The following is a 71,206-nucleotide window of genomic DNA, read 5'->3' as shown; positions in this document are numbered from 1 at the left end:
GGTATTATTGTAGGGAGACAAGGTGTTTATGAATGAATTAAGGTTGTCGTGACATAAGGAAAAGGGGGTATTAGGTTCCCCCCCCCCCCCCAGTGTAACCTATTACCCCCAAAATAAGGGTAATAGTTCCCTTTCTTCAACTATCACCACACCATCACTATATAAATCTTCTTACCATCACATCATCACTAGCTCTCCCTCTTCTATGTTAACTTTAATTTTGTTTGGTTTGGCTTTTATTACCCCCTTAATTTAATACTCCCAATCCAAGTGCCCCCTTAGTGGTATTAAATCACATCTCTCGAATCTTGATTTAACCATTTATAAATTAACCGGTCTATTGAAACGAACCCTAAACATCAATCCTCATCTCTCGAATCAATATTGCATAACTCATACAATTAAACCAAAGTAAATCCTATTGCATAGCATTATAACAATCAATAGGAAATTAACTTAAAACATTAATATTTAATATATATAAAGGGGAGTTTTTTCCGGTGTTTTTAGAGAGCCACGTAGGATTTAATTTTTTTCAGCGTGTCATGTAGGATAATAAATTTTAGTTGTAGCCAATTAAATACGAGATTATAAATTTCTTTTAGAATTAAATAATTTAAATGACACTTAAGCAAAATTGACGAATGAGATTTCCCAATTTAAATTAATTAAATATAAATATTATTTTTTTGATATTAAGAATTTTATCTAAATATATAGCAAATTATATATATATATATATATATATATATATATATATATATATATATATATATATATATAATATTTTTAAAAAAATTCAAACAAACCGTGCATCGCACGGGCTTCATCTAGTTAACAATAATAATTCATCCCTTCATATTAATCATGGATCCTCAAGAACCCTATAATTAAACTACTCGTGTATAATTAAATCTAAACTAATCAAAGCAATCAAATAAAATATAATTAAAACAATAAATACTAAAGTAATAATAATAAAGAATAACTCAAAATTACGAATGAACTAACAAAAAAAAAAAAAACAAAGAATCTGACAAAAGCTTAACAACTAAACTAAAGAATTTGATAAAAAGCTAAACTACTAAACTAAACTAATCTTATTAAAACTAACCCTCATAAAACTACTACTACCTCCCCTTATATAAGAAAAGTCAAACAATCAAAAGCTGACAAAACCTATCCTAAAAGCTAATACAAGAAGATAATTTTTGCTCACGCTATCTCATCATTCAACCAATATTTGAAGACCGACTTAACTGTCAGCAAACGAAGCCCAAATGAAGATGGCCCAAAGAGAAAGGGGCGCATATATTCTTAGGTGCACACTCATACACCTAGAAATAGGTGTAACAACAACACAATATGAACATTAGCTTTTAAGAAAGTGAACATTAGCTTTCTTCCCCTCTATTTTTCTCCTTCGTTTTTTATTTTCTCTCTCCTTTGTTTTTTTTTTCCCTTTTTTTTACACTTTTTTTTATTGAATTTGTTTCTTACAACATGAAAGTAGTTATTAAGTATGATTTTTTTTGTGAATTTCGATTTTGTGCTTTAATTTCGATTTTGTGCTTTAATTTCGATTGATTAAGGTTTATATGAATCTTTGAATTCACAAATTATACTCTATTTTTTCTCCTTCCTTCTTTAATTCCTTTTTCCTCTGTTTTTTTTTTCTCGTTTTGTTTTGATTTAACGATTGAATCTGTTCCTTACAATATGGAATTAGTTGTTTATCTGATTTTTTGAATTCATATGAATTGATTTTTTTTAGCTTTGATTAATTTTATATGTGTTTCATCTGATTTTCTGCATTTTTTTTTATCAAAGAACATAATCATGCAAAATATGAACATATGCATAGGTTCTTCAAATATGCGTAAAAAATATGAACATATGCTATTAAGAAAGAGAACATATACATAAACAAACTTAATGAGAATATTTATGAACAATAAATATTTACTATGAATATTTATTTTATGAACATATAAAATATTATTATGAATATAAGGCATTTAATTATGAAAATAAAAAAATTGAAGAAATAAAAAATAAATATGATTATGAAACATATGCATCATAAGTATTCAAAATATGAACATATGCATTCAACATATGAACATATGCATTGGTTCATTTTTTAATGCGTATGAACATAATTAAGCATTTCAGAAAGTGAACATATACATTATGAACATATGGATTTAGAAAGTGAATATATGCATTTCAGAAAGTTTACAAAAGGATTCAGTATATGAACACAAGAATTCAAAATATGAACATATGCATTTCAAAATGTGAACATAAGGTATCCGTTTGATTTCACTAATTTTTTTTTACAATTCCAATAAAAAATTTCGAACAATAGAGCATCGAACAATATTCAAACAAAATTAAGTGATAATCATATAAATTCAAACAAAATTAAAGGAAATTTACATAAAATTAAATTGCCTTCTTTTTTTTTTAGGGAGGATCATTTTGATTTTGCATCTCTTCTCTAATGTCCATTGATATTTTTGCAGTTTTTTAGTGAGATAAAATGAAATAGAGGAGAGAGAAAGTGAAAAAGAGGAGAGAGAAAATCATATAGAAGAAGAAGAGTTTTGAGTTTGGAAGTGCCGTAACATTTATTGGGTGTGGATGGGTGTATTGGGTGTGGATGGGTGTATTGGGTGTGGGTGGGTGTATGGCAGTTTTCATGTTTTTTAGTTTTAGGGCTTTTCTTAATTGGGTTGTGTGTAATTAGGCTTTTGGGCTGTGTTGTTACACCTATTTAAGGTGCACCATGACTAATTGTGAGCCTCTAGTTCGGTCCAATGTACTTCATTTAAACTTTTAATTAGTCCGTAACTTGTAGTATTAGCTCTTCCTCAAATTGAGCCCTTAATTGCCGAATCAAACTCTTTTAATTCGACTTTGGGCTTCATAAATACATTCATTAAATACAATCCGATTTCAAAATCTACGTACTAGCTCAATAAGTTCGAGAATTGTCATAAATCTGCAAATTCCTACAAAATAATATCAACTCTACAAAAACACTACTCGTACAAAACATAAAAAGGCTCTGCAGAGCTCAAATAAGCACAATTATGATTATGAAACGAGGAATAAAAACATATACAAAATAGAATCATCAGTGTCAAACCCTGGACACCTAGTCTATGTATAATCATATAAAATCTAGACTAGGTAGAAAACCTAAGCCCGCTAAAACTGCCCATATGGCAAGCCACCTAAAGGGAGAGGCCCATCATTGACCTTTTCCTCTTATATTCAATCTAGGCCCTTTGTGTGATCGTATTAGATATGTTCAACTGGGCTTTGGCCTAAATCTAGCCCAAAAATCGTTAGTACTTCTACCTATGATATAATGATCTCCCTGTTAAGGTTGACCAGGTGATTGTAAATCAAGGTCCTGCTGTTTATGAGGAAATGGGGTGCTTTTTCTAGCCATCACAACTACTTGTCTCGAACACGTAGCAAATCGAGGATAGTTTCGACATTCTCAAACACTACTAAAAAGATTCCCTATTCTTAAGGAACTTCGCAGAATGAGTCTCCGATTTATTTCCTTGGCTACTTTTATCATTGTCTATCCTAGACTTGATCAAAGTGGGGGCTAACTATTGACATCTACTTTTGGCCTTCTGTCCCGACAAGAAGTGCTATGACGATAAAAAAAATCATCTTTGTGTTGGATCAACATCAAGGATACTTATGGACTACTAATTAAGTCATAAAAGTACAAAATTACTAGCCTAACCCAAAATAAAATGAACCAAAGTCCAATTAACTAAGCCCGATCAATAATTAGGCCTAAACCCGAAGTTAAAACCTAATTTTGACGGAGTTAGGGGCACATAGGTTAGAAACTGAAGTTGCTGCAAAAAAAATCAGCGCGCAACTCAACGAGTCACACTGGTTTGGCGCGCACAACTTACAAGGTTGAGCGTGGCACCTAGCTTAACCTCCAGTGATACGCCCTCAAAAGATTCAGAATTTTGTGAAAATACTAAATCGAACCCTAAACACACTCATTCCCTATAAATAGGGGCTTAATTTAAAGCTTAAAAACACACAAAAATATACCCAAAAAATTGGCATGAACTTTGTGAACTTGTATACTACTAACCTTCTTGTTCTAAACACTCACCCCTCTTATTACTTGTCCTTACGGTGGAGTTTCCCGAACAAAAGGAGTCCATGAGTGTTCTAAACGAAGATCTAGCAAAGAAAAGTGGTAAGTTTCCCGAGCACTTAAATAAATCATCTTTTTTTATTGTTTAAATAGATTTAATCAATTAATTAGTGTTGTTTGATCACTTTAAATAAATTTTTAACTAATTGTTTCACATAGTATCTTGTGTTAATTAAAGACTAGAATTGGAATAATTAATTGTTGTTTTGTCACCTAAGTCAAGGCGAGTCTTGCTTATTTATTGTTCTTTTCACGAACTTGAATTAAATAAAGAATAACGACTTTGCAAAGTAATTCCTACGTGATTATTATGTGTAAATAAAATCAACTAACTTAGTTTTAGGTATCACATTGCATATATTGTTTGGTGATGAAATTGCGAAAAAGAAAGAGCTAGTAGAGGCCGCATAAAGCTAGAATAGCTATTCCCCCCTAAAGGGAACATTATTTTAGTACCCTCGCTCCCAAACTCATTTCTTGTACAAGTAGACCAATTTAGGCATGGGTAAACTTATGATTCATGCTACATATCCCTTGAACTCTACTTGGGAGAAAGGCATGAACGAGGTTTTCCTAAAACTCATTGGCGCTCCTTACTAGTTTCTTACAAAAAAGCTTAATGATAAGATCAACTCTAATTCAAGGTCTCCCAAACAGTCAGGAAATCAAATACTAATACACTTTCAAAAGTGTAAATTCCTAGGCTTTTAAAGGGTCATGGGCATAAAGGAGAAGGATCCCCTACGATGAGCACCTTCTCCTTACAATCATATATCTACTTGCCTAACTTCTAGCAGCAATGAGGGTTCAAGTATCCAGGAGGGGAGTGAGAAACCTGTAAGAGTTTTGACTACTACTAACATTGCTCAAGTGGAATCTGTAGGATTTAATGAAAAAAAAAACCCCATGAATTTTGAACCATGCTAAGTGCAGTCCTTTACACCACTTTCTACCTTTAAGTTCTCTACCTCGTCAAGAAAGCATGGAAGGCCAATCAAGTTAAGGGTGAATAGCTAAAAAGGTAAAAGGTATTACATGCTTTGTTTTGCAGGATCTAGAAACACAAGGGATCAAGTGTGGAACATTTTATGGCTATTACTAGTGATGAATCCTCTCAACCCCCTTATTTATATTTTCAAGCAATCCACAATGTTTGTACCCTAAATCCCCTTTTGATAACTTGTATTAGTATGGTTAAGAGAGTTAAGTCGTCTCATTGTAGTTTTCGAGTCAGTTGGGAGCTAGTCTCCTTTCTAGACCATTGTGTGTGTGTATATATATATACTTCCTCCGTTCTGTTAATATTGTAACAAGGAGGAAATTACGCATCCCAAAACACATTTTATATGCTAATTATCTATAATTGTGTAAGAGTAAAAATTATAAAAAGTTAATATTGTGAAAGTATTTTATGATACGAATCCAACAAGATCCCACTTAACTATATTTTGCTTAACGTATAACTCATATTATATGGTCAAACAAGAGTGATGAATAGTGCAAAAAGTCCATTGTTGCAATATTAATAGAACGGAGGAAGTATATATTAAAAAAAAAAAAAAAGGATTGAAATCGTCAGCTTTCTTCTATTTGAACGATTCACTATGGCCTATTGAATAACCCTTTTCAATAATAACATTATATGGTTGCACGTACTTCCACTCCATTTATGCCCCACCTGTTTAATTTGTATCATTAAAATATTATCTTACCAACTTTACTCAACATAAACAATTCAATAAAATCAATCCATCACACTTTTCCTTAAACTTTCTACCTCCTCTGTTCTTTTTTACTTGACTTGTTTCTTTTATCACGCTTGCCAATGCAAAACTTCAACGATTAATAACTTCAATTATCCATAAGTAAAAATTATAAAAGTTATATATTATGATAGTATTTCTTGAGATGAATTCAAAAATATCCAACGTGAACATGTTTTTCCTTACAAATTATTCACAAAAGACGGTCAAAGGAGGAGTGATGAATAGTATAAAAGTCAAAGCGGGTCAAGTAAAAAAGAACAAAGGAAGTAATAAATACTAAAGTCAGTTGCACGAATATGAATGATTTTAAATTTTAATTTCTTGGTATTTAAGAAATTTAAATTCTGACATTATAATTAATTGGAAGGTACTGAACTTTCAATTTGTTCCAAAAATGGTTGTTGCAACTTTGTGTCTCCTCCTCTCTCTCTCTCCTACATATATAACTCACATTACTCTCTTCCCACTCTTCCCCTTTTTCTTCATACTAAAAAAATAAAAAAATAAAAAGCAAATTAAAAATGAAAGTAAATGATAAAGCAAGAAGAGCCACTAGATTCTTCTTCTTCAATTAATTAATTTTAATTTAATTTCTTTTTTGGTGAAAGACGGAGAAATTGTCGGCGATGGTGAAGATGGTGACGAAGGAGGTGGTGTATGTGGGGTGGGAAGAGGTGTATGTGTGTAGAGAGAAAGGGAGCAGAGAGATTCATTATGTATTGAAGAGAAAAGATGGAGGTTCTGATCTTGCTATTATTGCAAAAGAGAAGAGTTTGAGGCATAGGACTTATTGATTTTTGCTTGATTAATTTCAAATCTGGGATCTTATCGAGTTAGAGGTTCTTCGTTTGTTAAGCCTAAATTGAAGGTGTTGTTTTGGGGTTTTTTGATTGATTTTTTTCTGGGATTGGGAGGTGGTTTGATTTGTTCAGATCTGAAATTTTGTTATTTGTTCTAATTTTTGGGAGATTTGGGTTTTTCCCCCAATTTTGTTGAGTATTTTAGGAGATTTGGTTTTTCCCCAAATTTTGATTTGGCTTTTTGTTCTCCCAATGCATGTAGCTGACTTTTTTTTTTTTTAAAAAAAAGTAAAATTCGAATTAACTTGGAATAACAGGTTGAAATCGGAAAAGTTACCTCCAGTGAAGGTCATAGTACTCTAAGTGATACAATTAGAAGTTGAGTACCTTAAGTGATACATTTTGCATAGTTTAGTACCTTTTAGTGTATATTACTCCTACTTCATCTATGCCCCACTTATTTAATTTGTGTCATTAAATTATTATCCCACCAACTTTACTCGGTATAAACAATTCAATAAATCAATCCATCACACTTTTCCTTTAAATTTAACGTTTTAATAAATACTAAAGTTAGTTGCACGAATGCGAATAATTTAATTTCTTGGTATGTAAGATTTTTTCTCCTAAACTTATTTTATTCAGTTAAATTCTACTCCATAGTTTATTTATCTCGAAAACACTATGCTTTATATTTCCCTAAAAATCTTTATGATAAAATTATATTCTATGAATAAAAATAACCAATTTTATGTTTTATTTTTCTCCGTTTATTTTTAAAGTTTCAAAACTTTTAATGATGGAAAAAGATTAATCAGTAAAAGGAAGTAGGCATAGAAGTAAAGATTTTTTGTTGTTTGCCTTGGTCACATTACGTAAACTTGCTCCACGTCGTTTCGAACGTGAGATCACACCAGCTTGTTGAAAAGGGAAAGATCGCTCTTAACAGGCATATTTTACACTATACTCCGGTATATTCCACATTTAAATTAATGTATTAGATAAGTGCTCATGAACTTCATTTTAGTTTTACTCTCAACATTTTTGTGTTTAGAGAGCCACAAGGGCGAGTGATGAGAATCTATTCCAGGATCACCTATAATCGAAATAAGAGCTCTAACCACTTGACATATCTCTCACTCTCAATTTTACTCTCAACATTAAGTATATTTTGTTTACCAATGACATTTTCTTTTTACTAGGAATAATTATTTACTAACCCAAATTTAAAAAATTAACAAATGGTTACATTAAAAAAAAAAAATCACACTCTAGTTAATCTAAAATTTCAAGTTGGGCTAGAAAATGAATGGGATTTAGAAATTATACATTAAAATTAAAATTGCAGGATTAAAATTTTGACGACGTTTGTATGATTGGAGTCCCTCGAGTAGGGTGTGTCGAGTGCTCTGCTAGGGCTTGTGCGTGCGAGACATTCGCTAATTTTCTCAACCTCTCTGGGTGCGATCCTTGCACTTTGCCGGTGAGAATCTTGTTTCTTTAATCTTGTTTTCAGTTTTGTGTATGATGGATGAAAGTTTGATGAAAGATTGGGAAAAACTAAAACTAACTGATGATGAAAACCTAGTTATTGGGGATGGGTCAGAGGAGATTATTAATGATAACTCTAAGGTTAGACTTGAACTCTCATTAGTAAGGAAATTGTTAACTAATAAACCCTACAATGTGGAGGATATGAAACGTGTGCTTAAGGGTTTATGGAGACTGAATGATAATGTAGCAGTGCGAGTTATGGAAATAAATTTATTTGTCTTCCAATTCTTTAATGAGGAAGACAAATTTCGTGTTCTTGATGGTAGACCATGGACCTTTGACCAACAACTTTTGCTTATGAAGAATATTGATGAGAATGAACAGTCATCTGATGCTACCTTCGACTCTTCGCCGTTTTGGATTAGACTATTGAATTTTCCGTTTGGGCGTCAAAATGCTGGTTTCGCACGTATGGTTAGGGATGCTATTGGGGGCTTTTTGGACTTTGATGATTCAGATCCTATAGGGTGGGAGGAGTTTATGAGGATCAAGGTTATGGTGGACATCACTAAGCCATTACAAAGAGGGATTAAAATTGCTATTAACCAATCCGAATCAAAATGGATTGGTTTCAAGTACGAAAGGCTTGGAGATTTCTGTTACTTTTGTGGAAAGCTTGGGCACATTGACAAAGACTGCTTAGAGCAATATGAGGTGAATGGTGAGAATTCTCTTGTGTTCCAATATGGCCCGATTGTTGCCTCACCACATCAACGCTCTCGAATTTCTGTTGTAGAAAGAGAAAATGAGAAGAAATGGGTGGAGAACCTATCGAATAAGAAACATGTTCATAGGATTTCCTACAATAATCCAAGTGCCATCAGACTTGGTCCACCTAGTGCTGCGAGAAAACTACAATTTTCGTCTTCTGAGAGCTGCTCACATTCTGGTCCGAATGTAAGGGAAGCCAAGTTATTGGCAGTGGAAGAGGAGGTAATTTAAGCAAGAAGATAGTGTTGCGTGCCGTCTCGGTTGACAGGGATGCCCAGATTAATAAGTTGAATGATGAGATAAGGGGCATAAGTGGAGTGAGGGGGGAGGGGGGAAGCTTGGGTGAAGAAGTGCGAGAGAAGGGGAGTGTGAGTTCTAGTAATATATAGAGTAGGGGAGTGGTGTTGGGTGGGGATCTTTCTGGGGTGAGGGAGATTGGAGGGTCTGCTACAAACAAAGGGGTGTCGGGGGTGGTGAAAAAGACATGGAAAAGGGTTGAGAGGAAAGGGGAGATGGGGTATGAAATGATGGATACCACTGAGGTCTCTTGTGGGGAAAGTATGGGGAAAAAAAGGAATGTTGGGGATATGGGTTTTAGTGTGGGGGTTGACTGTGGGGATAAGAGAGGGAAAATTGATACGGAGGATACTATCATATCCAATGTCAAGCAAGTAAAGGGTCTTGGGGATATCCAAGCCCTCGAAAAACAATGAAAATCATAAGTTGGAACTGCCACGGGCTTGGCAACCCGCGGCGAGTTCGTGCCCTCCAAGATAAATGTTAGAGGGAAAGGCCACAGTTGGTGTTTGTTATGGAGTCAATGATGGATGCTAGTGTTTTAGAAAAAATAAAAAATAGGTGTTGTTTTACGGATGGGTTATGTATTAGTAGTGTTGGTAGATCGGGAGGATTGGGTTTATGGTGGAAAGAGTGTAATGTGGAGGTGGTTTCTTAATCTAATCACCATGTGGAAGCAAGTGTTCTTAATGAGTCTAATATTCCCATATGGCGCGCCATCGGCATTTATGGTTGGGCTGATGAAGCTCAAAAGCACCTCACTTGGTCTCTTATGACCTCTTTAAAGGCTAAGAGCTCTTTACCATGCATCATGTTTGGTGATTTCAATGAGATCACAAGTTTATCAGAGAAAGAAGGAGGTGCCCCGAGAAGCGAGAGATTGATGGATGCGTTTCAAGATGCTATTGATACTTGTCGAGTTCATGACTTGGGTTACAAAGGTAGTGTCTTCATGTGGGAGAGGGGTAACTCACTGTCAACTTTTGTTAGAGAGCGCCTTGACCGGTTTTTGGCGGATGAGGCATGGGAGGCTTTATTCCCGGAGTATGAAGCTCGTAACTTCCCAATCTTTAGCTCTGACCATGCCCCCATTATGGTGAATTTGAAGAAAAAGAGGGATGGTGTAGACACCTAAAAATGTCTCCCCAAAACCAAACCCGATGATGAACAACCTTTCACCGCCACTATTGGTCGGGTTCAGTATTTAATCCCGAGAGTGCTTAAAAAATCGTATTTGATTAAATTCATATTTTTAAACAGTCCATGGACTAGTCTTGATGTTTAGAAAAAGCATAGTTTTAATTTCAGCCCAAACTTATTAGCCCAAACCTTTTTTATTTTATTGTTTTATTTTTTATTTTTGGCCCAAACCTTTTATTTATTTTATTTAAATATTTTCTTATTTTAGCCCAAATAATAATAAGTCAGAAAAGGCCCGAAATTATCAATCGGCACTTAAAATGTGTCACGGGAATCATTCCCGTCTGACGGTGGGATTTCCCGTGACACGGGAAATTCCGTGTCTTTTCTGCGTAAACCCTTAACGCGTTTTCTTCCCCGTTTTACTGAAAATTTCCCGCGTTACCGTGTCACGGGTGTTTAGGGTAAAAATACCCTAGGCACGTGGACCAATGAGAGAAAGCCACGTGTCAAGCTCAGGATGGCCCACGTGGCCTAACATCCTCTTGACACTTGGCGCCCTCAGATATGCCTCTGAAATGGCGGCCTTCAAAGGCCCAAATCCCTAGAAGCACCGTAAAACGGCGCAGCCCACTAAAATCTAGGTCAAGTGACCTAGGTAGGGGCACATTCTCCAACGACCCTATAAATAGGGAGATATTTCCCCATTTTGGGGACACATTCAATCATTTATTACTCCTTTATTCTCTTACATCAGAGAAAGACCTGAGCTTGGAATCCGAGCAGATACCCACCTAAATTTCCGTTCTCTTTATTCCGTTTCAAGTTACTAACTTGACCGTCGGAGGCGGAGCTCCAACCACCCGGAGTCTCCGTTATTTTGCAGGTGCAGCTCAGCCGGATCAGACTTCGTGACGTAACTCTCCCAAGGGACAAAAACACCCAAAAAATTGGCGCCGTCTGTGGGGAGAGTACCTCGAAGATGGTTCAAGAGTCTGTACTACCTCCTAACCGTCTGGGCGAAGACCCAGAAGTCTTTACAGACCAGGAGGATGAGGATCCTCAGCTCGAAACCTTTACAGCCGAGGATGGCTCGCTCAGAACCAAGAGCATCCGACCCAGAGATATTCTGGAGCGGGGTGCCTCCCAGGCGGGTCCAAGCCGGCCCACTGGGCAGCCGGAAGGGGAAACCCAAACGGCCGCTGGATCAGCCCCTGTCACCCGAGACGAACTCATGAGATTCATGACAAGTTTCAAGGGTTAAATTAAAGAGCTGATCACCAAAAGCCGAGCTGGCCCAAGTAAAGGTCAGTCAGCGAAGAAGACTCCTCCAGAGAAGGGGAAGTCAGTCAGAGACCGGCAGCCCACTCCTCATCCAAAGGAGAAGGCAGCCGGGACCATTGATTGGTCAAAAATTCTCCTTCCTAGGAAGAACATCAATAACACTCGCCGGACTCAGCAGCCGGTGAGAAGTAAAAAATCAACTCTTGATGCCCGGGAGATCATCAACCGGAAGAGAAACCAATCGCTGTCTGAGTCGGCTTCAACGTCGAACTTTCCAGACAGCTTCAACAACATTTCAGCAGGGAGTGCACCCTCCTTGCATGAGAGCCAGACAGGCGGTAATACCGTCCATTCTGGCCCTCACATGATTGGAGCTGTACCGTATGTGCCTACTCAGGCTTACGGACAGTATCCTCCTCACTTCATGCAGCCGGCCTTCTTTGGAGGTCATGCGGCGTATCCAAATGTCTAGCCATTAGACTGGCAGCTTCGTCTGCTGCGCCTGGGTGAACAGCCTTCTGCGTTCACCCGGGAGATAACCGAGGCGGCCCAGCCGGCCAAGGTTAAGAATGTATTGGTTGGTACCTATGATGGTACCACCAATCCGGAAGACCACCTCATGGCTTACACCAACCTCATGTATCTGCAGGGGTTGGATGATGCCACTTGGTGTCGATGTTTCCCGGCTACATTGAAGGGCATTGCCCAACAATGGTTTGGTAATCTGCCAGCCGGGTCCATTGATAGCTTCAGGAAGCTAGCCTTCCTGTTTGCTTCCAACTTCTCAATGAACATCCCTGCTAAGAAAACAAGCCTTGATTTGAGCACTGTTAAGCAGGGAGCGAGAGAAGGGTTGCGCTCATATGTCAGGCGGTTCAATCTTATCAGAATTCAGATTCAAGGACTGTCTGATGAGGTAGCTTTTACAGACTTTTTCAAAGGTCTGAGAGACGGGTCGACCTTTAAGTTCGACCTAGTCAGAAAAGGGGCTTTCACCCTACAGGCGGCCCTGAGGGAGGCGGAAAGCTACATTCAAGCTACCGACCTCTGCTCGCCTGGTAGCCAGTCGGACTCTAAGAAGTCCGACAAGCAGAAAGACAACCGGCCTGCTCAGCCGGCTAAAAAGAAAGAAGAGAGCAGAAAGAGAAAAGAAATCTGGGCGGTTAGTGATTCTGACCAGCCGTCCCAGAAGAAGAAGAAAGAGTTTAAACCGTACGTCCCCAAGTACGAGTTTAACAAGGACTGCAATTCCATCCTCATGGAAATTAAGGACCGGCTGTCCCTAGAGAAGCCGAATCCAATGAAAAGTTCCATTCAATCAAGGAACAAAAATAAATTTTGCCAATACCATGAGGAAGTTGGCCATGACACCAACGACTGTTTCAGCCTTCAAAGGGCGTTGGACCGTCTGGCTGACAAAGGAATGCTGAAGTCCTATATTTCTAAGTCCCCAGCCGGGGCAAAGAAGAAGAATAAGGGTCAGTCCTCTAAGACTACCCCCCAGCCTACTAGTAGCTCGGATACCGACAAGGAGCCAGTCTACACAATAGCAGGCGGGTTTTCCTGTGGTGGCCCTACCATCCGGGGCACCAAGAGCCATCTTCGAAAGATGGACAAGGATGATGATGAGCAGGCGTCTGCAAGCACCTCCTTCCCAGACGTCTTGATCACTGAGAAGGACAGGGGCAGCGTCCGCCGTCCGCATGATGACCCGGTCGTCATTGAATGTAAGGTTGCCAACCAACTGGTTGGAAGAATCCTTATTGACACCGACAGCTTATCAGACATCATCAGCCTCCGGTGCTTGCAAAAGCTGAAATACAATGTCAGCAGCATGCATCCAGTCACCCACCCCTTGGTTGGTTTTGGGGGTGGGATGGTCTACCCAGCCGAAAGAATTGACTTACCCATCCGGCTGGGAGAGAAGGGCCAAGGACGACACATTGTCGTCAGATTCTTAGTCGTTGAGGAGTTGACCGCCTACAACATTATCCTTGGCAGGCCAACCCTCAACGTAGCCAAGGCAGTAATCATCCCATCTCTCATTCTCATCAAGTATGAGAGGGATGATGGCACTGTTGGTTCCCTGAATGGGGATCAGAAGACGGCCCGAGAGTGCTATCTCTCAGCCGTCAGAGACACTGTAACCCCAGGCGGTCAGGAACCAATAGACCTTGACAATTTCAAGGATGCTGACCCAGCGCCTGCCCCACCAGCCGCCGGAAAGAAAAGAAAGGCACCTATGATGGTGGAGATGAAGAAGGAGAAAAAATAGCAATCACTGACCGGTGAACGGTCAGATGAGCTCCGTCCCCAACCGGCTGGTGAACATCTTGACATACCTCTGGACGACAGCCGTCCGGAGCGTACTGTGAAGGTTGGGACAGTTGCCTTTGCTAAGTTAGGTGCAGACTTGCACCTTCTACTGAAAGAATTCAAAGACATTTTTGCCTTTGAAGTGGAAGAGATGCCAGGCGTCAGCCCAGATCTTGCTGTCCACAAACTCGCCGTGGACCCTAAAAAGAAGCCCATCCGGCAAAAGAAAAGAAATCACGGCGAGGAAAGAAGTCAGGCGGCAGCTGCCGAATTAAAAAAGCTGTTGGATGCAGGGTTCATTCGGCCATGTAATTTCCCCGACTGGGTGGCGAATGTTGTGCTTGTAAAGAAGCCGAATGGTACCTGGCGGATGTGTGTTGATTACACAGATCTCAACAAGGCATGTCCTAAGGACAGTTATCCGCTTCCTAAGATTGACAGTCTGGTCGATTCAACAGTCGGGCATGCCTTGATGAGTTTTATGGATGCCTACTCCGGCTTCCATCAGATACCCCTGTGGAAGAAAGATCAAGAAAAGACGGCCTTCGTCACTGATCAGGGGCTATTCTGTTACACGGTGATGCCGTTTGGCTTGAAAAATGCGTCGGCTACGTTCCAACGGATGATTAATACTGTCTTTATTAATCAGATTGGGAGGAATGTAGAGGCATACATTGATGACATGATAGTCAAATCCAAACAGCAGGCGGATCACCTTGCTGATCTCCGAGAAACCTTCACCACACTCAGGCGGCATAAGGTCATGCTGAATCCTAAGAAATGCGTCTTTGGTGTTGAGTCTGGGAAGTTTCTTGGATTCCTGATTGATCAAAGGGGGATAGAGGCTAACCCTGAGAAGATACAGGCGGTGATTGACATGAAGTCACCCGGCACTGTCAAGGAAGCACAGAGACTAACCGGTTGCCTGGCTGCTCTGGGGAGATTCCTCAGTCGGTCAGGTGACAAATGCCTTTACTTCTTCCAAGCAATCAGGAAGAAGACCAGATTTGAATGGGGGAATGAGGCTGAGGCGGCCTTTCAACGGCTGAAAGAACACCTCCACTCTTTGCCAAGACTTGTTAGTCCACTGCCTAGGGAGGTGTTATACATGTACTTAGCCGTCTCAGATCATGCCCTCAGTGTCGTTCTCCTTGCTGAGAGAGACGGTGTTCAGCTTCCGGTCTATTTCATTAGCCATGTCTTAAAAAAATGCTGAGCTCCGGTACCCCATGGTAGAAAAATTTGGCCTTACCCTGTATATGGCTTTCAAGAAATTGAAACCTTACTTCCTGGCTCATCCGGTGGTAATCTACACCGACTAGCCCCTCAAGCGGCCAATGTCTACTTTGGAGTCATCCGGCAGAATGTTGAAATGGGCTATTGAAATGCAAAGTCTTGAAATCACTTTTGAACCTAGAAAGGCAGTGAAGGGTCAGGCGTTTGCCGACTTCATTGTTGAAATGACACGACCGGTGCAACCGGATAATGTTGACCAGGTTTGGAAAGTGTATGTGGACGGAAGCTCAACAAAGAACGGCTGCGGTGCAGGAATTATATATGAGTCCCCTGAGGGGGACAAATTTGAATATGCACTGCGGTTTAAGTTTCAAGCCTCAAATAACGAGGCGGAATATGAAGCCCTGCTAGCCGGAATCCGCATGTGTAAGGCAGCAGGGGCAACTAAATTTGACGCCTATTCTGATTCACAATTGGTCGTTAGCCAGTATGAGGGAGCATATGAGGCAACTCATCCGGCTATGATCAAATATCTTCAGGCAGTCAAAGAAGAGACTGGGGCACTTGAGGAATTCCGTCTGAAACAAGTGCCTAGGTCAGATAACAACCAGACGGATGCATTGTATAAATTGGCTTCTTCCGCCTGCTGTGATACTCCTCAGTCGGTCTTTTGGGAAGTTCTTGAAAAGAGAAGCATACATGAAGAGCCCATTGGAACCTTAGACCGAAGCTCTACCTGGATGGATGGCATCCGGGCATATTTAGCAGACGACACGCTTCCTGATTCATCACAGGAGGCAGCCGTCCTGAAAAAGCGAGCAGCAAACTTCGAGTTGAGAAATGGAGAACTCTTCAAGGCAGGTTTTCTCAAACCTTTATTGAAGTGTGTTACCCCAGAAAAGGGGAAAGAAATTCTCAAAGAATTGCATGCCGGATACTGCGCCTCCCATATAGGCGGCAGGTCCTTAGCCGTCAGAGCCAGGCGGCATTACTTTTGGCCTACTCTTGAAGCAGACGCCAAAGAGTTAGTCAAAAGATGCGACAAGTGCCAAAGGTTTGGCCCACTGATTCGCCGCCCGGCTACTGATCTGACGGCAATCCACAGCCCAGTCCCATTTGCCAAATGGGGCATGGATATCTTGGGTCCTTATACGCCTGCACCAGGCGGAAAGCGCCACATTTTGGTGGCTGTGGATTTTTCACCAAATGGGTAGAAGCTGAGCCGGTTAAGAACATCAAGACAAAGGATGTCATCTCCTTCATCTGGAAGAACATCATCACCCAGTTTGGGGTACCTATGTCTATGGTGTTTGATAATGGCCCTCATTTTGAGACCCCCCAGCTCAAGACTTGGTTGGGAGATCAGGGTATCTCACATTGTTTTGCATCAGTCGGCCGACCCCAAGCAAACGGCCAAGTTGAAGCCTTCAACAAACTCATCTCAGACGGCATAAAAAAGAAAATTGAAAGAGCCGGTGGTTTATGGGCAGAGGAATTAATTCATGTCCTGTGGGCCATCCGGACTACTGCTAAAGGGGCAACCGGAGAAACCCCATTTCTTATGGTATATGGTGCTGAAGCCGTCTTGCCCATTGAGCATTATGAGCCGACTCTCAGAGTTATGCTCAATGATGAAGAGGAAAATTGGGAGGCCATGCGGCTGGCATTGGACTCCCTCCCGGAACGCAGGGGCAACGCTGCCCTGCGCCATGAGATATACCGCCTGAGAATGACCAGAGCTTATAACAAGAGAGTGCACAAGCGTCCCCTGAAAATGGACGACTTTGTGTTTCGAAAAATGGAGGCAACCGGTAAGGCCAATGAGGCTGGGAAGCTAACCCCTAATTGGGAAGGCCCCTACTGGATTTATGAAGAAGTCAGGAACGGCACCTACCGTCTGGAAACTCCGGCGGTCGCCGCCTGCCTAGAACTTGGAATGTAGACAATCTAAAAAAGTACTACTTCTGAGAATGTATAATTTTTGTAAACAGTAAGTCAATTAATGAAAATTCAGGCTTTGTTTGCAGAATTATTTTTCCCCTTTTTATTGTTCGCCCGCCGGGGTAATACCCAGACGGACCCTGTGTTTAACTTACTAAGTTTGATACACAGTTTGGTTTAACATTATAACTGCCTGTCCGCCTGGGTAAACCCCAGACGGACTCTTTATTTATTTATCTAAATTACGTTTGATAGTGTAATTTAATAATTGCTGGACCGCCTGGGTAATACTCAGATGGACTATTCGTTCAACAAACTAAGTTCGATATTTAGTAAATTCAATGTTGTAATTATGCTCGGCCAAATGATCCGATTAAAAACTAAGCACAAAAACGCTTAGTAGCTATACAACCGGTCTCAAACAAGACCAAAGGCCAATATGGCCGGATGGTTGCTTATTTTATAAAACCACCTGTCCCAACATGGACAAGGGCGTCTGGCGACACCCCTCCGGGTGCAATCGTCGCAGAGAACAGACTATTTGTTGGTTCTACGTATCCATGCAGACTGCGAAAATTAAACGACCAAATTGGTAAACTCATAGTTGTCTGACCAGAATAATCTATGAAGAACAATTAAGTAACCAAGTACCGGATGCTCTAAGGCATCAGTCGGTCATTGGTTGAAATTCTTACTTGGGTTATTTATTCCAAAGTTGCACTCACTTCCCCTATTGGGGCAAAAGGTGGGGTAATGGCTACGCGCTAACCCCAGACGGAATTGACCGCCCGGGTAAGAAGCTCAAAGCACCCGCTATTATGACCGGCTGTGCGCTTGGTTTGGGGCAATCACCATTGTGATTGATTGTCCTAAAAACACTCCATACTTCTCCTAGTATCAAGTGTTTTCAAGCCAATCAATCAGCTTGACATTAAACCAACCACACAGCCGCCTAGGGGCAAGAGCACCCGGATTGCAAATTGCCGCATACCTTTTTAAGTTAGGCAAAATATTAAAGAATTGCAAACAGATGCAAAATTCAAATTGAAAAAACTAAAAACACAAATATATATAAACACCGACTGAGTCGGAATACTTCATTAATATTTAAAATGGCACAAGGGACAGAGTAAGTGTTAACCGGACACATCCGGTGAAGAAAGAAAGATAAAATGTTAACCCAACTCCTTAGTTGGTAAAGATACAACAATACACGGCATACAAGCCGGTAAAGAAACAGAATGGCATACTGCCGCAGAAAGTGGGGAGGCCCGCCTAAGGCTGAGGTGGAGTCTTCTCCGGCTGAGTCTGGCTGGCTTGACCCTCGTGATGATCATCCGCCGGCTCCTCATCATCAGAAACTTCATATCCCTGCTCAGCAGCCCAGTCTTTGAAGCGAGGCGGTGGAGCATCACCCAGTTGCTGGGCATCATACACCGCAGTGGCGTAATCATACCTCAGCTTATAGACCTCAAAGTCTATTTCCGAGTAAAGGAGGCCCCAGCTCGACCTTCAGGCGGTCATTGTCTATCCGGAGTTGGGCATTTTCCTTGTCAGCATCCTCCAATGCCTTGAGATCTGATTTGGCATCTTTCAGCTTCTTGTCAAGGTCATCAGCCCGGCTGTTAGCTTCATCGTTTGCAGCCGTCAAACTCCGGATCGGCTCCTCCTGTTTCAACTCTACTGCTTTTATCTTTAAATTACACATATAATCAGAATGTTCAGCAAAGTTGAGGTTTTCTAGGGCCCTCCGTTTGGCGTCATTTACCTCTTCTTGCTTCCGCCTGAAGGGGCCCCGGAGACTGTCCACTCTCACCATAGCCTGAGACAATAACAGCCGGTCTATGAGTTACTTAGTCAAATTAAAGATTAAAGACATCAAGGTAGAGGGATCATTTACCTCAGCCAGAGAACCCATTATCCGGTCGAAGTCCACGACCTGCAGATCAGGTATGGAGGCCTTCTCAGACCGGGTGAGGGTCCTCACCATCCACTTTGCGAAGCTTGCAAGATCCGGCTGGTCAGAAGTCAGATCTGCATCAAAAGTAGTGCTTTGTGAGATAGAAGCAGCGTAGTCGGCATTCATCCGTTGCCGGCTGTTGACTGACCCTTTTGAAGGATCAACCTTGGTCTTGATTCTCATAAAATCAAGTGGCCAAGGTATTTCAGTTCGTTCCTTACCTTGAGCTTCCGGATGGGTCTCCGGCTTATTCTCCTCCCCAGTGGTTGCCGCACCGCCTACAACCTTAGGTGTCTCGCCACCCTTCGATGTCGTTGAGACATCCGGCGCTTTCTGCTGTTCTGAGCTTTCGCTGAGTTTTTTCAGAACAGCAGGGGATTTGCCCCCAGTCGTTGGACGACCGGATTGGGCAGATGTTTGTTTCTTGGTGGCTTTGGCAGCCGGAGCCTTCTCCAGATCATCTCTTTGCCTTTTGAGCAGCTTGGAGAATGATCGTGGAATCCTCTTGACGGACTCCTAAAAAAGAAGCAAAATGTAAGTATACCCAACCGGTATATAAAAAAAAAAAAAAAATTAAAAAAAAAAAAAAAAAAACTGCAAACATATAAAGTCAGGCGGTCTTACCCCGCCTTTCTTCGTATCCTTAGCCTCGACGGCTGCCTTTTTGGCAAGTGCCGCCTCCTTGCGCAGCAGCGCCGCAAACTTAGCAGGAGTTTTATCCTGGTCAACCATCCTCAAGGCTTCGTCTGCAAAAACAAGAATTTCAAGTTAGAAAAAATTAAGGCAACTTTGCAATAAAAATGAAATAACAATCATTCCAGATGAGAAGTATTCTACCCCTGGGAAACATTGTACTCAGCCCGCAGGCGGACAAGAAGCACTCGTCCTTGAAGAAGTCCGGATGGGGGATCCAGTTCTTGGGAACTATGATGTGAGTCCCATCTCCCATGGGCTTAGTTGTTGTCTCAAAAAATCCCAGCTCTATTATTTGCACCCGGGCCTTAGTAGATAGCACCGGGAGAGGGCATTTTCAGCCTAGAAGAGCCGGCTCGGTGTTGTACCGGCGCAGTGTCCGGTTGTGTCTCAAAGTGGGGGAAGAAATCAAGTAAAATTTTTCCTTCCACCCGGAACACTTGGACACCTTGTCCAAAGTCATTAGGTATTGGGGCAAGGTAGTCAGCGTATACCATGCCCCATGGCCGCCTGGGGCCTTGCTCAAGTAGTGCATATGAGCGAAGGCGGAAAAGCTGGGGTTTAAATTTTGAAACTCGCAGGCGGCGACGTAACTTAGAATGTTCACCCACGAGTTAGGGGTGAGTTGCCAAACCCCCAGATCGTACCCCTTGAGGATTTTCCTAATCCCGGGGTGGAGGGGGAACCGAAGGCCGGCTTTGATAACCGCCTCGTAGCAGATGAAGTAGTCATCTGCGTGATCAATGTCGTCACTCCAGGCCATTACAGCATCAGCCGGAGGGACAATAATCTCCCAACCCCTTCCAAAAGGGTGCTTCTCTTTGAAGGCCCTGAACCCGCTATTAAGAAGGGCAATGTTACTCAGCAACATCTTTGGGGTTGGGATTGTCAGCAACCTTGGGCGACTGCTGATAGCCAGCCGCAAAATCACCCTGGTCGGAGCTGGAAGATTCCGCTCTTGATCCTTGGCCGGCCTCAGCATCACCGGCTTCATTAGAGGAGGCGGCTCCCTCGCCGTCTACCTCCCTTATTCCAGAGCTCCCGGAGGTAGAGGAAGCCTCTTCGTCAGACCCGCTCTCCTCCCAATCCCTCTGTTCCCCTTCCGGGAAAACCTCATCGGCTAGCACTCTCATAGTGCGCCGGCTTTTAGACCGCCTGGCCGTCTGTTTCGTTCTGGCCATTGTGTCCTGCACAGACACAGAGAGGGAGGAATTCGGAGATGAGCATATTGGTTCCGACAGTCCGGAAGAGGCACCCCCTGTTCTAGACTCAGCCGTTCCGGGGGATCGGCTGAGTGTCCTAGGCAGTGCCGAGTGGGTGGATTGGAAACTCATTTATATTCTCTTAAGAAAGCCGGGTATACAGGCAAAAAAATGGTATGCAAATTGAAAGGGAGAAAAGCTAAAATGGTACAGGCGGTTACCTTGCTTTAACTCTGAAAAATCTGAAAACCGCTACAGTCGGCGAACCGGGTGATGTATTGCTAGCACTCGGAAGCTTGAAACTTGCTGTTATGCAGGCGGGAGCAGAGAAACCTCTCTCTAGAATCTCTCTTTTTCTCTCTCTAAAAAGTCAATGTGAATGTAAGGTGTGAAAAGGAGGGGGGTAACTTTCTATTTATAGAAAGTAAAAGCGGGGGGGGGGGAAATTTTGATTTGAAATTCAAAATTTTACCCGTTACTGTTCACCTATGAAAGGTGGACACGTGTCACAGGCCCCACGTGATATGCACGTGCGACCTGTGAGGGGCAAATGTTTAGGGTAAAAATACCCTAGACACGTGGACCAATGAGAGGAAGCCACGTGTCGAGCTCAGGATGACCCACGTGGCCTAACATCCTCTTGACACTTGGCGCCCTCAGATATGCCTCTGAAATGGCGGCCTTCAAAGGCCCAAATCCCTAGAAGCGCCGTAAAACGGCGCATCCCACTAAAATCTAGGTCAAGTGACCTAGGTAGGGGCACATTCTCCAACGACCCTATAAATAGGGAGATATTTCCCCATTTTGGGGACACATTCAATCATTTATTACTCCTTTATTCTCTTACATCAGAGAAAGACCTGAGCTTGGAATCCGAGCAGATACCCACCTAAATTTCCGTTCTCTTTATTCCGTTTCAAGTTACTAACTTGACCGTCGGAGGCGGAGCTCCAACCACCCGGAGTCTCCGTTATTTTACAGGTGCAGCTCAGCCGGATCAAACTTCGTGATGTAACTCTCCCAAGGGACAAAAACACCTAAAACAACGGGAATGTTTCCCGTCTGACGGTGGGACTTCCCGTGTCACGGTACAGTTTGCCGTGTCGCGGGATACTTGTTTAGGGTTTTTATCATTTTAGGGTTCCGTGTGCTCCCTCAGCACATTTTCCCTATAAATACCCCCTCATTTCTGATGTACGGGGGCATCAATTAATTCTCTGGTTTATTTTTCTCTCTTCTATGCTTTAGCCTAAACACTAGCCTACCCTTTTCACTTCAAAATTCCTTCTTCAAGTGCTCAAAGGAGTCCATACTTTACTCGTGGTTCCATCCTTAAGCCAAGGCGTGAAAGGTAGAACTGTTTGAGGGTTTGGCCCCAAATCAACTCTACTTTATTTAATTTAATTTAATTGCTGTTTTATTATTATTTCCTTGAAGTTACTAACTCGTTTATTATTTTGTAGTTGCAAACAAACAGAATCAAAGTAAGAATTATGTTCCTTTTATTTCCATTATTTTTCTAACGATTTTATATTGTTGGAATTATTGTTGAATTGCTTCCAATATTAATGTTTATTCTATTGTTATTATTGATCACCATATTGCATGTTTAAAGGGAATATGTAATTGAAAATCACGCCTAATAAGATAATTTGGACAACCGGTTTAGGTTCCTTTTTAATCTTGTTGTTAAATGAAGTGATCACAATATTTTAGAATTATGTGTTGCATTAATATTAAACCAATTTAGCTTAATAATAATTTGGAGCAAATTGAATATTTTGTTTGCATGCCTTTGAGATCGCAGGAATCACTTTTCACTATAAGAATCGAGTAGAGGCCAACACGGGCGAATGTGACTCCATGACTCACTTCGTACCATCATCCCCGATCCTCCTTTCGTGGTTCTGAACCATATGGAGTTAGTAATCTCATGGATTATGAATGGGGTGTAATCTTCACGGGTCAATCGTTGTTGCCTTCGTTGTCCCTTTATCGTGGTTGCCTTTTATGATCCGTGAACGGTTTACAAGTTCCTTAAAAACTTGTTGGCGGCTCCCTACTTTATTTGTCCCTAATCGTATATGTCAATTCCCACTTCCTATGAGTGCCAAGCATATTCACCACATGCTTTTTAACGTAGGCGCACTTCGAACGACACGCCTACAATTTGGCGACTCCACTGGGGAGGATTCTTGGTTATTTATCGATTTGAGTGATCGGTATTTAATTAAGATGAGTGGATGAGACTTGAAAGATTCTTGAAAAAATATTCCTGTGATTAATTTGGCATTTTTGCATCTGCATAGACGTTTTAACGTCGCATTCAGGTCTGTCCCGTAGGAAAAATTGAATAACTTGGTTGCGCACGAAGGAAAACAGGACACCAGTCAGATCTTCTGACTGCCGTACCACGGAAAAATCTGCCGTGTCACGGTACAGTGCACCGTCTGACGGTGCACAATACCGTGGCACGGGAATTTTTGCCGTGTCACGGCAGTCCTAAAGTCAGTCTGGTGGCTTATTTTCTCTTCTCACAGTCAACTTCCTTCGATTTTTCTGAAAAAACGTATGTGTTCTACATGCATCTTAGCCCCGGGGGATTTAAGCTCTATCAACCCTAAAACGCTCATGGCAATAAGGGTTCATCTGAGTTATTAAATCCACCCAAACCATGGAGTCGAGTTCGATTTCATCACAAACTCGCGGAGCCGCCCGTTGGCATACTCCCTCAAGGGAGACTGCCTTGCTAACGCGTCCAAACTCTTAACCATGGTACCCTTTTAACACAAAATAAACTTGACCATAGTCGAACATAGAACTTGACCTTAGGTTGCGAACTATTCTTTGCATCATTGTGCCTACGTGTTTTATGTTTGGTCGTTTTGATCCTAACCTTAACGATCTTTCTTTGTCTATGGTGGATTGTTTTATGACTAACGATTGCCAATGGACCGTACTCACTTAGTAATTAGCAGCAATAAAAAAAAAAAAATCCCGTGCCACGTCAGCATCCACCGTGGCACGAGAATGGTTGCCGCGACACGGGACTGTCCACCGTGTCACGGCACAGTCCACCGTGGCGCGGTGGACCTGCAGCAAAAAAAAAACCCACGTCAGCATCCACCGTGGCACGGGAATGGTTGCCGCGACTCGGGACTGTCCACCGTGTCACGGCACAGTCCACCGTGGCGCGGTGGACCTGCAGCAAAAAAAAAAAAAAAAAATTCTCGTGCTACGTCAGCATCCACCGTGGCACGGGAATGGTTTCCGCGACACGGGACTGTTCACCGTGTCACGGCACAGTCCACCGTGGCGCGGTGGACCTGCAGCACAAAAAAAAAAAAAAAAAAAGTATGCCGTGCCACGGGAAACTCTACCGTGTCACGGAAAATTTCTACCGCGACACAGTGGATGTCTGTAGACACCTAAAAATGTCTCCCCAAAACCAAACCCGATGATAAATAACCTTTCACCGCCACTATTGGTCGGGTTTAGTATTTAATCCCGAGAGTGCTTAAAAAATCGTATTTTATTAAATTCATATTTTTGAAAGGTCTATGGATCAGTCTTGGTGTTTGGTAAAAGCATAGTTTTAATTTGTTAATTAATTTTAAGCCCAAACCTTTTTATTTTATTATTTTATTATTTATTTTTGGCCTAAATATTTTATTTATTTTTATTATTTTCTTATTTTAACCCGAATAATAAAAGTCAGAAAAAGCCCGAAATTATCAATCAGCACTTAAAAAGCCGAAAGAAATTAGGGTTAAAAATGAATTTAGACGGAAAAGTGGACTGGAACTGACCGTGTCACGGTCAAGCTTGACCGTGTCACGGGAACTCTTCCCGTCTAACGGTGGGACTTCCCGTGACACGGGAGGTCTGCCGTGACACGGGGAGTTCCGTGTCCTTTCCGCGTAAACCCTTAACGCGTTTTCCGTTCCGTTTTCTAAAAATTTCCCGCGACACTCCAAAACTGACCGTGTCACGGGAACTTGTACCGTCTGACGGTACAGTCTAACCGTGTCACGGTACAGTCTGACCGTGTCACGGGATGCATTTTTAGGGTTTTTATCATTTTAGGGTTCCGTGTGCTCCCTCAGCACATTTCCCTATAAATACCCCCTCATTTCTGATGTACGGGGCAACCAGAATTCGATTATTCTTACTTTCTCTCTTCTATGCTATTAACCTAAACACTAGCCTACCCTTTTCACTTCGAAATTCCTTCTTCAAGCACTCAAAGGAGTCCATATTTTACTCGAAGTTCTGTCCTAAAACCAAGGCGTGAAAGGTAGAATTGTTTGAGGGTTTGGCCCCAAAATCAACTTTATTTTATTTAATTTAATTTAATTATTGTTTTATTATTTCCTTGAAGTTACTAACTCGTTTATTATTTTGTAGTTGCAAACGAACAGATTCAAAGTAAGGATCATGCTCTTTTTATCATTGTTATTTTTTCTAACGATTTTTATGTTGTTGGAATTATGATTAAATTGGTTTTTATGTTAATATTGATTCTATTATTTATTTTGATCACCATATTGCATGTTTAAAGGGAATATGTAATTGAAAATCACGCCTAATAAGATAATTTGGACAACCGGTTTAGGTTCCTTTTTAATCTTATTATTAATTGAAGTGATCACCAAATATTTAGAATTATGTGTGCATTAATTTTGAACCAATTTAGTTAAATAATAGTTTGGAGCAAATTGAATTATTGTTTGTATGCCTTTCAGATCACAGGAATGCTTTTCACTATAAGAATCGAGTAGAGGCTAATACGGGCGAATGTGACTCCATGACTCACTTCGTACCATCATCCCCGATCCTCCTTTCGTGGTTCCGAACCATATGGAGTTAGTAATCTCATGGATTATGAATGGGGTGTAACCTTCACGGGTCAATCGTTGTTGCCTATCGTTGTCCCTTATTCGTGGTTGCCTTTTATGATCCGTGAACGGTTTACAAGTTCCTTAAAAACTTGTTGGCGGCTCCCTACTTTGCTTTGTCCCTAATCGTATGTCAATTCCCACTTCCTATGAGTGCCAAGCATATTCACCACATGCTTTTAACGTAGGCGCACTTCAAACGACGCCTACAATGTCCAAAAAAAAAAAAAAAACCACCGCGTCACAGCAGCTTGTCACGTGACACGGTACAGTTTTCCGTGTCACGGTGCCCTTGAAATAAGTCCAGTCAGCTTTTTTAAGTCTTCCGTGTTAATTTGGTTATTGTTCACATGTCTAGTCATACGATCATACCACGAGTCTTATAACATCACTTAGTCACTCACGAGTCAAGTATAATCCACACACTTTCTTTATGTTCCGACTCGAGTCGTGCACCAGGTCGTTTATGATCGTATATTAGGTTCATGCACCCTTTTTTCGTCATAATAAAAAAATGAGTGGGGTTTTCTCACCTGTTTTCAAATGTCTATTTTTTTTCCTTCCTTTCCTATCTTGAGCAATGAGTCAAACAATTAAGTGAATTATTTTATTTCACAGTACTTGGTCAAGGAACAGGGATAGATTAATACGGTTCGAGTCATTACCGCAACAATCTCTCTGATCTAATAGGCGTTCAAAGAGAACTTTGTCATCTCCATTACTCATCACCTTTCAATGGCCACTAAAGAAGATATTGAGAACATCAACAAATCCATCGAGGCACTGTCTGCCAGGGTGCAAACCCTTACCACTAGGGTCACTACCATAGAACAAAACAAGGTCACTGTTTCCACCCTTGACAAACTGAAGGAACAAATGAGTAAGATTTCTGAGGATTTCACTTATGTGGAACGGCCTCCCACTCCTTTGGATGTGAAGGACAAACTCCCTGAAAAGTTCTCCATTGCTGATATTCCAAAGTTCAAGCCTACTGACAATCCAATATTCCATTTGAAGGCGTTCTCTGCAACCATGGCTCTTAAGGGATTGGACGTAACACTCTTCCCTACGGTGTTCCCTCTCTCCTTAGAACATGCTTGCCAACAATGGTTTTATTCCTTAGATGCCAAGCATACTGCGACTTGGCAAGATGTCACCGACAGTTTCATGAATCGTTACAAGTGTAACATTCAAACTAAAACTTCTGAACGTGAACTCTCCATTCTCAAACAGAAAGAGAATGAAGGCTTCACCGCTTACCTGAACAGGTGGAGGGAAACAACTTCACTCTTGGTAGATCCCCCCAAAGAAAGAGAGATGGTTCGCCTCTTTATTCAAAATCTGACTCATAAATATAGGGAACATCTCAAATATCTTCCATTGAACACTTTCGAAGCTGTATACGACATTGGCATCAATATCGAGGATGAGCTAATAAAGACTGCTGGTAGTAACAATAATAACACTTGGAAAAACAAGAAGAACGACCATCCTTCTTCTTCGTCTTCTAAGCACAAAAATACTACCAACAATATAAGCCAAGTTGATCTCAATGAAGTGTTTGCTCTTGATACTCCATTTCCCAAGAAGAAAAGAACTTACACTCCTTTAGGAATGACTTATGATGCGGCCTTTGATCGTCTTTACAGTCAAGGCTTGATCACACCTATTGGGTCATTTCCAGAGCCAAAACTTGAACAAAGGAGCGCCAAATGGAATACCAATGCCCATTGCAAGTACCATCAAGGAAGGGGTCACACTACAGAGCAATGTTGGAATTTGAAGGACGTCATTCAAGACTTGGTGGATGCAAACAAACTTCCTGTCCCTCCAGGCGGCAAGAAGTAATGAACACAAGGCGCACAACAGATCCTTCGTGCAAGATTTCATGATTTCTTTCTTTATCTTTCATCTCCATTCCCCATTCATGTCTAGCATAGGTTTTCCATTTTGAATTTTTTATATGTTTCTTGTGTTTCGTTCACCTTTTCCATTAATAAAATGAGCAATTTTCCTTTACATCTCGATCATAGAATTTTTCATTCATTCATTCATTCTCAATAAAAAAATAAAAAAAAAATCAATTACCGAACTAAACCCAAGGTACACCAATGACTTGAGGCACCTTTGCAACCATGTCATTCCCTGTTAACCGTTCAATCACATTCCATTTCTTCATCAACCATTTTGAGCCTCGTCTAACGTTTGGCCTCCATTTCTTCAACCCACATTCACTTAACTCTGGTATTGGAAGATGTGTAATTGTATAACATTCAAAAATCAAGTAAAAAAAAAAGCAGCAAAGCAACAATAAAACAATGTCTAAAGGAAAGTGTTCCAATGTCTTTGATATGAACACGTCTCAAATTGCGTCTCTCATCGAGTGCTTGGTACCGTGCCTGAGAAAGATGAATGCTAAGTGAGTGATGGACCGCATGATCTGAGATTGTCTACATTGATTCAAAAGAATAATAAAAAAAAAAAGAAATTCAAAAAAAAAAAAAAAAGTTAAAAATAAACTTGCAAAGTCCAAATTTTCAAATACACAATTACACATCTTAGGGGCTTCTCTCGGGTCTTGAGCCTTTTACCCCGTTCTTCCTTAAACCATCAGCTTAACCACATTACAACCCTTGAAAGACCTCTTTGAGGTGTACATGCACTTGTGCAAAGTTTGGTTAGAGCTACGTTCGGCCTGATTCCTAACGGATACGTAGGCAACCTCACATCGAGGTGCGGCCACATTCATATTCATATCCATGCATGATCGAGTCAAAGAATATCCAATGCTTACCCCTACCCATTTAGAGCTAGACTTGGGGGCTTGAACCCACATCATTTAGCCTACTTAGCCTAAAGAGTCATCATCTTTGACTCTTCTCACATCTCTTTCCCTCGCCATAACCCTTGCAGCCAGCCTTAGTATCACATTCACACACTTCACTCACACATCCATATCCATATCATCCTTCCCTTTAGGAACCCTTTATCATGAAATCTTATTTCCTTACCGCGCATGCTTCATCATCTTTCAAGATAACATTCATTAGAAGAAACGTTGTATACTTTCTTAGCTTCCTGACCTGAGCAATATTCATTGTTTCATGCATCGCATAATGTGCTGAGAAACATTTATATATCAATGATTTTTAATCATACAAAGCATATTGTGCTTAGCTCCTTGACCTAAGCAACATTCATTATGCAATAATCACTTCATCTGTATACGTGCTTAGCTTCCAGACCTAAGTGACGTTCAAGATCGTTTCTTTACACCATAAATGATGCTTAGCTCCATGACCTAGGTTCATTCATCTGTCGTGTCACATGATGTAATTTTCCTTAGCCTCCTAGCCTAAGAACATACATCATGCATACATTATACTCAAGACGGGCAGTTTAATATGACAAGAAGAAAATCCATGTGATTCATTTCGTCTTGCTCAACAAGAAAGTTCAAAACTTCTTCCCTTTTCTTATCATGACTTATATTTTGGGGAAGTTCAAAAACAAAACTTCATTTTTCACGTCTTTCTTTCTCGGGAGAAAGTCGGTACCCTCCACTCATGACAAAAATGACGGAAAACTTTTGCTTTTGCATTTTTAATTGCTTGTGTCAGTGCACACACTCACTCAAGACACACACAATCACAAGTCATACACATGTCATGTCATGTCAAGTCAAACTTAGTCAAGTCAGTTGGTCAAGTCAATCACGGTATATACGAGTCCCTTGGCAAATTTTATTTTGCAGGTCTTATCTACAGCCCACGTCCGGGGACAAGCGGACCATTTACAGCCCACGTCCGGGGACAAGCGGACCATCTACAGCCCACGTTCGGGGACAAGCGAACCAACCACTCCCACGTCCGGGGACAAGCGGACCATCTACAGCCCACGTTCGGGGATAATCGAACCATCATACACTCGCAAATTTCAGCAATTACAGTAGTCGTCGGCTTTCCTCAGGCTTGGAAAGCGTTATCGGTGGATTTTTCTTCAAGTATAGAAAACCGCCAAGTCGGCTTTCCTCAGGCTTGGAAAACGTTATCGGTGGATTTTTCTTCAAGTATAGAAAACCGCCAAGTCGTCTTTCCTCAAGCATGGAAAGCGTTATCGGTGGATTTTTCTTCTAGTATAGAAAACCGCCAAGTCGGCTTTCCTCAAGTATGGAAAGCGTTATCGGTGGATTTTTCTTCAAGTATAGAAAACCGCCAAATTCCTTTGTCGGCTTTCCTCAAGCATGGAAAGCATTATCGGTGGATTTCTTCAAGCATAGAAAAACGCCAAAATCATATGTCGACTTTCCTCAAGCATGGAAAGTGTCATCCGGTAGGTTTCTTCAGGCTTAGAAAGCTACCAAACTCATCTGTCGGCTTTCCTCAAGCATGGAAGGCATTTCAACAAACGTCATCCGGTGGATTCTTTCAAGCATAGGAAGCTACCGAACTCATTTGTCACCAATACACTGGTGTCAGATACGTATTCTATCCTTTTACTCTTTTATCTGTGGAATTAACATTTTTTTGCATATATCGGCGTATACAGAGTGATTTAGGATCGCATAACGTCTTAAATCATTCTCCGTCCCTATCGGCTACTTTGACTATCGTTTTCGAAACTGACGTTTCTACAAACTCAGTCAAAGTGGGGGCTTCTGTAGACACCTAAAAATGTCTCCCCAAAACCAAACCCGATGATGAACAACCTTTCACCGCCACTATTGGTCGGGTTTAGTATTTAATCCCGAGAGTGCTTAAAAAATCGTATTTGATTAAATTCATATTTTTGAACAGTCCATGGACTAGTCTTGATGTTTGGAAAAAGCTAGTTTTAATTTCAGCCCAAACTTATTAGCCCAAACCTTTTTTATTTTATTGTTTTATTTTTTATTTTTGGCCCAAACCTTTTATTTATTTTATTTAAATATTTTCTTATTTTAGCCCAAATAATAATAAGTCAGAAAAGGCTCGAAATTATCAATCGGCACTTAAAATGCCGAATGAAATTAGGGTTAAAAATGTATTTAGACGGAAAAGTGGGCTGGGAATTCCCGCGTCACGACAGGTACCCACCGTGTCACGGAAATCATTCCCGTCTGACGGTGGGATTTCCCGTGACACGGGAAATCTGCCGTGACACGGGAAATTCCGTGTCTTTTCCGCGTAAACCCTTAACGTGTTTTCTTCCCCGTTTTACTGAAAATTTCCCGCGTCACACCAAAATGCACCGTGTCACGGGAATGTTTCCCGTGTCACGGTACAGTTTGTCGTGTCGCGGGATACTTTTTTAGGGTTTTTATCATTTTAGGGTTCCGTGTGCTCCCTTAGCACATTTTCCCTATAAATACCCCCTCATTTCTGATGTACGGAGGCATCAATTAATTCTCTGGTTTATTTTTCTCTCTTCTATGCTTTAGCCCTAAACACTAGCTTACCCTTTTCACTTCAAAATTCCTTCTTCAAGTGCTCAAAGGAGTCCATACTTTACTCGTGGTTCCATTCTTAAGCCAAGGCGTGAAAGGTAGAACTGTTTGAGGGTTTGGCCCCAAATCAACTCTACTTTATTTAATTTAATTTAATTGTTGTTTTATTATTATTTCCTTGAAGTTACTAACTCGTTTATTATTTTGTAGTTGCAAACAAACAGAATCAAAGTAAGAATTATGTTCCTTTTATTTCTATTATTTTTCTAACGATTTTATATTGTTGGAATTATTGTTGAATTGCTTCCAATATTAATGTTTATTCTATTGTTATTATTGATCACCATATTTCATGTTTAAAGGGAATATGTAATTGAAAATCACGCCTAATAAGATAATTTGGACAACCGGTTTAGGTTCCTTTTTAATCTTGTTGTTAAATGAAGTGATCACAATATTTTAGAATTATGTGTTGCATTAATATTAAACCAATTTAGCTTAATAATAGTTTGGAGCAAATTGAATATTTTGTTTGCATGCCTTTGAGATCGCAGGAATCACTTTTCACTATAAGAATCGAGTAGAGGCCAACACGGGCGAATGTGACTCCATGACTCACTTCGTACCATCATCCCCGATCCTCCTTTCGTGGTTCTGAACCATATGGAGTTAGTAATATCATGGATTATGAATGGGGTGTAACCTTCACGGGTCAATCGTTGTTGCCTTCGTTGTCCCTTTATCGTGGTTGCCTTTTATGATCCGTGAACGGTTTACAAGTTCCTTAAAAACTTGTTGGCGGCTCCCTACTTTATTTGTCCCTAATCGTTGTCCCTAATCGTATATGTCAATTCCCACTTCCTATGAGTGCCAAACATATTCACCACATGCTTTTTAACTTAGGCGCACTTCGAACGACGCCTACAGATGGTGATCAACATCGTTCTTCATTTCGTTTTGAGCCTCTTTGGCTTTCAAGTAAGAAGTGTGAAGAGATGATTGGTGATAGTTGGACAGCAAGTGCAGGACTTAATATCAATCAAAAAATCATGCAATGTGGTGAGTATCTAGGCCCTTGGGCTGGTAAAACATTCGGATCCATCAAGAAAAAAATAAAAAATAAAAAACTGAAGCAAAATTGCGTGAACTGAAGGAAAGCGCAATGGATGGTCCGAAACTTGTTTTATGCAAAAAATTATCGGGAGAGTTGGAAAGCTTGCATTTACAAGAAGAGTCGTTTTGGTTTATTCGGGCAAGAGAAAACGAGCTTAGAGATGGGGATAAAAATACAAAATATTTCCATCACAAAGCGAGTCAAAGGAAGGCAAATAACCGCATCACAGGGCTAACAGATTCGAATGGTGTTTGGGTGGAGCAACATGCTGATCTTGAACGTCTTATCTCGACCTATTTTGAAGATTTATTTGCTACAAGATCTCCGACGGGATTTCAGGGTGCTCTTGATGGCATTGAAAAGGTTGTTTCGAAGGAAACTAATGCGATTCTTGGTAGGGAGCCTACCGGAGAGGAAATTAAAAATGCTTTGTTCCGGATGCATCCTAATAAGGCTCCAGGGCCGGACAGTATACACGCCTTATTTTTTCAAAAATTTTGGCATATTGTCGGACATGATGTTATTGCTTTTGTGAAGGAATGGTGGAGGGGGGAGAAAGATTTGAAAGATATAATAATACTTGTATCGTTCTCGTTCCGAAAGTGAAGGACCCGAAATTTATTTATGAGTTTAGGCCTATAAGTTGTTGCAATGTCATTTATAAAATTTTGTCAAAAACTTTGGCCAATAAATTGAAGGGTTTCTTGGGTAGCATTGTGTCACAAAATCAGAGTGCATTTGTTCCTCAACGTTTGATTACTAATAATGATATTGTTGCTTTTGAGATTTTTCATGCTATGAAAAGAGGGGGTGAAGGGAAAGAGGGAAGCATTGCTATGAAGCTGGATATGAGTAAGGCATATGACAGGGTGGAATGGGTTTTCCTTATGAAGGTTATGGAGAAAATGGGGTTCTCGATCGAGTGGATTAACCGGATCTTGGATCGTTTGGAAAGTGTTAACTTTTCGTTCAAAATTAATGGGAAAATCTCGGGATCGGTCACCCCTACTAGAGGCTTGAGACAAGGTGACCCAATTTCGCCGTATTTATTTTTGTTATGTGCTGATGCTTTTTCTATGCTCTTAAATAAGGCGGCGGCGAACAAGCTCATACACGGGGATAGGATCTGTAGGGGAGCTCCGCGAGTATCTCACCTATTTTTTGCGGATGACAGTATTCTTTTTGCTAGAGCCAATGTGCAAGAGTGCTCCGTTATAGCTGACATTATCAGCAATTATGAGAGGGCATCGGATCAGAAAGTCAATAAGAAAGACAGAGGTCACCTTTAGCAAAAAGGCCAATGTTGTTCGAAGGGCAGAAATTATTGATACTCTGGGTGTTCGCGAAGTGGAGAGGCATGAAAAATATCTTGGGCTCCCGACTATTATTGGTAGATCTAAAAAAGTGATTTTTGCAGAGTTGAAGGAGAGGCTATGGAAAAAGTTACAGGGATGGAAGTAGAAACTATTATCAAGGCCTGGAAAGGAGGTGTTGATTAAAGCGGTCGCACAAGCCATACCGACATATATGATGAGTATTTTTAAAATACCCGATACATTGATTGATGAGATTCACGCTCTTTTGGCTCGGTTCTGGTGGGGTTCAACTGACACTTCCAGGAAATTGCATTGGCAAAGATGGGAGTTGTTATGTCAACCGAAGAGTAGAGGTGGCTTGGGATTCTGGGATCTAAAATGTTTCAATCAAGCACTCCTTGCAAAACAGGTATGGCGTCTCCACCACAACACAAATTCTTTGTTGTACTCTATCCTTAAAGCAAAATATTTCAAGAATTGTGATGTGTTGAATGCAAGTGTGGGGTATGATCCTAGCTATGCGTGGCGTAGCATGTGGAGTGCTAGAGCGCTTCTTCTCGAAGGTCTCAAATGGAGGGTGGGTAATGGTAGTGCGATTGGGGTGTGGTGTGAAGCTTGGTTTCCAGGGGATTCGTCCTCTATAGTATTAGTTCCTACTCCTTCTGTGGATAGCGATCTGAATCTGCGAGTATGTGACTTGATTGACCACAATACCAACGCGTGGGATGTTGATAGGGTTAATGCCACTTTTATTGAGAGTGAACGATCACTGGTGCTCTCAATCCCTTTGTCTCATAGATGCCCACGTGATGAAATGTTCTGGTAGCCGAGCAAAAATGGGATTTATAATGTCAAGTCAGGGTATTGGATGAGTAAAAGCAGAGGAGATTCTTATCATGACACTACATGGGATGAGGCGTGGAAGGTTATTTGGAAAATGAAAGTTCCACCCAAACTCTGCCACTTTTTATGGAGAGCTTGCAAAGGCTTCTTGGCGGTTCGAGAAAGACTTTTCTATCGCCACTTGCTACCTGACAAGGTGTGTGCTATCTGTGGGATTAGTGAGGAGTCCATTGTACATGCTACTTTCGACTATACCGACGCCAAGGCAATTTGGGCTGCTAGCAATTTTGTGGGGGTTATTAGCCAAGCCCCTGCATCGAGTTTTGCTGCCAGACTTCTTTGGTTAGCTGAGAAGGTGTCTAAGGAGGAGTTAGTATTGATTTCTTCTTTGATATGGGGTGCGTGGTGCTGCAGAAATAAGAGAGTGTTTGAGGGCGACCCTTTTGACCCAATTAATGTCGCAGGTGGTATGTCAAGATGGGTAGCAGAGTACAATAATTACACATCTAAAGTTCTCCCTTCTATTGCTCATAAGCCCCCTGGTAGTGCTAGCTCGTGGAAACGCCCTCCTGCTGGGTTGATTAAAGTGAACTGTGATGCTCAGGTCGGGGTGAAAACGCAGCTTGGTACGGTGTTAAGAGATGAGAATGGCGTGGTAGTAGCTGCTGCTGCTAGAGTTGGCGTGGCAGGGTGGTTTGTTGAGGTGGCGGAAGCTGCTGCTATCTTGTTCGGGTTGAGGGTAGCAACGAGACTAGGATACTCAAAGATTCAAGTTGAGAGCGATGCGGCCAATGTGGTATCTGGGATTAATCGACGAACAGTTGGAGGCACTCCTTTTTATCTACTGTTAGATGATATTATCTCTTTTTCTATGTCGTTTAGTTTATGTTCTTTTTCTCATGTTAAAAGGGCGGGGAACACCGTAGCTCATTTGGTGGCGAGGTGGGATACAAGGAGTTGTGATGAACTTGTTTGTCTTGGTTCTTTCCCCCAAAGTCTTATGACTTTGGCGGAACTCGATTTAATTTAATATAGTCCATACGTGTTTCCTAAAATAAAAAATAAATAAAAAAAAAATATATTCAAGTTGGGCTTGACTAAAAAGCTTAACACATGTAGCTATTAAAAAATTTAATAATTACTGATAAAAAATTGTTAAAAGGCTATTAATGGATCATGTCACAATCCAAGTAACCTTAAGAAATATCAAAAATGAAATCTCAACTTCCCAAGCAATGAATCAAATGCAATCAATTAGACAATTACTATCAAATTAAACCCAGAATCAAGCATCCTCTTTTTCTCTTTACACTTCAAGCTTTCAACAATGGCGGTTTCAACATCACACTATTCTCTACTACAAAATCGATGGTACAACCCAGAATCAACACACCCAGAAACCCCATCTCTTCCATTACACTTTTCTCTTCGACGAATTGAACTCTTCCTCAGATTTCTGGGTTTCATCCATGATTCCCGCTTTTCACTTTCTCTCTCCTCCCTTTCTTCCCTATTTTTCGGTGTTGGCGCTCCTTCTCTTGTCATCATCTTCTTCTACTGCGGCTCTTCCGACGCCGCCGCTTGCCGGAAATACCATGTTAAAAGTTTTGAGCTGGAGACGCTGTTTTTTCAGGCTACTGCTGCTGCGGTGTCGTTGTTTTGTTTTTCGCGGAGTTTTAGAAAATATGGGCTCAGGATTTTTCTTTTTGTTGATAAGTATCATGAAATTGGTGATGAATTTCATTTTGAGTATATCCCTAAAATCAATGTAAGTTTTTAGTATACCCTATTCTTTTCAATTTAATGATTTGAATTGTTATGTATATTGTTATTTTGAAGAGAAATTTATTTATTTCAAAGTGTGGAAGTTTAGTGTGTGTTTTTCTGGCCAAAACTTAGTTTGAGATTGTGTGATATTACTATGTTTTAAGCTGGTTTTGTCTAATGGATTGTTGCTGATGAACTGATGATTTGTGTTGTTGAAAAAGAATTAGAGTAATAATTTTAGTTAGAAAATTGGATGTGGGTCCCACAAATGGAAGTTTGTAATGGACTCTCTCAGTTGGTAGTGTCACTCAAAGAATGGCTCTATGTTTGGGAGAAAGGAGTAATTGTTTATGGAAGTGACAAGTATTCTTGTACTTGGTTGCAGTTCACAAAATTTGTTCTTTTCTTGCACTACAGCCTATAAGAAATTCAATGGCAACAAAAGTTGGATTATTATGGGACGAAAGGAGTATTTGTTCATGGTAGAGACAAGTGCTATTGTATTAGGTAGTGGATTGATATTTCTTTTCTTACCCTAGGGCCTAAAACTAAGAAAATTCAATGGCAACACATGTTGTACTATTATAGTGTTATGTCTCTAAAAATCATCTGTGATATTTGAAGTTGTTAATATTGCTTGGTTACTTGTTGAAGTGATTGTTGTAAGACTTGTAACTTATGAGAGATCTAGATAAAGAAGAAAATGAGGAAGGAAAATGAAAGTGTTAATCTGATGTACTGTGTTGAACACGCTCCTCTTTAGATAGTTAGTTTTTTTGGCACCTTGATAATCTGATGGAGTACTTGTGTATGTAATTATGTTTCTTAGAATCCGATTGTGAGGTATCAGACTTGACTTTGACATTGATCTGATCTAGGATTTATGTTTTGCTTTAGTGTATTCATCAGCCCTACATACCCAGTAGTTTATCTTGGAATTCCATATGGCCATATGGGGCATGTAAAGTTTTAAGGCTATAATTCAAATTTGTGTTAATATGGGGATTTTGTACCATATAATATTCTATTCTAGGTTAAAATAACCCGTATTATTGCACTTAGCACCCCGTCTTGACATATCCCTAAACTTGTAAAAATGTCATTAAACATTATGAGTTTGGTTGGTGGTATTGCGCTTAACTTTGATTAAATTTTGCCTTATTTAGAATCTTAGATCACTTCCTCACTCTTCTAAAGTCAAGACATCTCTGGATTGGACAAGGAAGGTTGAATTTTTAGAATTAGACTTTCAATAATGTAGAAGAGAGAATGTACGCGAGCCATTATTGTACGTGTAGAGCGTGCTCAAAATTTTGGTGGGGATGAAGGAGTCAACTCTCGGAATCTTGACTATATGGCTGGAAAATTGGCTTAAAGTTCTACTTTTAATAGATTTTTTAATTCAAGATATTATTTAACAAAAAAAAATCAATAAGGTAAAAAACAAGGTATTTTTTGACAAGTTAGAATTTTTTATTGACAATGAAAACAAAGTATTGGCTACACTGTAGAATTTTTTATGGTTTTAACTTTTAAATGTTTCAAAAAATTTAAGGGTATGGAAGGCTCACACAGTCACACTAGGTCTGCCTCTACTTCAAACCTTCAAGATAATTTTTAGGCTTGAATAGTTTTTAAGAAATAGGTGTTTTATGTTTAACTTGTTCCTGTAAATCTTACAATTTTGAACTCTTTGATAACTATTTTATCCCTATTTTCATAAGTTCGTAAAATTTCACCCTCTAAGATCCATTTTCGTGCTTCATCTTTATGTTAAGCTACTCTATTAACTGTACAATAGATGGAAGGGGGCTAAGGTGACTATCTTTGTAGCTGTTAGTCTATTAGCTTCTCAATTTTATGCATGTGCTCTAACAAAAAGTAAATTATCAAATTAAATGCTTCTTTGTAAGTTCAGTGGTACAAATTGTGGCATAAAGTTATACTAAATCTCAATGGATATCCAAAGAGAATTTTTATATCCTTTCTCATTAACATTTGTTTTTTTTTTTTTTTTTTTTTCCAATCAAGAAATATAATTTGTTTGGAATTGACATATATCTAGCTCTTCTGGAATCAGTCTGTGAGACCATTAGAAACTGTATAAACTTTGCTCATATACTGAAATGTAGATGACTAAGCATACTTGTCCTCTTTGTGATTATGATATACATCCATGACAATTACAGAAAGTGTCATACAGTGGTTAGGTTAGGTGTAATTTAGTAAGAACTTTTTCCAACTATTTCCCTATCTGTCATGGTCTGATCTTAGCAGACTATCAGAGATGTATTAAGTTTACATCTTCCTCACTACGTTATCTCTCTGCTTGTGACTTGCATGTTGCATTGCTAGAAATTTTGCTTTTGCATTACCATGTGTCCTACGACAGTGACATTATCTATGCCTCATATACACATGTTATCTGTAATTTCTTTTTATCTTTTAGGCGAGATAGAGAAATTTATCACAGCTTGTGTGATAAACAATTGAGCTGCTGTCAATTTTGTTCAGGACTTCTTTCGCTCGCTGGCTGTATGGGTATTGCCATGCGTTATCTTGAAGATGGCACGGGAGGTTGTTAGGGTTATATATGTCCAGAATGATTCACTGGTGCAATCTATGATGGTTGTGTGTGTTTTGCTTGTTTCCTGGACTTATACTGCTACAGTATACCTGACTGGAAGCACCTTGTTCAGTTTGGTATGCAGTTTACAAGTTATACACTTTGAGAACTACAAGAAGCTTTTGGAAAGGAATTTGGATGTTTTAGTATATATTGAAGAGCACAGTCGTCTTACCTTTAATCTGTCCAAAATAAGTCACAGATTCCGAATTTTCCTTATATTGGAGTTCTTGATTGTAACTGCTAGTCAAGTTGTGACTCTGCTTGAAACGACAGGGAACAGTGGGACCATCAATTTCATAAATGCTGCGGATTTTGCAGTAAGTCTCAATTTTAAGTTTGCCCTTGAATATATGGAAACTGAAGAATTTCTTGATAGCACCTTTACAGTATGAGGCAGTGTTTTTCTTTCCTTTGTTTTCTTATGCTACGTATGGCTTAGAAGCTATTTAGACAACCAAGTTCTGGACTCTATATTTTTGTTGCCTATCCAATGCTTCTGCTAAAGTATCTACAAATATTCATGACTTTAAAAGGCATCTGGAAAGATAAATTGAAGTTTAGCTGTGTAACTAAGAATGATAATATGACATAGCCACCATGTTAGGGATTTTAGTCTTACTAGCTATTAATGTTGTATTATATATAACTACTGATGTTGTACTGCGCCATTCATTTGCATGTGTAATAGTTTTTGCAAACTTTACTGTGCTCTAATTTATTATGGAATTCTACTTACTTTTAGTAATGGCAACTTGCAGATCTCCTCCATGGTTCAGGTAGTCGGAATAATTATTTGTCTGCATGCTGCTGCAAAAATATCGCATAGAGCTGAAAGCCTGGCATCATTTGCTAGCAGATGGCATGCACTACTAACATGTCATTCAAATGAGACTCTGGGGGCATCAGAAAATGGCGGGAACTTTAATTTTGCGGGTTCAGCAATTGCATCAATGAACTACCCAGAGAGTGACATGGAGTCTGTTGACTACATGTTACCATCTATGAATGTAGAATTGAATCCAAAGGTGTCTTCATATCTCAAAAGACAAGCATTTGGTGTGTGTTTCTAGTGCTAACTTACGCTTATGCTGCATTGTTATTCATATAGAATCATCGAATTCTCACCTTTTTTTTTCCCCCTGAAGTCATGTATATGCAGGCCAACCCTGGTGGAGTGACCATTTTTGGATGGACAGTGAATAGGGCATTCATGGATACAATATTCTGTGTTGAACTCACTATGGTTACTTTTGTTCTTGGCAAGACATTAACATTTACAACAAACACCACTTGAAGAAACCTGATGCATGAGTGCACAATACATTTTAATTTGCCTCTTAAATGAGGCACGGACGGCTGACTGATGGTAATAATTTGGTCTTTTGTTATCATCCTATTACATGACATACCTGTGCAATGAATTTGTCTAGAAGCCTCTTAAATTTGATGAAATTATCTATAATCTTGCCTGGGTATGTTTATTTTTAAGAAAATAATCAAGCATGACTAGAGAATTGTGTGAATGCTCCCCAAGTGGAAGAATTGGAATGGATCAGTAAGATTACCCCTGCATCCACAACCCTTGTTTGTGTTTTATTATATTTACCCTTCCCCATTGAGATTCAAGCTACTCCTGTTACCCAGAAATATAAGTATTGGAACCTGAAGCTCAGTACTCACCATGCACAAGCCATTAGGTTGGAAATCACATCTTGATTTCAGACGGATGGGGTTAAGTAGTGATCTCTCTAGTCCTTGTGCTTGCCTTCCAGCATCATAAACTAGGGTGTCTATATGAAATTATGAAGTCCACCCCCCCCCCCCCCCCCCCTCCCCTCCCCCTCTTAACCTATCCACTGGTTTGCAAGGCTGGTTCCCTTTTTACTTCCTCTGGCTATCTCACCATTGCAGTTTGCTCAAACTTATAGGTGATCAATGGTTGTGTGGTTATCAATTGTTATTGTATTAAATGAAGTAGTAGTAGTGGTAGGACTGTAGGAGTCAATGGGATAGTTTTTAATTGAATGGGATAGGGTGTGGGACTTTGGGGTCAAACATATTTGGAAAATTTGTCTTAAAGGGACTTATATATTCACTATTTTGTCTTGAGGGACCTATGTTTAAAATGGTCTAAAAGGACCTTATAAGTTTATATTGTTGTTTGGGGAGACCTTGAGGTCGGAATCCGGCAATAATTGACTTTTTTCTCCGTCATTGACCTCTCACATGACCTTAAAAAATGACCCCCTTTTCTTTTTTTCCACAATTTCCCTCCAATTCCTCCTTCTCTCTCTTCTAATCTCCAAATGACATAAATCAAAATAAGGGAAGTTGACGGAAATCGTGGAAAAAAAGAAAAGGGGGTCATTTTTTAAGGTCATATGAGAGGTCAACGTTGGAGAAAAAAGTCAATTATTGCCGGATTCCGATCTTAAGGTCCCCTAAACAACAAAATAAACATATAAGGTCTTTCCACACAAATTTTCCAACATTTTAGTAGTGGGAAGAAAGGTAATAATTATATATTGGCGGGTTCTTTCTTAAAATGGGAGTGTATACTTGTATAGATTAATACTAGACAGTTTTAAAAGAATGTGAAGAGTGTTTTGGAATGGAAGGAGTATTGTTCCTATTAGTAAATAAGCAAAGTCAGCTTAAATGGCATGCTTTACATAGCATTTTGTATTTTGCTAAATGTAAAGAGTTGTTTTGGACAGTTTTAAAAGGAAAATGTAAAGAGTATTTTAGGATGGAAGGAGTATTGAAATCCTATTAAAGAGAAAAAAAAATAATAATAATAAAAAAATAAAAAACAGAAAAGCAAAGTCAGCTTGAATGACCCGCTTTACATAATATTTTGTATTTAGCTAAATGTACCTTATAAAATACGAAGAAAACGTCTTGCTCAAAAACTACTTTGAGATTTTTTTCATTTTTATTTTTTGGGCAATAAGCCGATAAATATTGAATATGATATTTTAATTGTATCATCTTAACGCCTATTGAACTTAAATTATTTTTGCTAAACTTAATTTATTTTTACTAAATTTAAATTAATTTTGCCAAACTTTAATTATTTTTACTGATTTGCTATTATATTTGATTTTTAAAGTTACTGATTTTTACTAATTTAAACTTATTTATATTGAACTTAACTTATTTCCGCTGAATTTAACTTATTTTTACTGAATATTACTCCCTCCATTTTTTTTAAGTGGCCCATTGACACTTTTTGCACTATTCATTTCACCCACTTCGACCAATGTTTGTGAATTATACATAAGAGAAAATATAGTCTTGTAGATACTTATTGAAATCGTCACAATGAATAGAGTATTAATATGTACTTGTTAGTAATTATGCTTATTGGTAATTAATTTATGCTTATTGGTAATTAAAGATATTATTGGTCAAAGTTGTACATTGGCATGTGTGCCAAGCTCCTTTAAAAAAACTAATGGAGTATTATTTTTAGGTAAAGAGAGCATGGCCTAGATTTGATTGCTTTAACCTTAAGGGTAGTGTTTTGCATATAGAATGTCTTATTAGGTTGTTGTTGGCCCCTCAATAATGTGTAAGATGGTATTTTTTTTTTCCCCTAATTTTTACTTTGGTGGTAAAATAAATTTTCTCTAACGATAAATATCATTATATCAACATTTACTTAGTCATCATGTATTGATCCTTATAATGTGCAACAGTGTTTTTTTTGTTATGAAAGTAGAACAGTAAATGCTTATGCTTCTCTTTGCAAAAGAAAATGCTTTGTATAGCTATAAATTATTTGTTGCTCTTTAGGAAAAGTGGTAACTGCACAAGGATCACTAAGTGGAAAGTAGTGTCCTTATAAGGTCTAAAAATATGGGAATCAAGAATAACCATTTTGCTCGTTGCTTTGGAGCTTATTGCTTAGCTGTAAAATCAATGTCTATATACCTATCAAGTATTCAAGTATCAAGTTAAAACATAAAAGCTCTAAGAGCTGAAGAGTACTTTTGAAATCATAACCATCATGCACACCCATTTGTTGCTTTACATGTTTGCAATTCGAATTACTTGCATACTGTTGTTTGATTTATTCCTTATTGAGACAATTGATGACCTGAATAACTCTTTGAAAATTTTGGCTTTCATTTATCTTCTAATCATGTATTACAAAGCTGTTATCTTCTTTTGGATCATACAACCCCTCCAGTGAATGTTTGTATCATCTTTGAGTGTTGTATCTCAAATCTTGAAACCCCATTTTGACTTTCTACCTAATCGCCTATGGCATTTGTTTCATTTTTAGTGTAGTGAGACCAATTCAACTCTAACAACCTAAGAATCTAAGTATTTTTCTTTATTAGTGATTTTACCAAAGCTTTTTTCTGTTTTTGGAGTTTTAGAAGATTAGATTACTCCATTAATATATCTAGGAAATATTTTTACTTCCCTTCCTCATCCTCTAGTTCCTTTTCTTTAAGGATAGTAAAGCATTGGGTAGAGTTAGATCAATATCCATACTCATTAATCTTTCACATTGTCATATTGAAGTAGTTAGATATAATTTTCGAGTCGTGAAAAATATAACGACTTGGATATTCCTATTATGATTGAACTACACCAAGGATCTACATTGTGTCCCCTCATCTTTGCAGCAACATAGATGAATCAACAAGGTCTATCCAGGATGAAATACTATGGTGTATGTTGTTTATGGATGATACTGTATTAGTGGACAGTATTAGAGTTGGAGGAGATGCCGAATTGGAGCTATATATTAAAAGTTGGAATCTCTGTGGTTTAAACTAAGCCGAAGAAAAGTTGAGTACTAAGGAGTGTCATTTCAGTATTAACTATTAAGTGTGAGTCAAGTGAAGATATAGTAACATTGAACGGTAAGGATCTGTCCAAAAGTGAGTGTTTCATATACTTTGGTCTGATTGTCTATAGGAATGGATACTTTGACCAATATCCGAGTCACAAAAACCTAGGTATTGGGTTGATGGTATGGAGTTTCCCTAAAGTGAGTGTTTCAAGTACCAGTGGTCGATTCTGCATAGGATTGGAGATATAGACTAATATTTTATTTATAGAACTGAGTCCGGTGATTATAGTACGTATAACTTAAGGTAAAAAAGTTCGCTTTATTGGATGGGTATTAAACCACCAATGTTATTAATTAAAAATATTAGGCATCTAGGACGGGTCATATTTGGAAGATATAAGAGATAACCTAAGTTTTAATCGATTAGTGGGAATACTTTTCTGGATAAAATTAGGACCACCAAGCGAAACTGATGGTTTCTTGGTCACGTTCGGCTACTAAAGATATTCAGGGGGGGATAAAAGCTGGAATTAGGGTTAGAGTTGCGGACAATGATATACATTAAGGGAAAATCATTTGCATTAATTTGGGCAAGGCAAACCAAAAGAGTCTTGAGATCACAGAGATCTTAGTTGAAGCTGATGTTGGAGGACTTGAATAAAAGAGAGCAGGAATAAAGACTTGAGATCATGAAGATCTTGGTAGATGGCGGAGTAGACCAAATACGACTTGGATAAAAGGGGTAAGGAATAACTACGAAGAAAATGAGGTTACAAGAATATGCAAAAGTGCATTGAAGGGGATCTTGGTTGACGATCACTAGAGATAAATTCTTAGTTGATTTAGCTCACCCCATCATCACAATAAAGGTTCTGTTAAAGTTGTAGTATTAACTTTTCACATCACCTATAACCACTTAGTTTTACTTCATCAATCCATGTCTATGTCGACTCCCACATGTATTTTTCTAAACGCTCTGTAATGCTTTTAACAATGTTGTATAATTATTTATTAGGTGTTGTTTAAAGGTACCAAAGCTAATACTCCGTACATTTAGGTTATGTGTGTGGTAGGTGTGTAAACTTTATATTTTGGTTTATCACATACAAAATGAAAATGCTCGCATTACTATTTGGAGAATAGACAGCACCATTATCATGGCTAATATATGCTTCATCTATTTAAATCTAACACTTTGATTTATCCTTTCGTGTTTCTCTTTTGGTGTATTTTTATAACTCCGTAGTTAGTTGGGTTTTATTTTTAATTGACTCCTATCAGTCAGATCTAAAGAACGTCTTCTTTACATGGTTTATATTTTTTTAGTATAATGTTCTGCATGACTTTGTTCCTACTGACTGCCCCTATCATATATATCGCCTTAGAAGGGCCATCTATTGCCTCAAACAAGCAACTCTAAAATTGCATAATCCCTTAAGCACCTATATGCTCTTGTGACAAAACATATATTATCAAAGTGATCAAACTCAACCATATCTTTATGCATGAAACAGAGATCTGTATATTCTTATATATTTGGATTGTTCCCTTATGACTGAAAACAATCATAATCTCTTTCATTATCTTATCCAGCTGGTGTCTTGGCACTTCGCAATGAACCTTAGCAGTTTGCATTATTTTTGGGTTTTAGGTATGTGATCTAGTTTTGTGTCCCAAGATTAAATAAGTTTTTGGTCTAGTCCCCAATAAACTGTAAAGGTGTATAGGCGTATAGCCAAACCCATACTCATTGCTTCCATTATTTCTGTATTCATGGCAAACTACAGCCTAAAGGGGTTATGATTTAGCTAATCTTGCATAATTTATCTATGTGGTTTCAACAATTTACAAATGATCTCTGTACTTTTTGTGTTGCTGTGAAGCATATTTACAGGTACTTGCTGAAATAGTAGCTAGTAGCTATCTCTTCAGTCGCAGCAAGAAACCTGAAACGGTAGCTGGTAGCTATGGCCTATTTTGTCGCAGCAAGAAACCTGTGTTGATGGCAAACTTTATTGATACGAACCCATTACTTGGGTTCTATTTTACTCATATGATGACCAAAAGGGACAACCCACAGCCCCAGTCAACCGTAGAGAATACAAGCTGAGCGGTTACATTTATTTATTGAGGCATTTTGGAACAAACAATTACTTGTATATATGTAGCAACTAGACTGTATCTTTGTCATCCAATCTGTCTCTAGTGTGACAGATGACTAAGATGCACGATTATATAGAAAGCTGAGGCTAAGGTTAATATCTTACAATATGTTTGGCAAAGAGTTGTGAATAGAGCTGTCTATGCTCCGTGCTTTGGAAGCCAATTTGTATATTGGTCCATCCGGTGTACAAAATTTGTAAAGTATAATCTTATTATTTTGCAATGTATATGATGCTAGCCTCACAGCACTCCTAGGGTTACAATACAGGAAAGTTTGTATCTTACTTCCTCCGTTTTCTTTTAGATGCAACACACCCTTTAACGCAGCAATTAAGAAAGGTGGGGTTTATATGATATAATAAACTTTAAAATAGGATGAGTGGTTGTTAGGAGTGTAATTTAGTGGGTCATGTGCTTTAAATAAGGGATATAGTATAGTTTTTCCCTAAAGTAACTTTCCTTTTATAGTGTGTTGCAAGTATTGTGACATTTCCTTTTTAGGGAAGTGTTGCAAGTAAAAGAAAACGGAAGAAGTATTATTTTGCAATGTATATGATGCTAGCCTCACAGCACTACAGGAAAGTTTGTAACTATGTATTTTTAATTGTTATACAATTCACATAATCTTTTAATATGTAACCATTTAAGAGTATTTGATTTAGGGCTGTCAAAAGTTAACACGCACGATAACTCGACACGACATAAGCGGGTTTGGGTCAAGAATTATCGACCCGTTTAAGTAATTGGGTCGACAAAAACCCGACACGAAATTAAACGGGTTAGGTTTAGATTGAAAATTTCAACCCAAAACCGACGCGCATAAGCCGATTATATTAATGGGTTGATTGACACCTGTTAACCTGAATTCGACATGATTAAAAAGTAGTCAAAAACTCAAAATAATTGAACTTTCTTATGCCAATCTTACTAACCCTTCTAACTACATAATTTTGTAGTATAAATACTTAATTAAAAACTTTTAACGAGACAAATTTTTTGGTTTGGGCGGACAAATCTTACTACTCTTTCACATTAAAGTCTTCTATAGTTTTGACTTATACTAAATCTTACGTAACTTTTCCTTCACCCTAACCTTTTATTGTTTTATTTATTTATTTATTTAATAAAATAAAATATCTTTTAAATATAAATAAATAATTAGTTTTAAGTGCAAAACTATATAATGTATTGTATGAATTAATAAAATAAGTGGCTAAAAGATTACACGGTTAATCCGTTTAATAAGCAGGTTAGGTTTAGGTTAAGGATTTTCAACCCGTTTAATAAATGGCTTAGGTTTGGGTCAAGGGTTGAATCATCCCGTTTAATGTTGACGTGAACACGAATCCGACACGACTTGTTTGACAGCCCTAATTTGATTTCAGCTTCAAGAAAAATTATAGTTGTGTAAGACCTGTTATTTTAGCATCATAATTCTTGCTTTTTCAGTAACCAAAAATCAATGGGCTTGTGATGGTCCTACTCCTTTGTCATCTACATCCATTATAGTAGGTTTTGATTTTAGCCTATGCGTAAGTCTCTAAAACTAATTTAACTTCTACTTTTCTTTTGCTATTGAATTGTTTTATGCCACACGATTGAAGTAGTCTTATAAAAAATATTGTTGAAATTGCGATTTAAAACATTATTAAGTTGGCAAGTCCACTACTCCACTTTAACTTTCCCAAGTAGAATACACGCACTATCTTTGGTGTGTTCTTCTTAATTAAAAATTTAAAAAAATATATTGATTGGACTCATTTTATCATGTTTGCTTCCAAAGAAAAATTACAGTATTTACGTTCCTAATAGTAGTAGTTCATTCATGAAAATATTGAGAATTTAGGTAATTTTGGTTGTGGTTTTTTAAAACGGGGTGTTTAATCGGAGCTTTCAAGTTATGTATTCATCAGGGGGAGAAAATACGCGTTGCACTCTTTTTCCCTTGACCATGATTTTGTCCCAAATTGGGTTTTCCTGGTAAGGTTTTTAATGAGGCAGCATCTCGAGCGTATTACGAAGAATGATGTACTCTTTTTCATTCACTATGTTTTTATCCCACAGGGTTTTTCGTAGTAAAGTTTTAATGAGGCACAATCTTCGATAATGGACATCAAAGGGAGAGTGTTATGAAATATTTGTGGATATCCATCATCCTCCTTTGTATCATTCTAGAACAATCTAGATCTAGGGTTTATATTCTTATCCATTCAAACCCTAATGTATTGTATTTATATATACCCCATTATATGGAATAGAAATACACCGATATATTCTCTATCAATCTCTCTTATATTTCTCTTGACAGTGGGTTCCATATTATGTGAAGTTACATTTTGATTTCAACCAAAATATAGCTTTATTATTCATCCAAATAAGTAAATCACGCCGACGCGTCATTCCTGCCAAAGTCCTAATAACTTTCAAAAGCTCCCGCTGAATCTAACAGACAGAAATATCCTTAGAAATTGGAGAAAGCCAAAGAATAGTTAGTAAGAATCTGTAAAGAGGAATACCCACTTTGTCTGGCATGACGTAAAGCAAACAGAGAAGCAATCATTACAGACTGAAACGCAGAATTAGAGCTACAAGCCTGCGTCCCATCCCCGAATTGAACGTCAGAAGCCACATCCAAGAACACCCATCCAATACCCGCATTATGATTGGAAAATTGAAAAATTTTCAACATGTTGTACTTACCATTGCACAATCATTTATTGGAAAATTTTAAAAGGGGTTTAGGAATAAAAATATTGGTGGAGCAAGCAGAGTTATGTTGTGGGAAATAAAGTCGACGAGTACAAGAAAAATCTTGCATCTATACTAATAAATTAAAAGGCGTTACTAAAAACGTCTAGGCGTCACGTAGACTCCACGTCACTTAATCAAATTCTTATTATGCCATGTCATCCACTCAACACCTTAATATGCCACATCATCCACACAACCAACAATACTCCATGTTATCTCAACTATATTGGAAAAATATATGGATGAGAAGGTTCGAACACTTGACCTCTTTAAAGAAGGTTATTGTTCAACCATCTACACAAATTGTCAATTATGCTTTAACCTTGCACAATAAATAATATTATACTATAAAGTATTGAATACACTACATACACACATTAGATGCTCTAAAAATTAGCAATTAACTAAAAAAGTAATAATCCGGGGCAACGCTGGTTATGAATTATATCTAAGGGGCCGTTTGGTTGGGAGTAATAAACAAAGGGAAAGGGAATGAACATGCCTCATTCCCTTTGTTGTTGTTTGTTTGTCACTATCAATCATTCCCTTTACCCTCTTTCATTATTGATTTTACCTATTTTTGCTCTAACATGATTCCCCACCCTCCCCTAGACTTACTCATTCCCTTTCCCTAGCCACCAAACCCACCACCATATATACCCACCTCACCTAGCAACCTTCTACAACACAACCACCACCCAGCCACCTCGCCACCCCTCCCCCATCCAGCGTTGCCGCTCCCCTAGCCACCTCGCCGCCGCTCCCCCAACCATTTGCACAATCCCCCTCGCGGATAGGGTTTCCATCCTTCACATCGCCGAGAAAGGCTTCCCTATCTCCGTCTACAATCGCAGCTCCACCAAAGTCGATGAAACCATCGACCGCGCTAAATCCGAAAGCGATCTCTCTCTCTTCGACCATTACACTCCTCGCGATTTCGTCCTCTCAATCAAACGACCCAGAACTATAATCATCCTCGTCAAAGTTGGGTCACCCGTTGATCAAACTATTCAGTCTCTCTCCTCTTTCATGGAGCCGACGATTTTTAGGAGAGGGGGGGTTTTTCGTGGGTGGGTGAAGTGTTTTCGAGGTAAAATTGGTTGGGTGGTGTCGGAGGAGGGAGGGTGAGGGGTGGCGAGGGTCGGAGGAAGGAGGGTGAGGGGCGGCGAGGTGATGGTTGGGTTGTAAGGTGGGTGGGAAATGAAGAAATAGAGTACTGCTATGGTGGATGTGGTGGTGCTGTGGTGGAGGTGGTGGTGGTGTGGTGGAGGTGATTCCTTTGTGTCTTTTATAAAACAAACATGTTAAATGGAAAGGGATTCATTCCATTTTCTTTGATATCCTTTCTCTATTCCATTCCGATTCCACCGTGCGAACCAAACGACCCCTAAGTGTAGTTAATAGTTAATTATAAACCTCTAACAAAATATTCAGTTTTGTTTATAAAGTCAATTATAGGCTTGTTGCATAGGTAAGACGAAAATTCAAACTAATATATCTTTAAACTTACTGTAAAGGAAATTTTGATTCTAATAATCCAACCTTTCGCCGGTCTTAATATATTAATCTAACCTTTCAATTATAGCTGATTAATCCCAACTTTACACCCCATTCTATTTTATCGGGCCCAACAAGTCATCCACCTTCTATAATAGGTTGTTAGTCCACATGTCGTGCTATGATTGATCTAAATTTTTATTTTTTATTTTTAAAATCTTTTTATTTTTTTTTTTCACATTCATTTTCAATGGGTGGGATTTCGAGTTTCAAGGGTTTCATTTGGGGGGGGGGGGGATTCGAGTTTCAAGGGTCTTGACCAGTAGGCCGGAAAAAGGAGGTTAGGGGGAAGGGGAGAGAGTGGCCGAAAGTTTATATTGGGTTTTCGAAGGAAGGTCTAGTGGTCAAAACAGCGGAAAGAGAAGGGAAGGGGGAATTAGGCCGGAAAAGGAAGTTTAGGGGGCGGGAAAGGAACTGTCCAGAATTGGTTAGGTTGCTGGGCAATTTAGGCGACTTGAGGGAAGGTGGGTCATTGGTGGTTGCTGAATTTTATTTTTATTTTTTTAAAATTCTTTTTGTTTTGTTGAAAATTGATTAAAAAAAAAAATTACCTAAAGAACAAGTAACCGATCAAGTTGGCCTAATAGAATAAGATGACCCCTTAAGGGAGGGATTAATCAAGAATAATCTAAAGGTGGGATTAATAGAATAAGACCGGCAAAAGATTGAATTATTAAAATCAAATTTTCCTACTATAAATAGTGTCAAAAGTCAAAACAAAACGTAATGCTAACGATATTGTAAAGTCAAAGAAATAAGCTTCAGATTTCAATGACTCGTCTGCTCATCATCATTATTTCAAACTGCAGCTACATACGATAAGATTTTCTTTTCTAAAAAAAAATTAAAAAAAAAATTAAAGTATGAGCAACAGAACCTAAGGAATACAAGTATATCAAAAATTGGATAAGAGTGGGAACATGAAGGATAAAGCACATGAACTTATCGCTCGTCATTATGAAAAGCAGCTGTCCATCTCAACTTGTTCGGTGCATGATGAATTTATGGGATTTACCAAACAAAATACTTCCGTCTTAATCCAGCATGACTTAAGAGACAACCACCACTACAAGTAAATACTCTGCATTTATATTTGACTCTAATTTGGATCAGGATAGAGCAGGCGCTGAGATCTGATAAGAGTTGAGCTCTGATTGCCTAGCACTCTAAATCCAACTCATGTAGTTTTAAGCACAAAAATTCTGACAGCTGGGCATTACAATGTCAATTTATTGGAAAACCTATCAGAGTTTTAATGTTGTGGAAAAATATAAACAAAAATGCACTGGATACGACAAATATTAACTCTTCAACAATTACAAATATACCAATTCAGTGACCCAGGTGCAATTCACAGAAAAATTACACTCTTTGATTTATTTGCTTCTAAAGCTATACACATACTAACAACTTCAGAATGCTGTGCTTTATGATTCAACAGCTAGAAGAAAGACATGTATCACCCTGGAGAAGAGGCTGGCCTAACCTTTTATAATGTAAAGAAGTTACCGTTTGTACTGGTAAAGCATTACAGGAGTCTCCTTGATGTAACAAGTTGTTCAAGTGTTGCGGTCCAAACTTCCGAATCTTGATCGTGACCTCTACGATGTTATCAACCAAAAAAAAACAAGAAAAGAAGAAGGCAAAACCACTAAATCTAAATAAATAATCGCAAGTTAAACATAGATACAGTACTTCCTCAGTTTACCATAAATGAAGTACGGAGTACAAAGCTCCAGCTGATCCTGTATTTGTCCATCTCTTTTTGAAGCTCACACATCCAGGGGAAACAGGAATTTTATAATCAAATTCATGCAAGGAATGCCAGCTAAGAGCAGAAGACCATGCAGTTAACATACCAGCACAACTCCAAAGATTAATGCTGAACTGCAGAATGCTAAGAGTACGAACCTAAAGTGAACAGCAGACAGTTACCTGGAGATGACTACGAACCTAGAGTGAAGAATTGCCAATTCAATATCAACTCTTCTGCTTCGATCAAACACAAAGGAGAAAAGACCATATAAGGCAAAAAAGGATTATTTAATGACATAACAAGTTGCCACAAACATCAGCCTGCTATACAACATTTCTCTAATAATAAATCAAATAACAAGTTCAAGAACCAAATAATAATCTATAAATTACAGATAGCCAGCTAATGGATGGAGCCTGTACTTTTTGTAGCACACGGTTTTAAATTATTACATTGCAATGTATCATGTCAAACACCTTCTGACATGTAGGACCTAATCGTATGAAGTGCTAATGATCTAGGAAGCAGTAGTCAGCAACAAATTTGATGAAAGCTAATGCAAAAGAAAGCTTATGTACAGAAAATACAAAATCTTTAATAAAAAAAAAAAAAAAAAAAAAACATTAGGATTAGTTAACATCAATGCTGCTCAAGTTTAGACACCCTAAAAGGGCTTAAACATTTACATGCGCTTAGAACTTGGAAGAGGATGTAAGCAAAGATGAACCAGAAACATAAACAATAAACCAGCACAACAGTTTCACAAAGCAACTTCAAGCATTGCACTGCCACATCTGCAATCCATTATCAAGTAAATACCTGAAAAGCTTGAAAAGTATCTCCTTTATTTGAGGCATGAGGTTAACAGTTTCCAGTGCCCCTTTTATGCAGCAATTCTTGCAAAAATAAGTGCATGTAGATCATTAAGAACAGGTCAAGATGACAGAAAGATCATATATAATTTTTATGGTACTCCAAAGGCAGTGTATATAATTAAGGAAGACTGTACATAAAAATACTGGTTTATTTACAAGAGTTTCCTCAAATCTCCACCAATTAGTGTATGAGATAAAAGCAAAAATGATTAAAGAAAGTTCAAAACAATCATGACTAAGGAACTATTGAAAGGGGGGCAAAATATGATCATTGAAATGAATTGCTACTTCACACCTTACATGTTAATGCAGGTGCCTGAAACATTTTTTTTACTTTCAAATTCAGACATGCAGCTCCTTTTCAATTACAAAGTTTGCTCCATCACATTGGCTACTTAAGTCCAACCTCCAAAACGGGCTCAGATCTGTAAGAGCACATGACACAATGGTAGTAAATCCTATTCAGGAAGGTAATATCAGTCAAAAAAAATTCTGCTACTTCCTGTATTCATATGCGAAACCACCAATTCATCATCAAAGCAGCACATCATAGCCAACCATTGCTGCAAACCCCACCACAATGTGCCTGACTGTATCTGTAAAAGCACAACAGAGACACAGGAAGTAATAGATCCCAGAAACAATTAATGCAAATTTCACTTCCCATTCACTGCATGTTCCAAATCTGTCCAACCCAAGCTGCCACCCCCTGCCAATAGATAGCCATTCAACCAGCCTCAAATAACCAGCCATAGATGCCTAATACTGCCAGGTGAAGTCCACAGAGACATGATAAGAGAACCCATTACGATCAATGATAAGACAATGTCAAGCATCAAGCCTCATCTTGCCAAAACTACCTTGTCTGCTGGGAAAGTAGGCATGAACTCTTTCGAGTTTGGAAGAGGAACCTCTTGGAACCAGGGATGGCTGAGGGCCTCTTTTGCTGTTATCCTCTGCAAAAACAAAAAGGAACAGAACTCAAATAAGAACAATTTAAAATCCCAAAACAAGAACATATAAATAAAACTAGAGCATCCTGTGAGTATTTTGAAAGCAGACATACCATTTCAGGGTCATAGGTCAATAACCGGCTCAGCAAGTCAAGCCCTGAATCAGAAAGTGCTGGAGAGCCTGTAAAAGAAGCACGAGGGAACTTCTTATGCAATTGATTATACCTGAAACCAGAATAATGATAACATAGTTAGGACTTAGGAGCAACATCCTAAACAAGGATAGTAAACCATGAGAGTACAGCAAATGAAACAGTAAGACAGCATATACTCACGGTTGTTGAACAAAGTTAGCTTTGATCCCAGGCAATTGCGAATACTTCGGCCAAATCTTGTCATTAGGCGTGCCCAGGGTTCTGAATATCTGCAATATAGTCATCAACAAATTAAATAATCAAGCATTCAAAAGATAAGACAAAAGAGAAAACTGCATATTGAAAGAAGGCAAAATAAAAGGAACACATGTCTACCTTGTCAAGCTGCTCTAACTCAGTTTTTCCATCAAATAATGGTTTATTGGTCAATAGTTCAGCCATTATGCAACCCACTGACCACAAATCCACCGCTGTAGAGTACTCCTTGGCTCCAAGAAGAAGTTCAGGAGCCCTGCAAACACAACAGAACACCATCAATTACAGTTAGCAAGCTAAATTAAAGTACCAAACAGAATATGATCGTTATTTCAGAAGAGGAAAAACAAAGAGTAGAAACTCTACCTGTACCAAAGAGTAACCACCAATGAAGTATAAGGCTTCAACGGGCTACCATACTGGCGTGCCATTCCAAAATCACATATTTTCAGCTCACCCGAATTATTCAACAAGAGATTTGATGTCTTCAAATCTCTGTGAAGAACCCAATTATCATGAAGATAACTAACACCCTCCAAAAGTTGAAGCATCAAGCACTTCACTTCACTCTGCCTAAAATGCTGCTTCCTGGCTTGCATCAGCGCCTTAAGATCATGCTCCACATAGTCCATCACCATATAAATGTTATCAAATCCCTCGGCGCTTTCATCCACCACTACCTCTCGCACATTTACAATTGAAGGGTGGTTCAAGGACATAAGAGTATTAATTTCCCTCAAAAAAACCACTGGGAAACCCTCTCTTTGATTTCCCAACTTCATCTTCTTTAAGGCAACCATCTCACCACTCTCCTTGTCCTTTGCTTTGTATACAATACCATAACTACCCTCACTAATTTTACCAAGTTTTTCGTAATCAAACACCGTTCTACAACCTTGCAGCATATTTCTCCTTCCTTGCCCTGCAACTCCAGCCTCAATGTCCTCATCATCACTGACATCAATCTCCATCAATTCATCACCCTCCAATTCGCTTTCCGAACATTCACCCTCACTATAGTATCTCCGCACACATCCTCCATCAGACCCAGAAGACCGACCTCCAGAATAATCAGAACTCTCCTTTTGTGTAACCCCACTCTCAGGACTCGACCTTCTTCCCTTCGACTCGTCCCCTTTACCCTTCTCATCCCTACTGCACTCCTCAAGGTCATCATCGTTCGCCCAACGAGACATCATAATATTAGGCGCCCGAGAGAAATCCTCTTCGTCAAGCTGCCCTGGCTCCTGATCATCATCAAGGTTCATAACAGGAGAGCACTTCCTCCTCTTCTGCAGAGGCGAAAGCACAATCCCATCATCAAATTCCATACTATCTTCTTCAAAAACACCCCTCTTTCCACCCACATATTCCAAATCTCCATAAACTTCAGAATTAGACCTAATCTTATCTCCAAAATCAAAAACACCATTAGCACGAATCCCAGAAGCTTTTCTTGAAACATGAGAAAGATCTACACTCCTTGACACATTGATTTTACCAGCCGCCATAATATCAGCACACACACAAAAATTCCCTCAATTAACGAGAAAAAGAAAAAACAATTTAAGGATTAGAATCCCTAACCCTAATTCTCAAAACTATGAATTTTTTTTTTAAACCCTAAACAACGAGATCGTTCAATTACAGACAATTCAAAAATCCAAAATCAATGATATCACAATGAAATTGATGAAGAACAACGGGTATGTAGCCTTAGAATTCCCAGATCTGGGAGGAATCAATATTACAAAAAATCGAAGGCAAAACCCTAGAAAATCGCAGCGATTTTCCTCAATTTGAACAAGAATTAAAAGTCAGAAATCAAAGGTAACCGAAGATCTTACCAAACAATGATGAAAGAGATTATCGGATGAAATCGCAGGGCCACAAAAACGGAAATCTCGGAAATCGTCGACGATAAGATGAGGAGAGAGAAAGTGAGGAGGAAAGAGAAGAACAAAAGTAGTCGACGCTACGTCGCTACTTAACCCAGCAAATTAACGAATATTCGAGAGTAATGTCTAGACGGATGCCCTTTTATATTTTCTTAGGTCGGCGGAAGGAAATTAGCCCCTTTTGTTTTTTTTTTTTTACCGACTTTTAAATTAGGAAAATTAGGGGTCTGTTATGTTCCGTTAAAATTCAGTTCAGCTCAATTCAGTTCAGTTTACTTCAGCTCTTAATTTACGTCTAATGATATTGCTAATGATATAAAGCCAAATTTCATTCTTTTAAGCTCTTATTACAACGACAACAACAACAACAACAACAACAACAACAACAATAATAATAATAATAATAATAACAATAATCAATAAGTAATAAATAATAAATAATAATAATAATAATAACAATAATAATTGAAATAATAATACTAATAATAATAATAATCAATAAATAATAATAATAATAATCAATAAATAATAATAATAATAATAATCATCATCAATAATTAATAATAATAATATTATTAATAATAAAATGTACATTTGTATATACACATATGTATAGTAATAAATAATCAATAAAAAATCAAAGATCACTAATTCGTAGTTAAAAATCACTAATTAATAAGTTCAGTTCAGTTCAGTTCATTTTAGTTCAGTTCAGTTCAGTTCAGCTGAGTTCAGTCAATCGGAACAGGCCCTAGGGTGCGGAATATATTAATAGTATGTTTTATTATTTTTTTATTACTATAATATTTTTAATTTATTTTTGTAAATATAATAGTGGAAGTTATAAAATACTTCATCCGTTTCTTTTTAGTTGACATGTTTTTTTAGTCATATTTGCGAATACACTTATTCAATCATTAATATCTTTAATTATCGATAATCGATATTTTGAAAGTATATAACATAACGAATCTAAGAAGATCCCATATGACTATATTTTTCATTACATATAAAGCACAAAATACGGTCAAAGGGAGGTGAATGAATAGTGCTAAAGTCAAAACGTGTCAACTAAAAAGAAACGGAGGTAGTAGGAAGGTATGATGGATTTTATTTTATTTTTATTTTTTAAAGTAAAGTTAACAGAATTTGAGGATTTATAGTTTGAAGTGATGTGGTTAAAAGTTGGGAAAACATCTTTTAAATTATAATATAGATATAGACTAGAGTGTACCCGTGCAAAATGCACCGGATATATAACACATAGTAAGATATTAAAATAAATACAGTGTAGGAAGTTTTTTTCAAAGGAAAATTGTGGAACTTATGGTAGTGTGTTAGTTTTCTGTGCGCAACAACACCGTAGGGTTACTGGTAGAAAAATGGAATAACCTGTATTATATTAAAACGGTAAACCCTTATTATACGTTTTGTGTAACCCTGAAAACAGCATAACCTCTATATTATTAACTAAGTAAGCTCTATATCCATAACGGAGTAACCATTATAACACTAACTGAGTAATTTCATAAAGTGGTCAGCTAAAAGTTAGAGAACTTATGGGGGCTATATTATTTTCAAAATAAATAAAATGCCTATAAATTTAAGATTGAAGTTTTCAAGAGTTGGGATAATACATTAAAAAATGAAACGTGCAATTATAATATAAATTTCTTCCAATATTGTGTTATAAAAAATTAGTGTTTATTGTTTGTAATATTAAGTAAAGTGGGTAGTTCCCTCAAAAATTAAAAAGAAAAGTGGGTAGTTTATATATTAACTTTTTTATAAGATGAAAAAACATAATAAATATGGTTGTAGTTGAATGTTGTTAAAAAAATGTGTAATTATATATGGAGATGTATATTATATTGTAAAATAGTAAAAGTGAAAGTGGAAGTTATCGACAACCAAAAAAAAAGAAAAAGAAAATGAAAAGATATGTAGTTATTTTCTAAAAAAAGAAAAGAAAAAAAAAAAATTGCACCAAATTGTCTGATTGGGGTTTTGGAGTGATGCGGTTAAGTGTTGCAAAAATGACTCTACATATATTAGATTTGTTAAAAAAATCTTTAATAGGGGTTGAAATTTTTTTTTTCATAAAAATCTTATAAAAATTTCTTGACCTTTTTTTTTTTTTTGTGAAGAAAATTTCTTAACAAGTTGAAATATTGGTTATAAATTTTTTTTGGAAAAATACAAACTTTGTCCGGTTTTTGAAAATTAAAACGGCATTTTGATTATTCTTCAATTAAAAAAAAACACCTTTGACACTAATCTTCCATAATCAGGGGCGTAGCCAGGATTTTAAATCCACATGGGCCAACCGACCAAAACAAATTTAAAACCAAAAATATATATTCAAATTCAAAATATACTTCAAAAACCAATATTCTGATTCCACTTAAGGCCTGCTCCCATACGATTATTTTCAGTTCAGTTCAGCTCCTAATTTCCTTCTCTTATAAAATATTCATTTTAGTTCAGTTTAGCTCTAATAAGTCAGTTCAGTTTAATTCAGCTGAGTTCAGTCAATGAGAACAAACTTCAGCTTAATTTCAATTCAATTCAGTTCAGTTTAGTTCTGCTCCAATCAATTCAGTTCACTTCACTTCAGCTCCTAATTTCCTTCTCTCATAAAATATTCATTTCAGCTTAGTTCTGTTCAGTTCAGCTCCAATCAGTTCAGTTCAGTTCATCTCAGTTCAGTAAATGTGAACAGGCCCTAAGTAACATTAAAAATAATTCAATTTTAATTGTACCCTACGAACTTTCAAACTAGCGAAATCATCAATCTACACTACTACTAAAATGTCACTAAGAAAATCATCCTCCATCCAATTTCAAAGAGTAGTTTTGACAATGCTCATTGCAGAAAATGCACGTTCACATGTCGTCGTTGAGACTGAGAGAGTTAGAATAACACGGATCAACCTATCAACAAGAGGATATGATGTAGTAGCTTTTTCTGTGTCTGCCAATACCTTGATGAGTTGTGTTACGGTGGACACATTTTATAGCTTCGGTTCACTACTACAAAAAACCCCTATCGAGTCACCTTTAAACCATCTTACACATCGCTTCAAGGGCGACACTACAGGCACCGACACAATAGGTACCCCTTTACGCATCGCCTATAACGTGACACGTTAGGTCGGTTTATGAATCGCCTTTTTCATTACAGGTAACACATTAGGTTGGTTTATAAGTCGCCTTTTTTCATTATAGGTGACGCGTTAGGTTGGTTTATGAGTCGCCTTTTTCATTACAGGTGAAGTGTTAGGTTGATTTATGAGTCGCCTTTTTCATTATAGGCGACGCGTTAGGTGTATTTTATGAGTCGTCTGCTTTTTATGAGGCGACGCGTAAAGTAATTTCATGAAAAGTATAATTCTTCAATAGCGATGCCAAAATACAATTTTCTTTTTCTTTTTCCTTATTAAATTTACACTTGCTACTATAACTACAACCTATGTAGGACTTAAACCCACATCTATGTGCAATAGCTCATTGCTCTACCATTTGAGCTAATCGACTTTTGCAAACTTCTATGACAAAAATTCTATAAAACTAACATTAGAAATATCAACATAAACATAGATACCATTTGACCCTCAAACTTTTTCTGAACGACATGGTCAAAATCCAAGAATGAAATAAGTTAGAAGTCATAGTATATGATACACAATTTAACAAAAATAGGTTCAAGGATCGACATCAAACCATTCCCTTCAAGGATACCATCTTTGCAATATTATATCCATCAAAGATTAAAAGCAAACACACCCATTTCACAATTATTCTTTAATAAACAATGGCTAGCACCAAAAACACATAATTAAGGCTAATTTTAGAGAGAACAAAAAGTCTACCAGAAGGACTCAAATTCCTCATACAACAAGAAACTTTGAGATTAACGATCCTAACTTGAACAGGCATAAATACAAACTACTAAACTCCTCCTTACTGTCACTTCGCCATTCAATATTGCAATTATATAAAAATCAATTGCAATCACATAAAACAATATATAGTGACAAGTAGGGGTGTACATAAACTGTCCGGACCGGACCTGGACCAGAATGCTCAGGTCTGATTCTGGGCCTATAAAATGGTCCCATCCGGTTTTCGATCCGGTCCGGGTTTTAACCGGTTTTTCCCGGTCCAGACCGTAGAATTTTATTTTATTTATTTATTTTTTTGTATAATCAGGAAACAATTACTCTCATTCACCATTCAACAACGTTCACTCGTTCAGTTCAATCCTCTCACCTAAACAACCCTAAGTTCGACTCTCTCTCTCTCACCGGCGGCGACTCTCTCTATGCGGCGGCGATTCTCTCTCACCAGCAAGTCAGCGACTCCTCATTCATGGTTAGTGTATTTTTTTCTCAATTATTGATGGTTATTTATTTGGTTGATATTTGCATGTTGATTTTTTTGAATTGTTGATGATTATTTACATATTTTGAGTGCATTTGTATGGATGTTAGGGTTTCTTTGAATCTCTAAATTTATGATTTTTCAATTACTTTGATTATGGGTTTTTGTTTTTTCAATGTCCACCACTTGTTCGACGAAATTACCACATTTTCTACTAAGCTTTGAAATAATTTGGTAAATCGCCACATTGTCTATTACTTTGCGAATTAACACACTCTATTCAATTCGCCACATTGTAATTGTGAAGTTATTTGCTCATTTGACTGTAATTTCAATGTGGGATTGGGTTATTAGTAGATCATGATCTTCATTTCTATCTCACTGTATGCTCCAATTTAATTCGTGGGAAATTCTGAGGAAAAAAATGAAGTGGGATTTAAGCAATTTATATATAGGAGACAAGATTTCAAATATCTTTTTCTTTGAATAATGTTTCTGGAATGTATACATTACAATTCACACTAATGTATACATTACAATTCACACTAATGAATTTATACCCAGATCAAAATTATGTACCAACTAATGAACTTCCCCCTTTAACATTATGTTGGTTATTCTGCTAGACTGCTACTGCTTGATTATAGTTCTGTTATTTACAATTGTCTGCTAGACTGCTTGATTATTTACAATTGTCTGCTAGAGTGCTAGACTGCTAGAATACATGAATGGCCTATTATAGTTCTGTCTTATTCTCAATTTGCATAGTATATATGGAAGGATATTAATTGTTTCATCTCTTTTAAATGTAGGCAGAGAGCTCCCAATCCAAACGAACGCCCGCTTATTCTCAAGATACAGCACTATCACTTAGTGAAGTGGATGTAGAAGAATTGTATGCTATTTTGCCTCCGGGTAAGAAGTTGAAGGTAGGGCGGAAATATCTACTTAATAGAAAGAGTAAGAGGACGAAACCTTATTGGGGAGACTTCATTGAGTATGTTGAAGGCGGGAGACTACGAGCTGAATGTAAGTACTGTGACAAAACCTATGTTGCTGATGGAAACCTTAATGGTTCAAAAAATATTAAAAAACATGCAGAATCATGTCTTACCAATCCTGCCAATGTAAATAAGGGCAAAGATAAACAAACTGAGTTGTTTTCTGATAAAGAAAATGATAGTGGCAAATCAAAGCGTGGGAATGTTAACTTAAAAGAGATTAGGGAAGCATTGATCTACATGATAATTGTTGATGAGTTACCTTTTAAACATGTAGAGAAGCCGGGTTTTAAGCACTTAATGCAAGTTGCATGTCCACAATTCACTATTCCCTCTCGTGTGACCATTGCTCGTGATTGTGTAAAGCTCTACTATAGTGAGAAAGAAAGATTAAGAGAAATGTTTAAAGCTTGTCAAAGAATTTCTGTAACCACTGATACTTGGACCTCAATACAACGAATCAATTATATGTGTCTTACGGCTCATTTTATTGATAGTGAGTGGAAATTGCATAAAAAGATAATCAATTTTTGTCCAATATCTAGTCACAAAGGAGAGGCTATTGGAAAAGTCGTCGAAGCATGTTTAGAGCATTGGGGTATTGAGGATAAGCTTTTTACTGTCACTGTTGATAATGCCTCTTCAAATGATGTTGCTTGTATGCACTTAAGTAGAATGGTTAGAAGAACCGGATGTATTAATGATGGAACAAATCTTTATGTTAGATGCATGGCTCATATCATTAATCTAATTGTGTGGGATGGAATCAAACAACACGGTGTGTGCATTGATAGAGTTAGAAATGTCGTGAAACATGTGAAGAATTCTCCTGCTAGAATATCTAGGTTCAAAGATCTTGTGCAAAAAGCAAATATAGATTCCAAAGCTTCCTTGTCTTTTGATGTCCCCACTCGTTGGAATTCTACATTCACAATGTTGGACACGACTTTGAAATTTTAGCGTGTTTTTAGTGGGTTATCTCTTCCCGATGGAGAGGATTTGAATGATAATGAAAGACCTCCCGAAGAAGAAGATTGGAAAAAAGTACAAAGATTGACTTTGTTTTTGAAGGGGTTCTATGTTTTGACTAAACGTATCTCTGGCTCTCATTATGTGACAAGTAATAGAGGTTTGAGTGAGATTGCTTCCATGTATAATATGTTGAATAAGTGGGAGAAAAGTGGGGATTTGAACTTTCAAGCTATGGCTATTACAATGAAACAAAAGTTTGATAAGTATTGGGGGAATGTGAATAAAATGAACAAGCTTATTTATGTTACTTCTATTCTTGACCCTCATTGCAAGTTCATACTTGTTGAATTGTCTCTAATTGATATGCATGGAAAAGAAAAGGGTTCGAAGCTTGCCAATGAGGTGAAGGATTTCACTTACACTTTATTTGATGAATATAGAAACATGTACACTTCTTCTATTTCTCAAAGTAGCCAACAAGGAGATTCAATGCCAATAGATGTTGATGTTGATTTTGATGTTGATGATGATAGTGCCTTTGGTATAGAAGGGGGTGATGATTACATGAAAAACCTTAGAGAAGTGGCAAAAAAATTAGAGGGGACAAGTGGGTATGTGATGAACGAGTTGGATAGGTTTTTACATGAACGTATAGGGCCAGATGAACGAGTGGTTATGTCACTGACATGTACAAGAAGGTGGCAAAAAATGAATACCCTATCTCTAGCCACCAAATCCATTACTCAGCTACAAGAGCCACCACGGTGTATATACCTAAATTGGTATACAAAAAGCCAATAAGCACACTAACGACCACAGCTCATACTCAAGTAATCTAAATTTTCACCAAAATCACAAAAAAAAAAACAAAATTCATATATTTTTGTTCATCATAAACACCATTAACAAAACCAAAATTCAAAAATCAAACAAACCAATTAAAAACTAACCTCATCAAAAAAATAAATCACAATGTAATCTACAAATTCAACCAAAAAATCGGAAAAAATCACAAAAAAAAAAACCTAGAAATTGACAAATTAATACCATAAAAAGGGAAAATCACCAGAAAATTGAAGAAAGTTGTCACTATCGCCGTCGTCGGAGAGGAGAGAGAAAGTGAAAATGAATTATAGAGAGAAAATGCGAAATTTGTAAGGGATTTTCTCTATCCTCTTTTGTTGATCTTTTAAGGTGAGAAAGAGGAATGAAAGATCTGAGAAATTGATCGGCATAGTCGTAGTTGTTTAGAGGTGTCGAGAGGAAGGAACAAACAGGTGATGAGAAATTGATCGGCATAGTCGTAGACTCGTAGTCATTGTCGGTGAGAGGTGATGAGAGGAGGGAAGAAAGAGAGTAAGGGAATTAATGAGGGAGGCGAGGAATTGGGGAATGAACAAAAAATTACCAAGGGATTGAATGAATGATTGGGGATTCTAGGGTTTTGTTTGATTTGTTCATTAACTTGGCAAAGGTGTCGCATGTAATATTGCAGGACTAGAGGCGACTCGTAAAGTAATACTTTATGAGTCACACATAATGAAAGATAGGACATGTATAGTTTACGTGTCGCCTATTATACCATAGGTGACGCTTATGCCCTTCAATTTATTTTTAGATGTCTTTTATCAAGCTTTATGTGTCACATGATTTGTAAGAGGCGACTCTTAAACCTCACGCGTCACCTATTAATTTGAGGTGACTCCAAAAGAGCGACTCCGTAGGGTGTTTTTGTAGTAGTGGTTACTCTAAACATCCAAGTAAAAATGTTCCAACTCGGAAGATTGTCGACATTTCTCTTGATTAGAGAAGTCCTCAGGGTAATGTTTTCTGACAAGGAGGCATATCTTATCGACATCAAATTAAAGGACTAATATGAGTCTTTAGGATCCAATGTCAAACTTAGCAAAAGAAGATCAAGCATCTGTTCATCAAATTTATTATTAATTTCACGTAGTAGTTGTGAATCAGTTGCGGCTATAAACAAATCAACTCGATAATGATGCTCCATTATTATGTTAATCGGAAGACGAGATCGTCCTTTACCAGTAGTGTAAGGAGATGTCATATCAGGGATTTCAACACCATTTTTCTCACAAAAAGATGCAACTTCAAGAAGTAAATCATTCCATCCATTGTCTCTAAAATTTTAGATCAATTCCTTTGTCGTTGAAATAATATCCATGTCATTCACAATATCTTGAGTATGACGTTGCAATGCTTGACAAAGTTTATCGCTTAGTGTCAATAATTTCTTCATTAGATTTAAGAGAAACACAAACTCATAAGACATTAATGTATCAAAAGCTACATCAGCTTCTGAACATTGAGCTCGATTACCCTCTTCAATAATAGTTTGCAAAACTTATGATGCGTGCCATTTATGGCACTCTTAGTGTAGACACCCATTTGTGTCTCCCCAAAACCAAACCCGGTGATCAGTACCTTTCGCGTCGAATCATAATCGAATGAAGCGAAAGTGTGGAAAGTTTAGTGTTGCGGATATTTTTAATTTCTTTTCTCTTCTCTCTGTTTTTGAAAACTTATTTTAAGAAAATAGCCAATCCAGTTTTGCTGGTCCATGATATGGGTCCAATAGTAGTGTAGTTGGATGGGGCTTGCAAAGAGCTTTCCAACGATATATTATAAGCCCAATTCCGATGAATATTGAGGAAGTTATGGCCAATTTACTAAACTGGGCCCGGTTTGAGCCTTATGTATGTCCCAATAATCTAGGGGAGGGCTTAATATGATTTATCATTCCTAATGCAATTAGGAATGGTTTTAGTCTTCTAGATTCTTCTAGAAGGTTCTTTTCATTCCTAATTCAATTAGCATTGATAAATTGACTTTTGTTGACTTTTCAGAGTTTTAATTAAAATCAAAAAGCATTTTCGAGTAAAAGATACGATTTTATCCTCCAGTACGGCAAACTTATCTGATTTTCGAAAACGCGTCCAAAATAGGCCTGGCGCCTGATTCCAGGCATTGGCGCCTGGAACCAGGCCTGGCGCCAGCCATTGGCGCCTGGTGCTAGCCATTGGCGCCTGGCGCCAATTAGCTGGTTCTGGCGCCAGCTCTGTTTTGCGTGCGCCAACCTCGTTTTTCGCGTGCCAAGTGCTCTGTTTTGATATTTTATCTTTTTGGCTGATTTTCTCTATAAATAATGTATTAAAAACTCCGTTTTCATTCACCAATTCTCACGAATTCTCATGAACAATCAGTTTTCATTCGCAATCATTAATTCTCTAATTCTCTTAATTCATTCATCTCTTCATCTTTCTCTTTTTCTAAACTTTGCTTTTCACATACAAAATTCCGCAATCGCAAGATCTAGAAACACCTAGCCATATTCGAAGTTGCCTTCGCCCTAGACGTGAAAGGTTTAATTTATGAGGGTTTGGTCCCAAATCTCTCTTTCAATTATTTAATTTAATTGTTTTTTTTATTATTTTCCTTGAAGTTACTAACGTGTGTATTTTGTTATTAGAAAGAGGTACAAGGCATCAAAGTAAGTGCTTTAAATGATTTATTGATGTTATGATGTAGAAATCATGTTTATATTGTTATTATGATATTCCTAGTATCATGTTTAGGGAAAAGGTTATCTCTACCCTTTTAAAAACCAGAAGTTGTGTTACTATTTGAAATCTACAGTGTGCTCCCGAAAATACCCCTCTATTGTTTATTCTTTAACAAAAATGCCCTTGCTGTCTTTGTCCTTTGGTCCAATTTCTTTTCCTCTACCTCTCCCGAATTCCCTCATAGCCATTCATCTCTTTGACTTCATTTCCATTTCCAAATTCCCACAACAGTCATCAGTCAACACTCAATCTTTACTTGTCTCTCTCCTCTATTTCACCATTCCATGATTTCACCTTCATCTTAATCCCCCTCAAATTCTTCAATACCAAACCAAATTTCAGAAAATCAATGAATTTGGGGATTGGGTTTAATTTGTAATTAGAACTTTCAATTGAAGATTTAATTTAAAGAGATTATATTATCAATCTATAATTCCGCCGAGCAACAACAACGAAGAAGCAAGATAAAAAATGGGTATTTCTTTTTTTTGGATTTTATATGTTGTTAGCTTACATTTATATGAGCTGATGTTTCTCTTTGATTTTTTTGGGTTGTAAAGGAGCTGAAGGATCTACATGTGGAGTTCGATATTTTTATGCCAAATTGGAGAAATATGCTTCATTTGTTCGACCTGAGGAAGCTATCGTCGATCCCCAGGTCATTAGGGATGAAGTTGATGAGGAAGATGGCGAAGATCGATACAATGACGATTTTCTCAAGTAATTGTTTTCTCCCCCTTTTATTTAATTTAATTACATTTAAGGAGCGTTCATGTTTCATGCTGTAAATTAAATGATAATTTTATAAAGTGTTGTTAATGTGTTCGTCATAATGTTTTTGGCCTGGCTCAAAAGGGGGTTTTAGTTGCTAATAGGATTATTTAGAAAGAGTTGTTGATGTGTTGGTCATACTGTTTTTGATATGGCTGTTAAGTAGGGAGAGAATGAGCTATGAGCGAGCTGTATATCTTCCATAAATGTATTGCATCATAGTGTCACCGTTCTATAATATAGGTAATCTATGTGTAAATGTGTGTTAACTATGAACCTAAGAATTTTGAAGGAAATATATCTGCTGTTGCTTAAGTTCAAAAAATTGCAATCCGCATTTTAATACCAAATTGATAGAATTTAGAAGCATTAAAAAAAAAATCTCGGATCTCACCATGTGGGGTTTTCCCCTTTCGGGTAACCCATCACTTAACATAGAAGCTAAGTAAACATTTTTGGATTGTATAAGTAGAAACACAAATGATGGCATACATGCTTTGATTACCACTGATAATTTAATCTGATTACATTTTATCCTGTAATGAAAGCTATCATTTGCACTTGTTCTGTTTTTGTAGGCTGTGCCATATATGCTGAGTTTTATCGGAATAATTAGAGATGAGTTCTTTTATCTTGCTTAAATTTTCCTACATTGTTGATTGCTTTTTCTACTCATGGTTTGGACTGTTTTTTTTAATATGATTGGTTGCTGCTTTTGTAAGTCACCAATAAATTAGAGGACAAAATAATTGATGACATAGTCTCACAATGCAGAGAGTTAGGGCAGTGGGTTACTCTCAGCCTATCAATATCGGTGAAATATTTTCCGAAGGGTCTCTGAAATTCTGAATCCATATGCTTGCTGATGGAGATGATCCTTATGCATTTAATTAAAGGTAGAAAATTATATCCTTGTATCTTTCTGCATAAAATAATGCTATTTGATTCTTTTTACTCTGATGTTAGGTCAGATTAACAGTGTTGAAATCAGAGGGGGGGATTGGAAAAGCTTATGGAGAATCGTAGCCTTCAGTTCACTCAATTAAGGTACAATTTTTTTGCTTTTTTTTCCCTATAATTTGGTTTATAATGTGAGATTCGTTGGGTTATATGTGTGGGATGAACTGGGTTATTTTTCATGGCTTAAAAAAGAGATTATTGGGATCGAAAAAAATACTACTCCTATTGAAATCAATTACTGTGATATGCTATTCATAATTTCCTAAATTAGTTTATGGGTAATCTTGCTATTGTGATTTTAATGTCATAGATCTATTTTCTTAGCCATATTGAAGATTCTGTTTAATTCAAATTTGGGGTTCTCTATGTTGAGGTGAGTATAGATTTAAGTAAATGATTAGTCATCTTTATATATTGATTGCCTGATTGGTAACTGAATTAGATTTACCTTGAATTGAGAATTTCTTCATTTGCTGACAACATAACTGATATACAAAGTAGTTATTTACGATCTATAATTTGTGATTTTTATTTTAGTGTTGTGGTTATTGTTAAATTGAATATTATATTAGGGTACCTCAAAATATTGGAATTTATGTTATTTTTAGCTTCCGCCCCTACTTTTACATGGTTTGATTTAGCTTTAAAGGGTCATCTTTATACGAACTTTAATTTTTTTAGATTGTTGATTATGATTTATGACCTTAAATTTTTGTTTAGGTATTCAAGTTTCAGCTTATTTTTTTTTATTGGGTGATCGATTTTGAGTTCAGTTTTGGTCTGTGTAATTCGGTCATCGAATTTTTTGCTTAGATTTTTCTAGGTTGCCGATTTTTACTTGGATTTTGTCTTGGTGGTCTCAGAGTCTTATTATAGCTTAATTTTATCAAGGTTGTCGATTTTGAGTTTGAATTTCTCCGGATTATCGATTTTAAGCTGGAAATTTTTTGGGTTTTCAGAAAAGAAGAGATGTTTGGGGGAAAGGTTTTTGAAACAGGAATATCTGATGAGAGAGAAAAAGAACGGGGGTAGGGGAGGGAATTCATCAATTGCTGCTAAATTTGCATTTTTTTTCTGTCAGCTCTAAAGTCATACACGGTGATCTCTGATGAGAATTCTAGCGGCGAGAAATTATTGTCAATTCCTGGCGTTGATGTTTTAAAGCTCAAAATTCAAAGGGGGAACGAGTTGTAGCTGTGTATGTAAACTCTAAAGCCTCATCTAATTTGCTTTATCATCATGGCAGTGTCGGTGATTTAGGTCCGATGTTTGAGCTTTTTGTGGAGCTTAGCAGTCGTCTTCGTGTTTATCTTATGGGTAAATTTCTAAATTTTTCTGATCTCTGATATGTTTTAGCTTTCAAGGGTTATTAGCTGAAATTTGTTTGCCCCATAAAGTATGAAATTTTATACCTCATGATAGACAATTTTCGAGTCCGTATGAGTAGATGGTAAACAAGTGCTTTAGGGTTTTGGTTAATTTGGTATACATTAGAGGCATAGATAGCAAGATTTAGGAAAGTCATGAACTGTATAAATTTGGGGTTTTGGATTTGGAGTGTTTCTTGAATTTGGAACTTGTATAACAAGTTTGAGTGTAATTAAGAAACACAAGTTATAAACAAGTTTGAGTGTAATTAAGAAACACAAGTTATAAACAGAAGTTAAAAAAGAATAAATTTTAAATTATGGTCCTCTTCTCATGAATAATGCTGTGGTAGAAGTTAGGCCTGTTGGTTTGATTTTACTTTGATATTCACAGAACATCTTATTGCTTTTACAGAGGAAGGTTAAGTAATTTTCAGTCAGATCCAACATCTGTAGGTCAGGGGATTGTAAAGGTTGAATCTGAGAGAAGCTCACTGGAAATGAAGAACTTTGAGATGATCTTGAGAAGATACAAATTCAATTTTTAAGGTAAATTTATTTAATATTTATACTGAGGTAAATTTATTTAATATTTATACTGAGGTAAATTTATTTAATATTTATTCCAAAGATACAAAACCAACGGCAGGTCATGCTCACCATCATCATCAATCCCGAATCTCAATAAAATCAACGCGGAAGGAGAAAATATTGAAACCGGAGGCAAATTGATGATTGCGGGTGGCGGATTGGCGGTAATTGGTGGCGTTGGCTGTGATTTGGTGCGCAATTGAAGAATTGGTGATGTGGGGGGTTGCTGGTGGCTGCTGTTTGTGAGGGAGAAGAGAGTTGTGGTTGGGCGAGGTGGGGGATTCTGGCTCGTTGGTGGGGTGTGTGGGAGTTTTTGGTGGTGAGGATTGGCTGCGGTGGTTGGGAATTGGTGGAATTGGGAATGTAGAAGGGTGGGGGTGGAATCGAGACTGGTTGGTGGGTTGTGTGGGAGTTTTGGCCTGTTAGGTGGGGGGGAGGTTGGCAGCGCCGCAGTGGTAGTCGGGAAGGGGAGGGGGCGGTTCTGGTGGTGGGATGGGACTGGAGTGGTGTAGTAGTGGTGGTGATGGAGAGAGGGGTGGAGCAGTGGTGGTGTTTGGGGAAGGAGAGACAAAAGAACAAAAATTATTTAAGGAGTAGTGGGATCGTGGAGAAGAGTAGGGTCAAGGATTTGGGGGTTAGCGAGTAGGTAGGCTCGGGGTGGGGGAGGTGGGCTGGTCACCGCAGCTAATTCAGATCTCATCATCTAACTTTCTCTCCTATTTCTCTCATCCATTTTCTTTTTTTTTTTGGAAACTTTGATTTAATGTTTGATCTGAACTTTTTGATAGCTTATTGATGATAATTATTGATGTTAATTTTTGATAGTGTAATAGAAACTGGGTTTGTTGCAAGGTGATTATTCTGAATATTTATTGCAAGACGTTGTTCTTTATTATTGAAAATCTAGCGGATCAAATAGGTCCGAGAATTATGGGATGGGAGGGAGTATTGATTTTCAAGAAGCTAGCATCGGTTCTAGGTCTAACAAGAGTAATAGGAATTTAGGAAGTGGAAGACAGTGATACATAAGCAAAATCGAGTGATATTGGTTCTTAAGATCAATGAAATTCAACTCATGGATATTTGCGGTAGAATTTCGTAAGCAAAATCGAGTGATATTTGTGTGAAAACTGTATTGGTGAAATGTACATTGATCATTCTCCCACATGATATAAGTTTTATTTTTGCAATCATGTTGATTAAAGGGAAGGGGTTTAGGTGTCTACCATGGTTTGTTAAGTGATCATAGCAATTTAGGAGAATGTAGTATCTTATCTGGTTATGTAGAGTGAATTACATTATTTG

The 71,206-nt window shown here is 38.1% G+C and overlaps 4 protein-coding genes, 1 long non-coding RNA gene and 1 pseudogene across 23 annotated transcripts in view; 5 read left to right on the top strand and 1 right to left on the bottom strand.

Annotated features, from left to right (window-relative positions):
- The first annotated feature begins 8,300 nt into the window (after positions 1-8,300).
- Positions 8,301-10,470, top strand: LOC145574562 (uncharacterized). Its single transcript, XM_081632388.1, has 3 exons — positions 8,301-9,260; positions 9,428-9,709; positions 10,123-10,470. The coding sequence occupies exons 1-3, from the start codon at positions 8,301-8,303 to the stop codon at positions 10,468-10,470; spliced, it is 1,590 nt and encodes a 529-aa protein (XP_081488514.1).
- A 23,601-nt stretch (positions 10,471-34,071) lies between these two features.
- Positions 34,072-34,686, top strand: LOC145574544 (putative mitochondrial protein AtMg00310 pseudogene; annotated as a pseudogene).
- Positions 34,687-35,952: 1,266 nt separating this feature from the next.
- LOC145586557 (uncharacterized) lies at positions 35,953-46,348 on the top strand. Of its 4 annotated transcripts, none has more exons than XM_081643445.1 (6): positions 35,953-36,471; positions 38,985-39,416; positions 39,858-40,155; positions 40,245-40,465; positions 45,503-45,560; positions 45,804-46,348. In XM_081643445.1, the coding sequence occupies exons 1-4, from the start codon at positions 36,031-36,033 to the stop codon at positions 40,391-40,393; spliced, it is 1,320 nt and encodes a 439-aa protein (XP_081499571.1). In that variant the 5' UTR covers positions 35,953-36,030; the 3' UTR covers positions 40,394-40,465; positions 45,503-45,560; positions 45,804-46,348. The 4 variants fall into 4 exon arrangements, with proteins under 4 accessions (XP_081499571.1, XP_081499556.1, XP_081499563.1 ...); XM_081643430.1 differs by having other exon boundaries at positions 45,793-46,348; XM_081643437.1 differs by lacking the exon at positions 45,503-45,560.
- Positions 46,349-51,651: 5,303 nt separating this feature from the next.
- On the bottom strand, positions 51,652-56,376 carry LOC145599534 (cyclin-dependent kinase G-2-like). 12 transcript variants are annotated; one of them, XR_014103839.1, is made up of 7 exons: positions 54,741-56,376; positions 54,495-54,630; positions 54,300-54,388; positions 54,078-54,189; positions 53,307-53,967; positions 52,956-53,032; positions 51,652-52,372 (listed from the first exon to the last, which is right to left on the bottom strand). XR_014103839.1 is itself a non-coding variant. In XM_081655890.1 (6 exons), exons 1-6 carry the CDS (start codon positions 55,883-55,885, stop codon positions 53,771-53,773), a joined length of 1,584 nt encoding a protein of 527 aa, XP_081512016.1. In that variant the 5' UTR covers positions 55,886-56,376; the 3' UTR covers positions 53,125-53,770. The 12 variants fall into 12 exon arrangements, 5 of the variants coding, with proteins under 5 accessions (XP_081512016.1, XP_081512017.1, XP_081512019.1 ...); XR_014103827.1 differs by having other exon boundaries at positions 51,652-52,369; XR_014103851.1 differs by having other exon boundaries at positions 51,652-52,333.
- A 5,748-nt stretch (positions 56,377-62,124) lies between these two features.
- LOC145574527 (zinc finger BED domain-containing protein RICESLEEPER 2-like) lies at positions 62,125-63,429 on the top strand. Its single transcript, XM_081632346.1, has 2 exons — positions 62,125-62,334; positions 62,617-63,429. The coding sequence occupies exons 1-2, from the start codon at positions 62,125-62,127 to the stop codon at positions 63,427-63,429; spliced, it is 1,023 nt and encodes a 340-aa protein (XP_081488472.1).
- Positions 63,430-66,512: 3,083 nt separating this feature from the next.
- Positions 66,513-71,206, top strand: part of LOC145586542 (uncharacterized) — a 7,135-nt gene continuing 2,441 nt past the window's right edge. For 2 of the 5 annotated variants that reach the window (XR_014100980.1, XR_014100969.1), the window contains exons 1-5: positions 66,513-66,687; positions 66,773-66,932; positions 67,562-68,030; positions 69,025-69,260; positions 69,726-69,859. This is a non-coding gene — a long non-coding RNA (uncharacterized LOC145586542). Of the gene's footprint in view, positions 66,688-66,772; positions 66,933-67,561; positions 68,031-69,024; positions 69,261-69,725; positions 69,860-69,941; positions 70,305-71,206 lie in introns of those variants that run through there. The other 3 variants (XR_014100975.1, XR_014100982.1, XR_014100981.1) reach the window with 3 other exon arrangements.

Source organism: Chenopodium album, chromosome 2 (assembly GCF_948465745.1).
Source record: "Chenopodium album chromosome 2, dcCheAlbu1.1, whole genome shotgun sequence".
Lineage (NCBI taxonomy): Eukaryota > Viridiplantae > Streptophyta > Magnoliopsida > Caryophyllales > Amaranthaceae > Chenopodium > Chenopodium album.
This window is presented reverse-complemented; position numbering and strand designations above follow the sequence as displayed.

What these genes read in the sequence shown, in the direction of transcription:
- LOC145574562 (XM_081632388.1), top strand. Translation starts at nt 8,301, where the DNA reads ATGGATGAAAGTTTGATGAAAGATTGGGAAAAACTAAAACTAACTGAT. An exon ending in TATTGGCAGTGGAAGAGGAG is followed by an intron (nt 9,261 to 9,427) that starts GTAATTTAAGCA and finishes AGTAATATATAG; the next exon opens with AGTAGGGGAGTGGTGTTGGG. An exon ending in TCATATCCAATGTCAAGCAA is followed by an intron (nt 9,710 to 10,122) that starts GTAAAGGGTCTT and finishes ACCTCTTTAAAG; the next exon opens with GCTAAGAGCTCTTTACCATG.
- LOC145586557 (XM_081643437.1), top strand. Translation starts at nt 36,031, where the DNA reads ATGGCGGTTTCAACATCACACTATTCTCTACTACAAAATCGATGGTAC. An exon ending in TAAATGCTGCGGATTTTGCA is followed by an intron (nt 39,417 to 39,857) that starts GTAAGTCTCAAT and finishes GGCAACTTGCAG; the next exon opens with ATCTCCTCCATGGTTCAGGT. An exon ending in TCTCAAAAGACAAGCATTTG is followed by an intron (nt 40,156 to 40,244) that starts GTGTGTGTTTCT and finishes TTCCCCCTGAAG; the next exon opens with TCATGTATATGCAGGCCAAC.
- LOC145599534 (XM_081655889.1), bottom strand. Translation starts at nt 55,885, where the DNA reads ATGGCGGCTGGTAAAATCAATGTGTCAAGGAGTGTAGATCTTTCTCAT. An exon ending in GTGGTTACTCTTTGGTACAG is followed by an intron (nt 54,631 to 54,740) that starts GTAGAGTTTCTA and finishes TTGTGTTTGCAG; the next exon opens with GGCTCCTGAACTTCTTCTTG. An exon ending in AGTTAGAGCAGCTTGACAAG is followed by an intron (nt 54,389 to 54,494) that starts GTAGACATGTGT and finishes ACTATATTGCAG; the next exon opens with ATATTCAGAACCCTGGGCAC.
- LOC145574527 (XM_081632346.1), top strand. Translation starts at nt 62,125, where the DNA reads ATGTGTCTTACGGCTCATTTTATTGATAGTGAGTGGAAATTGCATAAA. An exon ending in GTATGCACTTAAGTAGAATG is followed by an intron (nt 62,335 to 62,616) that starts GTTAGAAGAACC and finishes TTGAAATTTTAG; the next exon opens with CGTGTTTTTAGTGGGTTATC.